Below are 71,689 nucleotides of genomic sequence, written 5' to 3'. Positions count from 1 at the left end.
TTCACGATGGTCCCACTTCGCTGCTTAGCGCGAACACGCGATTTAGATGCTCCGACCTCCGAACTACGACACGTGTCCCTAAGCATACCGCGGGCCAGAAACTTGCCCGAACTTGTACCGAATGCTGACCAAATGTTGACCTGACTTTGACCTTGGTTTATTCCTTCGTCCGGACTCCGATTTGACTTCCGTTTTCTCCTACGGACTCGTCTCGACCTCTACTTTTCAACCACGCACTGACCTTGGCCAAATTTTCAGAATGCCCTTGACTCCAAATGACCAAAATACCCTTTATGCATCTTTTTCTCATTTTTAACCGTTTTCACACCTAACTCTGCAAAAGACACCTAATCAAGAAAACCAACCATTTTATTACAATAAAGACTCGAAACAGACTAACTCGGCTAATTTAAACGACTCTGATGGGACATTTTCATGACCCATCAGTGGGGGATCTCTCGGATCGAGAGATAAATAAAGCTTGTCTGGAGTATGAAAAGCATGTCATCTATAGAAGACGATGGGGGCCCTTTTATCGGCTGAGGTAGACCGACTGTGTTTGGACGATCTAGATTTGGCGGTTGTGATCCACCGTTAAGAGAAGTTTCCCACTGTCCGTGGTTAGGGTTTCCCATAAAGTTATCTCGGATTCAGGATAAATAGAAGTTCTTAAGTTCAAGGATCCTTCGTAGATATCCTGCCGAGGTGATAGATCTTCTAGGAGATGTTTCCTCCTTACTCTTGAAGCCCAAACTTGCTTAAACACTTAAGATCTGTAGCCGACTGAGATCTGTAAGGAGATTCCAAGATTGAGTTGGTAAGCTGTTGGCACGCTTCTGCCTCCCCAGTTTTAGGGTGTGAGGCATCGATCTTACTCACGCGGACCCCCCTCATTCCTTTGGAGATCCCAAAACATATCTGTTTGTGCCGAGGGTGAAACGAGGCTGATATTCTTAGTTGACCTCCCAATTAGAGGTGTAGGTAGCAGAGCGTTGGGGATTTAGCCGTTCTGTTCACCTTAAGCCGGATTGACCCGCTCGACTTTAAGTCCTTCTTGACTCTTTGACGTTAGTAAACGTCTGGACAATTTATGCATCATCATGATATCTTCATTGCATCGATGTTCCCGTATTCCGTTAGAAATTTCTTCATTGCTTGATCCCGTACTCGGTTAGAAAACTCTTCATCGCATCGTTGTTGAATTGGAGTCCGTCGTCCATAACGGGGATTCTTGGGACCTCGAACCGTGTTATGACTTTGTTCCATAACATATTTATGATATCTTTCGTTCGAGTCCTCGACAGTGCTGCCGCTTCTACCCACTTAGTAAAGTAGTCTACGATGACTAGTAACATCTTCTTTTCTGTTGTTCCCACTACAAAAAAAAAATTTAATTTTTTCTCTCCTCTCTCTCTCTAAATGCTCCGGCGAAGGGGTTTCCCTTCGTTGGACCTATATCTGTTCAACGAACAGACCTAGCTCCGGCGAAGGGAAACCCCTTCGCCGGAGCATTTAGAGAGAGAGAGAGAGGGGAGAGAAAAATTTTAATTTTTTTTAGAGAGAGGAGAGAGAAAATAAAAAGTTTTTTTTTTAATGTTTGAAGGTCGCCGATCGGAAATTAACCGGCCGACGACCTTCGCCGGTGAAGACGATGAGGTGGCGAGAATATGAGGTGGCAGAGAGAGATGATGAGATGAAGGAGAGAGAATTGATGACTGGTTAACGGTATTATAACGGTAACTCAAAAAGGGGGTCATCTGGATTTTTTTGACAAAGTAGGGGGCTAGTCAGGAATTCGGTCACAAAGTTGGGGGCTATTTGGAAAATAACCCATAATATTTTGACCTAAACCCCCATTTTCTCAAGATAGATAATTTTGCAATTAATCCGAAATTAAACCAATTCTTTTGTTAATTTTCTATCTTTGCTATGATTTGACGATTAATAACAAGATTGATGATTTTAATACCGTATCAAAAATTGCCAAGAGTTGGTAATTTCAATCTTAAATCTCATTAAAACTCTTGAAGAATTATTCCCAATGAATGCCCCATTGTGAAGTCTCACTGTTGAATCAAAAGAGGATGACTTTGTAATTACACTCTTGACATTGAAGGTGGCTTTAGAATTGATTTTTGGTTATTACCGCTCATTCAAAAATCTTATTGTATTGATCTCTCTCTCAATATTTTTTTTTGTTGAAAAGTAAATTCATATATTAAACTATAAAGTTATTACAGTACTTCTTAACCAACATAAAAGGTACATTCCTCCATAACTTAGAAGCTTTTTCCTTTCTTGCCCATTTAGCTAATTTGTCTGCACTGGAATTGCATTCTCTTCTGGTGTGATTGAAGATAACTTCTTCGAATTCGTGAATAGTATCTTGAATTTTCCTTATGTGTATCAGTGATTGCCAGTAAGTTGATTGATTCGTGTTGCGAAGGTGATTGATGATGTTGACGTTATCACATTCTACTATGATTTTCTTGAGGTTGTTCTCTTTTGCCCATTCTATACCTTGTAAGATTGCCATTGCCTCTCCTTCCTCGCTATTTCTCGCTCTGGTGGATTTTACTTTAGCTGCTATGAATTTGGATTCTGCGTTATGAGCAATAAGACTAATGCCAACATTGGATATGAGGTCAATGAAAGATGCATCAACATTAATTTTTATGAAATTTTGTGCCGGCGGCTGCCAAGTAGTGTTATGTTTGTGATGGTGTTTCTCTTGTTTTTTCGTAAGTTTCGGGTAAGTTTCTATCATTTTGATAACTGTTTTGATGTCGTTGATCTCATGTTGGAAACAGTGATCACATCTAACTTTCCATAGGATCCATAGAATGATCGCAAAATGGATTTTCTCTATAGTGTAACATGATTTTTCATTGGCTTCCCATGAGAAAATCCATTCGGCTACAGAAGAGATGTTTTCGGAGATGATATTGTAGTGAAACCAAATATTCTTGGCTAAAGCACAGTGAAGTAAAGCATGTTCAATCGATTCAGTGTTAATACAATTCGGGCAAGAGATATTATTGTCAATGTATTTCCCTATTCTTTCTCTGACTGGCAGAGCTTTAGTGCAAATTTTCCACAGGAAGAGCTTTATTCGCGGGATAGCTTGAATAGACCAGATATAGTTCCAGTTGTATTCAGAAGTGTTCATGTTCGGTTGGTTAGAGCTAAGATAATGATACATAGAATTGACTGTGAATTTACCTGATTTGGTAAGTTTCCATCTACGTTGATCTTTCCCATCGCTGTTGACTGGAATCGCGTAAATAAGATTTTGAGTATTAGTGTCAAAGTTAGCTCTGATAATATCTGTATTCCAGGTGTTATTAGTTATAAGCTGTGAAACTTTCGTGAGTTCTGATTGATTGTGGTTAGTAATGGTGCTGTTGATCCCGGGGATCCAATTATCCGTCCATATGTTGATATCATTACCTGATTTCACTTCCCATGCAGTTAAATCTTCAATGTAGTTGTAATTTTTCCTGATATTTTTCCAGATCCACGAGTGATGGGCTTTTGCAGGGTCCGGGGTACTGGAATGAGGAAAGTATTTGGCTTTAAGCAATTTCACCCACATTGCCTCCGGTTCTGTATTGATGCGCCAAGCCATCTTGGAGAGGAAAGCTGTATTGTCCAATTCCGGCATGTGAAGCCCTAGCCCTCCTTGGTTTTTAGGTTTGCAAATGTCAGACCATGCTCTGGTACAAATGCCTTTTGACTTACCCCACCAGAAGTTCCGTTGAACGGCCTTGATGCTTTTGCATATCCCTTTAGGGATGGCGAAGCACTGCATCTGGTATCGGGGTACGGCCGCCGCTATGGCCGAGATGACCACCGTACGACCAGCTTGGGATAATAAGGAATTGTTCCATTTACCTAGTTTCTCCTTGATTTGATCCAGGATATCTTTAAAGACTTTGGTTTTCTGTGCGCCAATGAAGAGTTGGGCTCCAAGATATTTTTCTGAGGTAGAGGCATACTTGACTTTGAGAGCCCTCATGATCATACGTTTGAACTTGGGGTGTGAATTCTTGGAGTAGAAAATGTTAGACTTCGCGTAATTTATCATCTGGCCAGATTGCTTGCAGAAGTCTTGGAGTATATTCTTGAGGTTATGAACGTTCTCCATCGTGTTGTTACCAAAGATAATACAGTCATCTGCAAAAAGAAGGTGCGAAATCTCAAATTCCGCGTGGTTAGTAGGAAACCCCATGAATCTGTCTTGATTATTGGTATTGGTAAGAATGCGGCTTAATCCCTCCATCGCTATCGTGAATAGGAAAGGGGACAGTGGATCGCCTTGCCTAATGCCTCTCGTAGGATGGAAAGTATTACTGGGCCGACCATTAATCAGGACTGACATCGAGGAGGTGGATATACAAGTATAAATCATTTTTATCCAGTGATCCGCGTACCCGAGTTTCCTCATTATGTCAGTCAGGAAATTCCATTCAATCCTATCGAATGCTTTAGACATGTTCAATTTTAGACCAAAGTAGCCTGTGGCGCCTTTCGTATTCTTGAAGGAATGGATAATTTGAAAAAGAACTTGTATCACTTAAATATAAAACGTGTTATAACTAATGATTAGATCAATGTGTCTACATTGAGGTCTTATAAATATAGATGAACCACTACCTAAATTTTCAACATCCACACAAAGGTATTGTTTTGAAAAATTGATTCTCATCTCTTACTATTTCTTTTTTCTGAGTTTGGTTGTGTTACAAGGAGTTAGAGATGGCCAATCTCTCCTATACCCATGCCTTTCTTTTGGTTCTTTGTCTTTTCTTTGGTAATTCATTTCTCAACCTTAAATTCAACTAGCAATGTTCTGTTTTAATTTCATCTTGATGTTCTATTATTTATTTATTATTTTCTTTTTTCCATGATGTAGTTTCGTCAACGATGACGCAACATGTACATGCCCAAAAAAGGTGCGAAGAGAACTTGGGTCCCGACTGCGATCTCTCTACCTGCAGACAACAATGTCTTGAACAAAAGAATGGGAATGGAGTCTGTCAAGAGTCAGGATCAGGATACCAATGTATTTGCTTCTACAATTGTGATTAAGGAGACTACCAGAAACTCCGTTCTAAATTTAATAAAATACTAATTAATACACATATGATGAGTAAACGATAATTTAGTACATGAAGGATTTTTTTCAATTAATTATCCTTCGTTTATGTTTTTACCGTCTATATAATAATTATATATCATATGATTTATGAATCCATAATTGCTCTTGTTATGTTTGCCCATTACATTTATCTTACTCATACAATTTCGTTGGGTTTATGAATCTATAACTATATACCCACAAAATTCAAAAACATTTCTAAAATACAATAGGGTCCAAAAGCACTCAAAGTCAACTAAGACGGACCAAAAATGTTTATCTCCTAGAAAATTTTAGCAAGCTAATAGGAATCAGTCAAAGTTAACAACACTATACAGACGCTAAAGATCTCTTCACTAGTAATCTAGACTCAAAGTGTACGTGACTTGCCACAATGAGAATCACTTCAGTTCCGAACACACAGAGCCTTGATCCCTATCTTAATACATTTCGCCTCGACTTTGGCCTCACAGACATACGCTCTAAAAGATGAATCACTCAGAAATAGTTCGCTCGTATGTGCGAGTGTGATCACTAAACTTGAACTCAACACATAAAAAGGGTGAGGACAACATTTTAGAACGAATGATCTACAAAAAGGAATATAACCACTAAATGGAATGGGGAAGCTCACTTACCCTTCTCACCCACTCTACCCTATAATAATGCTTCCTAAAGGTCAACGGATACAAGTGATGAGATGGATGGTGATGAGATTCCGAGAATGTCGACGCCTTCAATGCTAGAGAACTTCAAGCAACTTCCATACTTAGCTTTTTGCTTCGCACACTTATTTTACATAACAAACTAAAGTTCACATGAACTTTTTACACAAACTTTCTTTTTCAGAGATTTTCACTTCATTTTTTTTTTTTTTTTTTTAACTCAACTATAAACAATGAAAACAATGCAATACCAACACTAGTATTCTCAACAATCGACTTTTCTATTTTTCGCACTTTGCTTTCACATTCTTATTTCTTTACTTTTCATGCCTTCATTCTCGGGAGTCATATGATGAATGGATGGTGGAGTATCCGTCTTCCTAAAGTTGACACTATTATTGGGTTTCATGGACTACAAGAGTAAGGTTTATTCGCTATCCTGATGTCACTCCTAGTGGCTATGGAAATTGAGCACACGAGATCAAATGAGCTCTTTTTACAAATTTGCGAGGTTGAGTAGCTCTTCACTCTACTCGGAATCAGCACAGAAGAGTACGCTCAAAGGTAATAGAAAGGCTCAGAAATCTCACAAGGGTTAAGTCTCCACTAATGATTAATCTAGTTCTCTCAGAACCCTCTACCCTTCACTTCCATAATACTCACATGGCTAGCACACAAACGACCTCAAGACTCGAAATTCATGAAGAAACCTTTAACAACCGGATAGTACGATCAACTCGACTCTATAACTATTAACAAGCCAAAAACAACCATTAGACTCACATTTTCGGTCAAAATTGAAAAATTTTGAACCCTCTCGAATTTTCGAAATGAAGGACTTAGCAAAAAGTTCTTCCCTATCCCCAAACTTAAACCGAACATTGTCCCCAATGTTCTGAAGACTATGCCAAAAATAAAAAGATGAGAGGGAAGATATTACCAGACTCCACTGTCCTATATCAGAAGCATGGGTTGCCTCCCAAGAAGCGCTAAGTTTAAAGTCTTCAGCCAGACTAAGCTGAACATCGGGAATCACTTCTGATATACTGGATTTTCAATAAAAACATCCACGGTTTCGGGTGATATTTCTAAAAATGGTTTTAAACGTTGACCATTGACTTTAAAACAAACGCCATTTTTATCCTCAATATCAACCGCACCGTGAGGATACACAAATTTGACAACAAAAGGCCCCGACCATCTAGAACGAAGTTTTCCAGGAAATAAATGCAAACGAGTGTTGTATAAAAGAACTTTTTGACCTGGTGAAAATGATTTTCTGAAAATGTTTTTATCATGAAACACCTTCATTTTATGCTTATACACTCTAGAACTCTCATATGCATCATTCCTCAATTCTTCTAACTCACTAAGTTGGAGTTTTCTCTCTCTACCTGCGTTGTCAAGCGAAAAGTTCATTTGCTTGATAGCCCAATATGCTCTATGCTCTAACTCTACAGGGAGGTGGCAAGCTTTGCCATACACCAATCTATATGGAGACATTCCAATGGGAGTCTTAAACGCTGTACGATAAGCCCATAATGCATCAGTTAGTCGTAATGACCAATCTTTTCTATTTGGATTGGCTGTTTTCTCAAGAATGCGTTTAATTCCCCTATTGGAAACCTCAACTTGACCGCTTGTCTGTGGATGATACGGGGTGGACACTCGATGAGTAATACCATACTTTTTCATTAGAACCTCAAACTGCCTATTACAAAAGTGTGTTCCCCCATCACTAATAATTGCACGCGGTGTACCAAAACGAGAAAGGATGTTTTCTTTTAGAAACTTGATCACAACCTTGTGATCATTCGTTTTGCAAGCAACCGCCTCTATCCACTTAGACACATAATCGACCGCGACTAGAATATATAGATTGCCGAAGGAGTTCGGAAACGGACCCATGAAATCGATGCCCCACACATCGAAGACCTCAATAACTAGAATGGGATTTAGGGGCATCGTATTTCTACGTGAAATACTCCCCAACTTCTGACATCGCTCACAAGCTACACAATATGCATGGGTATCTTTAAATAAAGACGGCCAGTAGAAACCACATTGTAAAATTTTGGCGGCCGTCTTTTTGCTACTAAAGTGACCCCCACATGCATGGTCATGACAAAAGGAGATGACGTCGGTTTGTTCACTATCAGGGACACATATCCTAATAATCTGATCGGGACAATACTTAAACAAGTATGGATCGTCCCAGAAGAACCGCTTTACCTCGGACAAGAATTTATCACGATCTTGCTTAGTCCAATGTTTGGGCATTTGTCCCATAACAAGATAGTTCACTATGTCTGCGAACCAAGGTAATTGGGAGACTACAAGAAGTTGTTCATCAGGAAAACTCTCTCTAATAGGTAACTCATCATTTACGGACTCCACAACAAGCCTAGACAAGTGGTCTGCTACAACATTTTCGGAACCTTTCTTATCCCGTATCTCTATGTCAAACTCTTGTAGCAAAAGTATCCATCTAATCAACCTAGGTTTGGCCTCTTTTTTAGAGAGGAGGTACTTTAATGCGGCATGATCAGAAAATACTATGACCTTAGAACCTACCAGGTATGATCGAAACTTCTCTAAGGCATAAACAACAGCTAACAACTCTTTTTCAGTGGTCGAATAGTTGAGTTGTGCATCATTCAACGTCTTACTAGCATAATAGATTACGTGAAGTAATTTGTTTTCACGCTGACCTAAAACGACTCCTATTGCATAATCAGATGCATCGCACATGATCTCAAAAGGAGCTTTCCAGTTAGGCGGTTGAACAATAGGAGCAGTAGTAAGCAAAAGTTTGAGTTTATCAAAGGCCTCTAGACAAGCATTATCAAAGACAAACTTGTTCTCTTTTGCCAAAAGATTACAAAGAGGTCTTGATATCTTACTAAAGTCTTTGATAAATCGACGATAAAAGCCAGCATGCCCTAAGAAAGATCGGATGTCTTTAACTGTTTTTGGTACAGGAAGACTTTTTATCAACTCTACTTTGGCTTTATCTACTTCTATACCCTTAGCTGAAATGACATGCCCTAGGACAATTCCTGAACGAACCATGAAATGACACTTCTCCCAATTAAGCACTAAATTCTTCTCTTTACATCTAACCAACACGAGTGTGAGGTGATGTAGACATTCATCAAATGATGACTCGAAGACTGAAAAATCATCCATGAAAACTTCGAGAAACCTTTCTACCATATCAGAAAATATGCTCATCATACAACGTTGAAAAGTAGCGGGTGCATTACACAACCCAAACGGCATACGACGATAAACATAAGTTCCAAATGGGCAAGTGAAGGTTGTTTTCTCTTGATCTTCAGGAGCAATGGCAATTTGATTATACCCGGAATAGCCATCTAAGAAACAATAGTAACTATGTCCTGCCAGTCTCTCGAGCATCTGATCAATGAATGGAAGAGGAAAATGATCTTTCCTCGTGACCGTGTTCAACTTCCTGTAGTCTACACAAACACGCCACGCAGTGGTCATCCTGGTGGGTATTAACTCATTGCACTCATTCCTAACTACAGTAATGCCTGACTTCTTGGGAACAGTTTGAACAGGACTGACCCAAGTTCTATCTGAAATAGGGTAGATAATACCCGCATCTAATAATTTCAGGACTTCAGATCTCACAACTTCCTTCATATGAGGGTTAAGTCGACGTTGCATCTCTCTCGATGGTTTAGCATCTTCTTCTAAGTAAATGTGGTGCATGCAAACTAACGGACTTATACCCTTGAGGTCGGCTATAGACCAACCTAGTGCCTCTTTGTGTTCTCTTAGGACATCTAGCTAACAATCGACCCTCTTGTTCTTTCTCTAGCTCGGATGCAATAATAACAGGTAGGGTTTCTGAAGGTCCTAAAAACGAATATTTCATGTTCTCAGGTAAAGGTTTCAACTCTAAGGATGGTGGTTTCTCAATAGGCTGGGACGACTCTGAGACAGAGGGTGATTTGGACTCATCACTTGCCGATGGTTGAGTTGTCTCTAAAGTTGATGCCATACTTGGTTCAAAGATTGTGAGGGATTCAGTTTTCGCTTTCCATTTCTCAGTATCCAGTAATGGGGTGGAATCTAATAAAGCATTCACCTCATTGATACTACTTTCCTCATCAAAATCTAAACCAAAGTAGGCCAACAATGTTTCCAACGGGTCATCCGATAGAGTTGTTGGTAAAGAATCCTGAACCAACATATCTATCAAATTTAATTCGTTAAAATCATCAACATCATCGGGGTGAAGTCCAGCATGAAAGATGTTCATCTCTACAGTCATATTTCCAAAAGACAATTTCAACAGGCCGCTACGACAATAGATGATAGCATTGGATGTAGCTAAGAATGGTCGCCCTAATATGACAGGTATTTGACTTTTGGAATTATGGACTGGCTCAGTATCTAAAATGATGAAATCAAAGGAAATAAGAATTCACCAACTTTGATCAAAACATCTTCGACTATGCCACGTGGGTGCCTAACAGACCGATCCGCTAACTGAAGGACCACAGAGGTTGGTTTGATCTCTCCTAATCCCAACTGTAAGTACACAGAATAAGGAAGAAGGTTAACACTAGCACCAAGATCCAATAGAGCACGCTCTATTTTATAATCTCCTATGGTACATGGTAATGTAGGACTTCCTGGATCCTTGAACTTGTGGAATATTTTGTTGGATGATCGAACTAACATTCTGAGTAAGGAACACTTTCTTATGCACATTCATCTTACGCTTACTAGTACATAAATCCTTAAGAAACTTGGCGTAAGCTGGGATCTGTTTGATCGCATCTAAAAGTGGAATGTTGATACTAACTTGTTTGAACAACTCCATTATCTCCTGAAACTGAGATTTCTTCTTTGACTCCACCAAACGTTGAGGGTATGGAGCTCTAGGGACATAAGGCTCGGATACTAAGGGTGGACTTTCTGACTCAGGAGCCTTTTCAGGCTCATCCCTCGAGACTCTGGTTGGCAACGAAGACGGCTCGTTCTCTAACTCTTCCTCTTCAGGAGCTCTTACCTTGTTGTCCACAATTTTACCACTTCTAAGGGTTGTTATCGCATTAGCTTCATCTGGTGGTGGTCTACCCAACAGACCTTTTGGGGTTTGCTCAACCTGACTCGGAAACTTACCTTTCTCTCTTTGGCTAAAGGCTTCGTGAAGTAGACCTATTTGGGTTTCTAGCTTAGTCAAAGATTGACGGGTAGATGCCTGAAATTCCTCATGGTTCTTAGTTAACCTGTCCTGGTTCTGAGCTAGCATATGCATGGTGTCCTCTAATGATGTCTTCTTTTCAGGTGGATGTTGGACACTGGGCTGAGCATAAGGGTTGCTAGGTGCATTAAACCCATGAGGGTTCATAGACCTACCCGCATTGTCCCAAGGTAGAGGAGGTACTCTGCGAAGGCCGACCCACCTTCCTCGAACAAGGGCGCAACGAGTGTCTTAATCTGGATAGGCGATTACTCAAGATTACTTTTGGGGACTTTTACGCTAGTCTGGCGTTTGTTATAGTGAACTATTTAGCCTAACTAACATCCACGACATAAAGCGTAAATAAGTAAGTAAATGCGCGCGAGAAAGTAAATCAAGCAGACATGGATCCTAGTATGGCCCCTAACCTAGAAGATCTAATCACCCTTGGTTTTCTTCTTGTTTCGCCTTTTGGTTCGTCTTAGATCGCCATCTTTGAACCTCCATTGATTTCTCCCACTCGCCTTTGGATTTCATCCTCGAGTTTCTTCAATGGACTCATAGACCCTAAACTCTAATTACAAGACTCTAACGATTCGCAGATCGTATAAACTTGAAATTAAAATTAATTACAAAGCATGCACCCATCCGTGCTTAAAACAAGAATAAAGAAATAAATCTATGGCCATACTAGTTTCCCGCATTCACATCACATGCAATCATATAATATATCAAGGCTAAGAATTATATATGCATGATTATCTTGGGAGATACTTTTGTTGACATCACATGTCACATTGCGGACCTTAAGTCTAAATTCGAAGAATTCAACTAATGGTGCTTTCCGGTTTTATCTTTTATGATTAAAATCATCTTTTAAGAAAAACTCCGTTTTGGGCTCGAGAAAGCCCGGGTCAATTTCGGAAAAAATATTGGTTCGATTCTTAATGATTTCATAAATCAATTTAAAGAGAAATCCGTTTTGGGCTCTTGGATGGCCCGGATTGATTTTGGAATTATTTGGTTGGAATCGGAAAATAATTTTTGGCAAAAACTCCCACTCGAATGATGATCCCTTTTCGTGGTCCGAAAAGCCTCGAAAAAGCCCGGGACAAGTCCTAGACAAGTCCCGACCCAAGCCCAAAAAGGGCTCGGACAAGGTCCGGACATAGCACGGCCCATAGGGCCGGCATGTCCTGGCCGAGGCCTATCAAGGCTTGGTCTCGTCCTGGCCGGAGCCAGGACGCTAGTCCATGTACCAGACGCGTCCTAAACGTGTCTGGTACTGGACCGGACCAGCACTAGGTGTCTCGGACTAGTCCGAGACACCCAGAACCTCCCAGACGCGTCTGGTCGAGTGCTCTGGACGCGTCCTAGACGCGTCCAGGAAGCTCCTTCGCAGCTGCTGGTCGCGTCTTAGACGCGACCTGGACGCGTCTTAGACGCGACCTGGACGCGTCTTCAAGACGCGTCCTTAGTAGCTGCTGTGGACGCGTCTCAAAGACGCGTCCAGAAGCTTCTGTCGCAGCTGCTATTCGCGTCTTCAAGACGCGTCTCAGCAGCTGCTCTGGACGCGTCCAGAGGACGCATCCAGGAGCTTCTGGTCCGACCAGGAAGCTTCCTGGCCGGACACTAGGGTTTTTCAAAACCCTAGTTTCCAAAAGAAAAAAAAAATTTCTTATGCAACTCTAAGTTGCTATTTTCCAATTTTAAAACTTTTCTTAAATTTTTGAAATTCCTTTTAGAACACTTCTAAAAATTTTTAAAACTTTTAGAAACTTTTAAATTTTTCCAAATTTGTTTTGAGAGCTTCCTAAAGTCAAAACTACTCTTTTTAGAACACTTCTAAAATTCTAAAATTCCAAAATTTTGTTTTCAAAAGTTTCCAAAACTTAAAAACAACTCTTAATCAAACCAATTTTGGATCAAAATCTAGGTGTTTGAAATTTTTCAAAGAACAATTTTGAAATCAATTTTGAAAAATCTTTGAATCCAATTCAAAATTAATCAAATTTTATGTTTTAAAATCTTTTTAAACATAACTATCAATTTAATCAAGCATGGATTAGTTTGAAATTCAATCAAATTGAGACTTTTAAAACACTTTTAATCATCAACGTGATTCTCAATTTGAAAATTTATTGAATCCTATCAAATTATTAGTTAAAAATACCTTTTAAAACACCTTTTAAAATACTTTTATAAACTCAATTTTCAAACTATCAAGCATATGAATTAGTTCGATTCTTAGCAAAAACTAGTTAATATCAAGAGGCTCTGACGCCACTGTAGGGATTTATACCCTTCTACTAGTGTTTATAGCGGAAATATGACATCTAATGTCTACACTAGTATTCCCAGGATCACATGCAAAACTAGTAATTAATCTAATGGAGATAGTAGATTACCTTAATCGCTTTTCCCTCGAACTAGTTGAATTGATTGAAGAAGACCAAGAGCTTCAAGTGTAGCTCCTCTACTTGGGACACGAGCAATCAATTTGATCTCCCACCTTGTTGTATAGCTAGCACACCAATGGTGGTTGGAAAAGAAGAACACCTTCTTCTTTGACTAGATTGATAGTAATGGGAATTAGCTCACTTTCTCCTCTGTACTTGATGTGGTAGAGTAAGAAAGCTTAGAGAGAAATTCCACACCTTATTCTCTGCCCTAAGAGTGTTTATATAGAACCCTAATAAGAATCCACCTCCTTTTAGGTTTCCTAAAACACCCTTTAGAATAAGATTTAGGGAAATAGTCGAAAATAGCAACTATTGGTATTTTCTCAATTCCCTAAGGAGGAGGTGCCCAAACACCACGAAAATTGGCAGATATAATGTTTATTATATCAGCAACTAACCCTCCAAAATTCAGCCCAATCCGAGTCCTAGAAGTACCCGAACCGGTCTAGGCCCAAAAACCCTGTTTTTGGCCTTTTTGTACTATCTTTGCCTAATTCCTTTTTAGGCCTATGAGATATGTTTATGGGACACTCCCATGATTATATCTCACTCCCACTAGTCATATCCTAGATCAATTTGTCACTCTTATGTGTAACCCGTTGTAGGATCCGATCGAAGTTAGCCGCGAATTACTTCGTAATTCGACGATCGTAGTTGGTCTCTAGCTACAACTCTACGATCCCTAAATCAATCGGACTTGATGATCTTCCACATCAATTATCCTATCCGACAAATTGTTCGCATTGTCACCTTGGTCGAAGGACATCTCCTTCAACTCCTTCAATACAACCACGACTTTGCTTTATCCTTTAGAGAAAAATGGAACAACCTTAATCTAACGGCATCAATCGAGTTAGGGACACGTTCATGGTCTTGCGAACGTCCTCAAATTCCCTAACATGATAATACGCTTTCTCGTTCTCTAAACCACGAAACACCGGAAGCATATTGATGATTCCCGACTTTAACTCGAAATAAGTGTTAGTCGGGGGTAGCCTAATGCATGATGGTTGGCTAACTCTAGCCGGATGCATGTAGTTTTTGAGAGTCATAGGTTGATCCTCGACCCTAGCTTGATCAACGTGATCCTCCATAGACTCGTTTAAAGAAAGGTTTTCAAGTAAAATACTCAAATCAGACTCTTTAACAAAACGACCTCTCTTATCACGTAACCTAGGGGGCATAAACCCAAAGACAAGACAAGGGACTCTTTTTGAAATTTTTTTTTTTTTTTTTTGAAAAGAAAAGGAGTAAGGAAACTACGAAGATCCTAAGGAAAACAACAAAGCAAGCAAGCTGACTCCACCAAGCAACCTAGACACAATCTAGACGACCGGGTAGTCTTTTTCACCTAAAAATTGATCTAGACAGCTTCTACTTCTAACCAAACTTGAACTATGATTCTTATGAGGAGTTACTCCGTCACAGTACAACGATCAAGAATTGTATTCTTAGATCGTTCCCTCTTCCTGGGAAAACTCCAAATACTAATCAAGTTCGAGATTTGTCAAGAGTGTCCTATAAGCTCGTTACCCTTTGGCCAATGTCTAAATCGATTTTTAATTTTAAGTGAGGCTTGGGATCGGCGATGTTGTTACCTAGATGGGCAAGAGACCGGTGATGAAATCCGACTCCTATCTTGTAATGGGTTAATGCCCTTACTAATATGATAGTTAAACTAACGGTTCGACAATCAATTAGCAAGCAAAAAACATCACAAGTACCCACTTACAGGAGATTCGCGGGTGATCAAGAAGTTACCTCCCGTTCAAGACGGGCGACGACCTTTGTAGACGACCCGGGCCACTCTTCCCGCAAGTGTGCGAACCCGAGGCTTCTTAGTTTCGGTTACAAATTAAAAGCCCTCTAATTTAGGGTCAAAACAATAAAGGCCTTATTACAAAATAACAAAAATAAAGAAATACAAAAAAAAAGATTATAACTCTCTCTCTCACCAAAATAAAAATAAAGTAAATATAACTAAAAAGGGTCTTCTTGATGTCCTCTTCCTTGATGCTTCTTCCTCCTTTATGAATCTACAAAAAGAAAGGAAAAACAAGTGAAAGTAATCAAAATAGACAAAAATAAAAGTAAAAACCAATTCAAGATTGAAAATAAAATTAAACTTATCCCCGTCAGCGGCGCCAAAAACTTGATAGGCCCAAAAAGGGTCTATTCCCGCAAGTATACGAGGTCAAGTTATAGTATTTCTAATAAGTCAAGTTTCGTTCCAAGGGACAAGCTATTTTACCTAAATCTCAAATTAAACCCCCTTTCAAACTTTTGATTTGATTTGGAAACTACTATGAAAAAAAGAAAGCAATACTAATAGACTAATAAGAACGAAATCAAGATGAGAAGAAGAATCTAGGGTTTTCGATTTCACCACATAAATGGACTACTTAAAACATGCATTAATTAACAAATCCCTTTTCTCATGTATAACTCAAAATCTAACATAATAAACTATTTAGATTTCGGAATATATTCTTTAATAACACAATTCAAAATCAAGAATGTATGATTGACTACCATATAAAACTAATTTCCTACACTATCATTCAAGATCTAAAAGGCATATCTCATCTAATAAATCAATAAAAGCATGAAATATTTAATTATAATACATGAATGATAATAAGGTTATAGAATCAACATGAAATGACAATCAATAGGCATTGAAGCTCAAAATAAGGATTCATTGATTTATAACATATCTCAAAATAAGCCCAAATATGGGTTTCCTCTACACCCTAGATATAAAATTTAGCTACTCATGGAATCTAAAATAATATTCATTGAATTCATAAAATAAATAGAATTACAAAAGATTAATGGAAAGAAATCACCAAGAAAGTTCACAATCCATATTCCCATGTATCTCCATTTTGATGTCCCATTTAAGCTCCAAGTATCTCAAGAATATTGCTCAAAACTCCAAATAATAGCTTATTAGAAGAGAAATTTAGAAGAGAGATAGAAGAAGAAATTAGAAGGAGAAAGTAGATCTAGAGAAAAGATGAAGGTGGTAGAGAAAAGAATGGTGGCTAGGGTTTTTAGTTGAAAAGAGGTAGAGAGAAAATGAGGCTAAGAGAGGCTAAGAGGGGAAAAGAAAGTTAGGGTTTTACAACTACAAGAAGGAGGAAAGAGGGGCTAAGAAAAGAGAGGTTGGTTAGTCTTCTAAAAGTGTTTATATAGGATTAGGGTTGAGTTGGGGTTAAAATTGGTAAAAAATGGAAAGCTGAGGGTCAAAATTGGAATTCTAGGGGTTAAAAGAACAATCTGGTCGGCGGCTAGGGTTTATAATGGGTTTCGGATGCTTTGGTACTCCCGGGTGTATGATTTTAAGCTGCGGCGCGCACAGGAGCCGTCGGATTAGAAGACGCGCGGATCTGGAGTGACGGAAAGCTGCCACGCGTCCAGGTGCACTATCCTTATGGTACTTCGGTTCACACAGAATAAGCAATAAAGGGTTAAATCATCCGAAACCGTCGGATCTTGAAAACGCGGAAGCGAGAGGCTGAGATTAAAACGTGGAGACGGGCGCTACTAAGTTAAGTTGCTACGGGTGCACGGAATAAGTATAAAACACGGGATGCACAGGAACCGTCCGATCTAGGACACGCGGAAGGCTACGGTCCAGATTAAGACGTGAACAAGGGACTACCGAAGCTCGCTGAGACGCGCTACACTGGATGATTCACGATGGTCCCACTTCGCTGCTTAGCGCGAACACGCGATTTAGATGCTCCGACCTCCGAACTACGACACGTGTCCCTAAGCATACCGCGGGCCAGAAACTTGCCCGAACTTGTACTGAATGCTGACCAAATGTTGACCTGACTTTGACCTTGGTTTATTCCTTCGTCCGGACTCCGATTTGACTTCCGTTTTCTCCTACGGACTCGTCTCGACCTCTACTTTTCAACCACGCACTGACCTTGGCCAAATTTCCAGAATGCCCTTGACTCCAAATGACCAAAATACCCTTTATGCATCTTTTTCTCATTTTTAACCGTTTTTCACACCTAACTCTGCAAAAGACACCTAATCAAGAAAACCAACCATTTTATTACAATAAAGACTCGAAACAGACTAACTCGGCTAATTTAAACGACTCTGATGGGACATTTTCATGACCCATCAGTGGGGGATCTCTCGGATCGAGAGATAAATAAAGCTTGTCTGGAGTATGAAAAGCATGTCATCTATAGAAGACGATGGGGGCACTTTTATCGGCTGAGGTAGACCGACTGTGTTTGGACGATCTAGATTTGGCGGTTGTGATCCACCGTTAAGAGAAGTTTCCCACTGTCCGTGGTTAGGGTTTCCCATATAGTTATCTCGGATTCAGGATAAATAGAAGTTCTTAAGTTCAAGGATCCTTCGTAGATATCCTGCCGAGGTGATAGATCTTCTAGGAGATGTTTCCTCCTTACTCTTGAAGCCCAAACTTGCTTAAACACTTAAGATCTGTAGCCGACTGAGATCTGTAAGGAGATTCCAGGATTGAGTTGGTAAGCTGTTGGCACGCTTCTGCCTCCCCAGTTTTAGGGTGTGAGGCATCGATCTTACTCACGCGGACCCCCCTCATTCCTTTGGAGATCCCAAAACATATCTGTTTGTGCCGAGGGTGAAACGAGGCTGATATTCTTAGTTGACCTCCCAATTAGAGGTGTAGGTAGCAGAGAGTTGGGGATTTAGCCGTTCTGTTCACCTTAAGCCGGATTGACCCGCTCGACTTTAGGTCCGTCTTGACTCTTTGACGTTAGTAAACGTCTGGACAATTTATGCATCACCATGATATCTTCATTGCATCGATGTTCCCGTATTCCGTTAGAAATTTCTTCATTGCTTGATCCCGTACTCGGTTAGAAAACTCTTCATCGCATCGTTGTTGAATTGGAGTCCGTCGTCCATAACGAGGATTCTTGGGACCTCGAACCGTGTTATGACTTTGTTCCATAACATATTTATGATATCTTTCGTTCGAGTCCTCGACAGTGCTGCCGCTTCTACCCACTTAGTAAAGTAGTCTACGATGACTAGTAACATCTTCTTTTCTGTTGTTCCCACTACAAAAAAACAAAATTAATTTTTTCTCTCCTCTCTCTCTCTTTAAATGCTCCGGCGAAGGGGTTTCCCTTCGTTGGACCTAGATCTGTTCGCCGGTGAAAATAAAAAGAGAGGAGAGAGAAAATAAAAATTTAAATTTTTTTTTAATGTTTGAAGGTCGCCGATCGGAAATTAACCGACCGACGACCTTCGCCGGTGAAGACGATGAGGTGGCGAGAATATGAGGTGGCAGAGAAAGATGATGAGATGAAGGAGAGAGAATTGATGACTGGTTAACGGTATTATAACGGTAACGCAAAAAGGGGGTCATCTGGATTTTTTTGACAAAGTAGGGGGCTAGGCAGGAATTCGGTCACAAAGTTGGGGGCTATTTGGAAAATAACCCATAATATTTTGACCTAAACCCCCATTTTCTCAAGATAGATAATTTTGCAATTAATCTGAAATTAAACCAATTCTTTTGTTAATTTTCTATCTTTGCTATGATTTGACGATTAATAACAAGATTGATGATTTTAATACCGTATCAAAAATTGCCAAGAGTTGGTAATTTCAATCTTAAAACTCTTGAAGAATTATTCCCAATGAATGCCCCATTGTGAAGTCTCACTGTTGAATTAAAAGAGGATGACTTTGTAATTACACTCTTGACATTGAAGGTGGCTTTAGATTTGATTTTGGTTATTACCGCTCATTCAAAAATCTTATTGTATTGATCTCTCTCTCAATATATATATATATATATATATATATATATATATATATATACACGTATCCCAATAGATTCTGAAAAATTAATTTTGAACCAAAAATAATTTGAAAAAGATCTTGTATCACTTCAATATAAAACGTGTTATAACTAATGATTAGATCAATGTGTCTACATTGAGGTCTTATAAATATAGATGAACCACTACCTAAATTTTCAACATCCACACAAAGGTATTGTTTTGAAAAATTGATTCTCATCTCTTACTATTTCTTTTTTCTGAGTTTTGTTGTGTTACAAGGAGTTAGAGATGGCCAAGCTCTCCTATACCCATGCCTTTCTTTTGGTTCTTTGTCTTTTCTTTGGTAATTCATTTCTCAACCTTAAATTCAACTAGCAATGTTCTGTTTTAATTTCATCTTGATGTTCTATTATTTATTTATTATTTTCTTTTTTTTTTTTTTTGTTAAAGAATTATTATTTTCTTTTTTCCATGATGTAGTTTCGTCAACGATGACGCAACATGTACATGCCCAAAAAAGGTGCGAAGAGAACTTGGGTTCCGACTGCGATCTCTCTACCTGCAGACAACAATGTCTTGAACAAAAGAATGGGAATGGAGTATGTCAAGAGTCAGGATCAGGATACCAATGTATTTGCTTCTACAATTGTGATTAAGGAGACTACCAGAAACTCCGTTCTAAATTTAATAAAATACTAATTAATACACATATGATGAGTAAACGATAATTTAGTACATCAAGGATTTTTTTTCAATTAATTATCCTCCGTTTATGTTTTTACCGTCTATATAATAAATATATCTCATATGATTTATGAATCCATAATTGCTCTTGTTATGTTTGCCCATTACATTTATCTTACTCATACAATTTCGTTGGGTTTATGAATCTATAACTATTACCGCTTGAAAAATCCAAACACTCGGTGACGTGCTCCTATCATATGATTTATGAATCCATAATTGATCTTGTTCTGTTTGCCCATTACATTTATCTTACTCGTACAATTTCGCTGGGTTTATGAATCTATAACTATAACCGCTTGCAAAATCCAAACACTCGGGTGACGTGCTCCTATCATCAGTGTTGGGATTTTGGACTAGTTTACAAATTAATGTGCAAAGTTTATCATGTCCTTTGCTTGCCGTGGAGACATGAGTGCCACTGGTTTTTTTTTTTTTGTTGAACAAATGCCACTAGTTCTTGGAGGAAAAAATGAGGTGGTTCCTCTAATACCCCTTTTATTGTTCATTTTTCCCGCTTTATATACGAATGGTGCCTCATAGATCTAGACTTCAAGGACCCGACCTTCACATGGACCAGCAATAAGCTCCGAGCCATCTTACTCGTGCACAGTTGGACAGGGCTTGGTAGATTCCGCTTGGATAGAGCACTATCATAATGTCGGGGTTTTCCATTTACCTCAGTATAATAGCAATCACTGTCTAATTTTACTCAAAACTAAAGTTCATAGAACTACTACCCCTCGGGTTCCACGTTTTAAATCCCACTGGTTTGATAGCCAATATGCAGAAAATTTAGATGCAGGATGGAATCGTAAAATTACTGATTTGTTTATTCAAATTACAACATGTAAAGAATGATCGACCTATGGGGCAAACATACTTTTGGAAAAATTGACAGGAAACTGAAGGGTCATTATTCTCATCTAAAAAGTATACAAGGCTTACCACCTAATGCAGAAAATCTAATCGAGAATCTCAACTTCAAGAGGAACTGCTATAAAATGAAGAAAACAGTTCGAACTAAATTAAAACAAAGAACAAGACAAAACTGGGCACTAAATGCGGATCGAAATACAAAGACATTCTACATGGCAGTATAAGAAGGAAAAACCATATACAGTCATTAGCAACACATGAGGGGATTGTTTTGAAATCAGAACATTAGATAGCATCGTATTTGGTAGACCACTTTCAAACTTTTATCCAGGAGAACCGATATCCCCTACTGCCACTGAGATATTACAACATTATGAGCCACTCATGGAGGATGATCTGCACTTCATATCCAGGTTACCAATAGAGGAGGAAATTAAAACTTTTGTGTTTGGAATGGGTCCGATTGAAAGTCGGGGTCCAAACGGAATCCCTTGTATCTTTTTCCAAAACGGGTGGGACATAGTCAAATCTGATCTTATGAGGTTTATTCTGGACTTGTTGGGGCTTATTTGAACCATCTCTGAACCAAACAAACTTAGTCCTAATTCGCAAATCTGAACACCCAAGATGGCTACTGATTATCGGCCAATAAATTTATGTAATATCACTTAAAACTTTATGATAACTTTCAATCTTAAATCTCAATAAAAATCTTGAAGAATTATTCCCAATAAATGTCGGATTGTGAAGTCTCACCGGAGAATCAAAAGAGGATGAATTTGTAATTACACTCTTGACATCGAAGGCGGATTAAGAATTTATTTTTGGTGATTACCACTAATTCAAAAATCTTAATGTATTAATTTCTCTCTATAAAATAAATATATACATCCCAATAGATTCTGAGAAATTAATTTTGAACCAAAAAAAATTTGAAGAAGATTTTGTATCATTTAAACATAAAACGTGTTCTAACTGATGATTAGATCAATGCCCCTATATTCAGACCCTATAAATATATATGAGCCACTACCTAAATTTTCAACATTCACACAAAGGTTTTGTTTTGAAAAATTGATTTTCTTCTCTTAATATTTTTTTTCTTGAGGCTTGTTCGGTTCCAAGGAGTTAGAGATGGCTAAGTTCTCCTGCACCCATGCCTTTCTTTTGGTTCTCTTTCTTTTCTTTGGTAATTCATTGCTCAACCTTAACTTCATTGGCAATATTTTTTTTATTTTCATCTTGATGTTCAATTATTTATTTATTATTTCTTTTGACACCGTGTAGTTTCTTCAATGGTGACACAACATGCACATGCCCAAAAAAGATGCGAAGAGAACTTGGGTCCCGACTGCGATCTCCCTACCTGTAGACAACAATGTCTTGAACAAAAGAATGGGAACGGAGTGTGTCAAGAGTCAGGGTCAGGATACCAATGTATTTGCTTCTACAATTGTGATTAAGGAGACTACCAGAAACTCCGTTCTAAATTTAATAAAATACTAATTAATACACATATGATGAGTAGACGATAATTTAGTACATCAAGGATTTTTTTCAATTAATTATCCTTCGTTTATGTTTTTACCGTCTATATAATAAATATATCTCATATGATTTATGAATCCATAATTGCTCTTGTTTTGTTTGCCCATTACATTTATCTTTTTTTTTGTTAAAGTAACAAAACAACACTATAGAAAGGTAGTAGAACGAAGATCTTGCATCAAGTGCCACGTTCGTCGACGACGGTTTTCCCTTCCCCATTTTGCCAATTCGTCTGCCTCCTTGTTGACTAGTCTTGGAGCATAGGAGAAGATGAGGCCCTCGAACTCGTTTCTGAGCCTAGAGATGTTGATTACGTGTTTTCCTAATTGCCATTGAATCGCCGAGGAGTTCTTGTTAAGGTGCATGATTAGGTTCCGATTGTCACTTTCTATTTGAATATACCGCAACTTGAGATCTGCAGTCCATTGGAGAGTATGGGGAATCACCTGGCATTCACATTTTTCTGCGTTCTGGCCTCGAATATTGTCTGCTAGAGCTGCTATGAAGATTGTCTGATCATCGTACATAATACAACCAATACCTGCGGGTTCGTTCAAAGCTATGAAAGAGGCATCCACATTGATTTTGATGTAAGGGCTGGTTGGAGGTGTCCATTTACATGTTCTATTGCTCTCTTTGTCGTTGTTATGGTCAGTGATGCTTGTCATAATATTGTTGATACTGTTAAGCACCTGCAAAGGAGATTGGACTCTCGAGATTTTTTTTTATCACATCTAGCTTTCCATATAGACCATAAAATTTTCGCAAACAGAGTTACCTTGTCCTCCTCCATGTCTTTCCATTGAATAATCCATTCACTGAGGTTGTTGATATTATCAGTCATCACATTAAAATGAAACCAAATAGGTCGGGCATAGTCGCAGTGCATAAGAACATGTACAATCGTTTCAACATTATCGCAGTAGGTACAGTTGAAGTTATTCCCAATATATTTGCCTATTTTGTTTCGCACCGGTAGACAATTCATACAACATTTCCATATAAATAATTTAATTCTAGGAGTGGTGTTAATATTCCAAATAAATTTCCATCCAATCGTTTCATAATCGTAATTATTGGTTCGAAGATAATGGTACATTGATCGTATAGTAAAGTTACCTGACTTGGTTAGATCCCATTTCATCGAGTCCTCCTGAAGTGCCTGCAAATTGATATCGAGTATAGCATTACATATATCAGGGTTAAAAGTGTGAGATAACATAGTAATATTCCAGGTGTTATCTATGATAAGTTGAGATACCGTAGTAAGATTACTATTATTCTCGTTAATGATCGGCGGAGGATGATCTGGAGTCCAATAGTCATGCCAAATGTTGATGTTAGTACCTTTATTAACGTCCCAGGAGATGAGACTAGAGATCTGATCGAAATGCATAACAAGAGATTTCCACAACCAAGAATGATTAGATTTGGCCTTATTGGGTTTGGGATCCTTGGGATAATATTTGACTTTGAGAATTTGAGCCCAAGGAGTGTCAGGGTTCTTGAGAGATCTCCACACCAGTTTACTCAAAAGGCTTGATTATCAAGAGAGGGGAGTTTGAAGCCGAGACCTCCAAGATTACGAGGAAGGCAGATTTTGGACCAGTTGATAGTGTGAATGGATTTGGATTTTCCCCACCAAAAAGACCATTGCAGGGTCTCAATGCGATTGCTTATGCCTTTGGGGATGACAAAACATTGCATTTGGTATCGGGAAACGACCGATGTAATAGTTAAGATCACTACTGAGCGGTCTGCTTGGGAAAGAAGGTTGGTTTGCCACTTGGACAACTTGTTTTGAATTTGAGTAAGCAGTGAAGAGAAAGCCTGCTTTTTGTTAGCTCCAATGAACAATGAGTACCGAGGTATTTGTCAAGAGAGGAAGACTGGTGAGCTTTAATATTGCAAATGATCATTCTTTTGAACTTCGGGTGGGTATTCTTAGAGAAGAAAATAGTAGATTTGTTATAGTTAATCATCTGACCCGAGGCGTTGCTGAAGGTATTAAGAATGTTCTTCAAGTTAGAGATGTTTTCCAGAGAGTTCTGACAAAAAATAATACAATCATCTGGGAAGAGCAGATGCTTGATGGTAAGATTAGACTTGGGGATCGGAAAGCCAATGAAGTGATTGGGGTGGTCATTGTTTTCCAGGAGTCTGCTAAGGCCTTCCATGGCCAAGGTGAAAAGGTATGGAGAGAGCGGGTCACCTTGGCGGATGCCTCTAGTAACATTAAAAGTCGGGCCATGCCTGCCATTGATGAGGACCGCCATTGAAGACGTGACCAGACAAGAGTGGATAAGTCGGGTCCAGCTACTGTTGAATCCGAAATGGGTCATAATCGTCTCCAGGAAAGACCATTCGATGCGGTCGAAAGCATTGGACATGTCCAGTTTAAGGCCAAAATAACTTTTAGAACCTCGGATCGATTTGAAGTGGTGAGTGAGTTCCTGGCTTATAATGATATTATCCGTGATGTGTCTACCAGGAACATAAGCAGCTTGAAAAGGAGAGATGAGATCGGGGAGAATTTTTTTAAGCCTATTGGCCAGAATCTTAGTGATGATTTTATAAGTGGTATTGAGCAGACTGATGGGTCTGAAGTCTGAGGGGGATTTGGGGGTTTTGTTTTTGAGAATAAGGCAAATGTGGGTGTGGTTAGGCATAGGTGGGAGGTGAGAGGTATGGAAGAAGTCCAGGATTAAAGTCGTCACGTTAGGCTTCACAGTGGTCTAGTTGGATTGATAGAAGAAAGGAGGATAACCATCAAGACCAGGAGCAGCCTCAGCTTTGAGATAGAAAACCCCGTTCCTAATCTCATCAGCATCAGGAGCCATAGTCAGCCTGGTATTTTGAGAGTCGGTAATCTGGGGTGGGAAGAGGTTAAGAATCTCATCAGCAATCTGAGTTCCCTTGGAGGTGGAAATATCAAGAAGAGTGGTGGAGAATATGTTGGCAATCTCATTGTGATCATTGTTCCAAGTGTTGTCTTCTTTCTTAATAGACATGATCTGGTTCTTTCTGTTCCCGTGAATAGCTTTGGAGTGGAAGTATTTGGTATTACGATCGCCTAACTGAATGTTCGCAATCCGCGATCTTTCCCTCCATAAACTTTCCTGTTGGTTGTAAACTTCTTCCAGTTGCTTGGTTAAATTCTGAAAGGCCTCCTGGTTGTACACATTCTGAAGAGTGGCAGTAAGATTTTTTATTTTGGTTTCAAGATCACTGAAGAATGTCTTGTTCCATTTGGAGAGTTTCACGGCAAGGGAGTTAAGTTTGTGTTGTATGTGGGTGGTAGATGATATCCAGTTGGAGTTAATGAAATTGATGCACTCTGGATGTGACATCCACGTGCAAATGAATTTGAATGGTTTGGGTCCAAGATTCAGTCTAGTATAAGTGGTGAGAATGATCGGGTTATGGTAAGAGCCTATATCGGGCAGATGGTTGAGGGAGGAATTAGGGAAGTCCATGAGCCATTGATGATTAGTTAAGGCCCTATATATCTAATCTCTCTTGTATGAGTTTACCAGTAAATTGCCTATTCGACCAGGTAAAAGGGGGCTCACAGTACCTAATATCGTACAAGCCCAAATGGTTTATAAAGGTTTTGATTTGCTTAGCATGGCCGGGAGAGTTTCTTTTCCTCCTAATTTGTCATCAGGGTGGAGGATGGTGTTGAGATCACCAATCAACATCCAAGGTAAGTTGTCATTGGGGGCCAAATTCTGAATTTGGTTCCAGGGTCTCATGCGGTTGTGGTTATAGGGGCACCCGTAAAAGCAGGATATAATGAAGTTAATATTGTTGGTTAGGTTAGTGCCATCAACATGAATAACATTATTATCCGCACGAATAATGTCGACCGTCAAGGTCTGGGTCCAAAATATGGCAATCCCCCCAGCTTTATCAGTGGGCTCAACCATGAAATGATTATAGTCCGATTGTAGATTCAGTAGTTTACTAATATTAGTGTTCATGCATTTGATTTCAGAAAGGAAGATGATGTCAGGTTTGTGTTATCTAATGAGGGTCCAAAGGTGTTTTCTATTAAGAAAATTACCGCACCCTCTAACGTTCCAAGCTAGGACAGAAAGGTCGGTGGTAGTAGTGTCCATAGACAGAAGGGGGTGACAGACGCCCAACCAGATAGAGAAGCTCTTTATGGGCGCCCCCACTCCAGGAAGGAAAAAGAATGAAGGTGACTAGCTCCCACACCAGAACTCTAAAGGCTACCCTCATGGTCGAACATTCTAAGAACACCTGAAAGACAATGAAGGGTGAAAGAGAACCCCCCCCCCCCCCAAAACACCCAATGGCCAGACTAGGGTCACAAGGTCAAAAGCAAAAACCACACTAAACAGAATAATCATAACACAGTAATAAGAAAGCTGAAAACAAACTAAGTCGAATAACCCAAAAGAAGCTCCGTAAAACAGTATGAAATAACGTCCAACCAACAAAACGAGCTCCAAATTGGTACATCTTGCAAAAAGAAACAAAACGACGTTCCTGTCTCAATGTCTTATACCATTGAGCAAGGCAGGAACACCTATCAACCCCTAATCTCAAATGTACCAGGAGGAAAGATCCTCTTGCACTTCTACCAATTCACAGACAAACACAGAAAACAACTAACAACATTAAAGACTAAATCCTTCAACAAAAGATAAAAGACAAAATACTAACACACTAAAGCACAAAAACCAGAAGAGAAACTACAAGCAGACTACTGCGGTGGTGTTGTGCCCCCTTTCTTCTCCCTATTGGACAAGATGGCAAGACTCTTAGGTAGTAGTAAGGACTCGTCTAGAAGTCTGCGAGCTTCCTGGTTGTCAAGCAACATAGAATGAGATTGCACAGAGTCTTCTGATGGTTATGAAGAACTTACGGAATGATGGCTAGGACTGGTTCTAGTTCTCTTACCCATAGCAGTAAATTGGAAGTGAGGAGGAGTAGGTTGATGAACAGGAGATGGTGGGGGTGCCACAAGGACAGGTGCATCTGGTTCACGATCAGGAGAGATGATGATGGTGGTGTCCATAGAATCCTGGTTTGAATCTACCTCATCACTAGAGGAGGTGTTGGGGTTTCCCGAGGGGCATCTAGTGAGAGGATGCTCGACAATACGACATTGTTGACAAATTGCACCAGGAAAGTTCTGGTGGCTCAGCTTAATTTCCATCGCTTTATCAAAAAAGATAGGATTGATAACAACAAGTAAAGGGGATCTAACGTCGTAGAGAAAATGGACTCGAATGATCTGGTTATTAACAAAACCGAGATTCCTGGGCCTGATTTGAATAATCTAACCCATTCTCTCAAAGATGATGTCCAAGTCTTCTTTATTTTGAATAACAAGTGGAAGTTTGTACATGGTACACCACATAGGTTCAAAAAATAGATCATCCACCGCTTCTGATAACGGGAAATCAACCGGTTTCAGAACAAGCATCATGCCCCTCATGATACATGGCCGACCAAAGTTAAGGACATTAAGTATGAAAAGGCTTTTTAGTTTGATCAGAAACGTGTTGATCGACCCTTCCATCGAAAAGTAGTCACAATCTCTGAAGAAACGAGACTGTGGGAATAAGAGACGCTTAAGTTGAGCCAGAGAAGCCTCATAGGGACAACACCAACGTGCCACGAATGCCTGGTTAATAGTCTGAAGATCTTGGTTGATCGAAAGTTTAGAGTATTTAAGAGATAACCTACCACGCGGAGAGAGAGCAAAATGGGTGGCCATGGAGAGGATAGAAGTAGAAGAAAGTAGAGGAAGGATGAATGAGAAGCTTAGAAGAGAAGGGTATATATAGATCAGAAGGGGGAAGGGGATAAGCAGAGGGAAGAAGAAACGCCAAAAAGCCATGATGGCCTTGCATGTAAGGGTATTGGTCGGGGACTCCACTAGAGTTGTCTACTCGCTCACGCCGGAGAAGACGATTGACATTCTAGAAAGGGAAAAACCAAAAAAACCACAAACGACTACTAAAGAATGACAATTGATTAACAGAGAGAAAAGAAGAGGGAAGGGAGAGTGAGAGAGTGAAACCTAGAGAAACAAACCAACAACACACAAAAAACAAAGTACTACTTATCTGAGAGGAGTGAATGAGGGTCGGATGGTGGCGTGTGCGCAGGCTTTGACGTCGGTAGCTGTGCGGGTTCAGTTGGACTGGTAGTCAGCTGATTTCTACCAAATCCTTGTTGTTCTTCTTCTCGGGAAGACGCACCATGCATGCATGAGGAGTAGCGCGGTTGATGTTGATCTTTAATTACCTAAAAGACCAGATTACAAGGTGACTCAATGAATGACTTAATATGTTGTCTGGGATAAAAACTAAGAGTTTGAATAGGGACGACGACTGATTCTTGGATGGGTTTGTGTTGGATTCGAGGTTATTGAATGTCGGTTAGGGTTTCCTTGTTGAGTTTAGGGAAAAAGGAGAAGGAAGAGGAAAAACGTCAGTGACGTCACGCGGACTCTCTCTCTCTCTCTCTCCTCAAAAACCTGTTGAGCCCTATCCCGTTACATTTATCTTACTCATAGAATCTCGTTGGGTTTATGAATTTATAATTATTACCGCTTGCAAAATTCATACACTCGATTGACGTGCTCCTATCGTCAGTGTTGGGATTTTGGACTAGTTTGCAAATTAATGTGCAATCATGTCCCTTACTTGCCTTAGAGATATGACATGAATGCCACTAGTTCTCAATGGGAAAAATGAGGTCGTCTTTTTATAACCCTTTTACTGCTCCATTTTCCTCCTTTACGGACGAATCATGCCTCGTAGATCTAGGCTTTAACGACCCGACCTTTACATGGACCAACAATAGGGCTCTGAGCCATCTTACTCGTGAACTGTTGGACAAGGCCTTGGCGGATTCCTCTTAGCTAAAGAACTATCATAATGTCGGAATTTTCCATTTACTCTGGTATAATAGTGATCACTGTCTAATTCTACTCAAAACTAAAGTTCAAAGGACTACTACCCCTTGAGTTCCACGTTTTGAATCCTACTGGCTTAAACATAGCCAATGTGGAGAAAATTTAGATGCAGGATATAAACACATAATTACTCATTATTTTTATTCAGATTATAACATGTAAAGAATGATCTCAACCTATGGGGCAAACAAACTTTTGGAAAAATTGACAGGAGACTGATGGGCCTTCTTTCTCATCTAAAAAGTATACAAGGCTTATCACCTAATGTAGAATGTCTAAGTCGAGAATCTCAACTTCAAGAGGAATTACTATATAATGAAGAAAGTAATTGAACTAAATAGGATAAAGAACAAGACAAAACTGGGCACTATATGGGGATCCAAATACAAAGGCATTCCACATTGCAGTATCAATGCGAAGAAAGAAAAACCATATACCGTCATTAGGAACACATGAGGGGATTGTTTTGAAATCAGAACAACAAATAGCATTGCATTTGGTAGACCACTTTCAATTTTTTTCCAGGAGAACCAGTTTCCTCTACTGTCCGCCGAGGTATTACAACATTATGAGCCACTGATGGGGGATGATCTGCACTCCATATCCAAGATACTATTAAAGGAGGAAATTAAAATTGTTGTGTTTGGGATGGATCCAATTAAAAGCACAGGTCCAGACAAATTCCCGTGTCTTTTTTTTTTAAAACAGGTGGGACATAGTCAAATCTGATCTTATCAGGTTTATTCTGGACTCATTCTCTCCGGGCTTATTTGAACTATCTCTCGACCAAACAAACTTAGTCCTAATCCCCAAATCTGAGCACCCTAAGTTGGCTGCAGATTATCGACCAACAACTCTATGTTATACCACTTATAAATTTATGGATTTTTGAGCCAACAGTCCAAATAATAGGGGGAAAATGAGAACTTGGACCATTTTTGCCAAAAAATGAGTTTCCAGTCCAAATGTCAAGACAACTCATTGTTTCATGGTTTTTATTTTTTTATTCCTTTTTTGCCCCTGCACGGTAATGTCCTTTAATTCCCAGCCACATTTTGAATTTTCCCGAGAAACTTTCTCTTCTCCATCTCTTTTGCTCTCTAAAACCTTCACAAAACAACTTCTTTCTCTCTATATCTTTTAAAGTTTGAAAATTTGTTGAAATTTTGGCCAAAAATTCTTGCATCCCGCCCAGTTTTTTGAATTTTTGGCCGAAATTTTTGCATCCCGCCCAGATTATTAAAATATTGGCTGAAATTCTTGCATCCTTCTTTCTTCTTTCTCTCTAAAACATCAAAGTTTTATGTTCTTTCTCTCTCTAAAAGTTTTTTGTTCTTATTTATTCTTCCTCTCTTTTTACAAATCTTCTAAATTTGATTATATTATTGTCCTATCTATACAAATATTCTGGAGGGAAAATATGGAAAGAGAATAAAACAGGAAATATAGAGAGAGAGAGGGAAAATATGAAAAAGAAATAAAATTTAGAGAGAGCGAAAATAGGAAAAATCTAGAGATAAATTCGTAAAGTGTCTATTACATAACGAAATGTCTAGTACATAACCCAGTTGGTAGTACACAAAACAATTCCCGGTACATAATTTAATTCCTAGTTCAAAAAGTGTCTAGTACACTATACAATTCCCAGTAAATAAAAAAATTCTCGGTAAACAAGAACATTTCCAGTACAAAAGTGTCTAGTACACAAGAAAATTCCTAGTAAATAAAAAAAAGTCGGTAAACAAGAACATTTCCAGTACAAAAGTGTCTAGTACAAGAAAATTCGAAATTTGAACCAATCTGAAAAAATTCAAAATTTAAGATAAGAAACAAATCTGAAAAAGAAAGAATTTTGAACAAATCTGGAAATATTTGTTGAGATTGAAGAGAAAATTTTAAAAAAAGAGGAATTTGTTGAGATTGGAGAGAGAAAAACTCTAAATTAGTTAGAAATTGGTTAAATTAGGAGAGAAATTAGGAATTGATTGGTTAAATCTCTAAATAAATCTAGAAAGAGAATTAGATAGAGAAAGTAAAAGAGTAGAGAGAAAAAGCAAAATACGACTGGTAATTCCCATGATTTTCAAAGTGGCAATTCCGTAATTTTTCTAATGGCAACTTCCGTAAATTTGATAAAAAGTGAAGGACGTTTCGGTAATTTCAAATGGAGGCCTGACATTTTGGACCTGGTTTACATTTTTGGGTGAGTTTGGACTGGGCTCCTATTTTGGGCCCAGTTTTGGGTCTTTCGTCCAATCCCCCTAAATTTATCACCAAGCTGGTCGCGAATAGGTAATGACCTTTCTTAAATGATCGGATCGATTGGAATCAGAGTACCTTAGTTTCTGAATAACATATCCTGAATAATATGACCATAGTCCAAGAATGCTTACAATCTATGCATGTATATAAATCTTAGCAGGGGGTCTTTGGGTAAAAAATGAACATGACAAAGGCTTACGACAGGGTCAGATGGTCTTTCTTTCCGCAAGCAAATGCTACATGCATTTGGAATTACATGAACAATTCAATCTTTAATTATGTGTTGTGTATCGACTTCAACATTCAGTATCATCATACTTGACAAACAATATGGTAATTTTTATGTTTTTCGTAGTCTACCACTAGGGTGCCTCTTATCCCCTTACTTATTTATCTTGGTATCACAATCTCTTTCTATACTTATTGACAAAGATGTTAGGGAATTCCTATTCTTCGCATGTTCTAGGACAAGGGTGTCCCTTATCCCCTTACTTATTTATCTTGGTATCACAATCTCTTTCTATACTTATTAATGAATACATGGTGAACAAATATGCACCCCAAATTTCGCATGTTCTATTTGTGGATGACCTACAAATTATAGGGAAGCCACAGAGGAAAATTTACTTGCGGGGAAGGATATTTTGCATATTTATACCTATTTTTCAGGCCCCACAGTGAGTTTCCATAAGCCATCGATTTACTTTAGTGTTAGGGTCAATACTTTTCAGATGAACTTATTTCTAATGCAGTTGCAAACACCTCTAGTGACAGATGCCGAGAAATATTTGGGGATTCTCATACTTAACCCGAGCATCAAAATGCAAACCCATGAGTTTCCCATCAAAAAATTGAAAGCCAAGTTATCAGTGTGGAAGAAGAAATTAACATCACAAGTACGAAAAACAACTCAAATAAAATCAACACTAAGTCCCACTGGGACGTCCTAAGTCTCTTCTTGTTCCCATAGGGCTATCAATCAATTGAAAAGACTTGAGCGAAGCTTTTGGTCGAATCATGAGGAAGACAAATGCACTTATTGTATTGGGAGCTTATTAAAAAATCTAAGGAACTAGTAGGTATGGGTGTTAGAGATGTGGCCATCATTAATGGCTAAACTAGTCTAGAGATTCCTCAACAATCCTCAATCAGATCGGGTGTAGATAATAAAAGAAAAATATTACATCATTGGGGATTTCTAGACTGAAACTAAAAAACAAAATGTTTCACCAATCTGAGCTTCAATTCTTCGAGTTTGAGAGGTTTTAATGCGACAGTTAGGTTTGACAAGTGGGTAATGGTGCATATATTCGCCTTATGACAGATCCTTCGGTACCTACATTACCCGACTTCAGGCCTCAAATTAATGTAGTAAGAAACCAACATCACTGGCATGTAAAAGATTTGACGAGAAATTATCAGTGGAATGAACCTCTAATTTGTGAGCTCTTAGAAGAAGATTCAACTAAAGAAAAATTAAAAATCCCCCTCTCCAGCTACCGAATGTACAAATCTTATACGAAAACTAATTAACACGGGTTTACCTGGGTTAGAGAGTATTCACAAAGGAAATATTTCTGTAGATTTGACATTTCGATTGCGCATTTAAGATCTAGAATCTTTTAGTCATTTGTTTGGGTCGTGGTGCAAGCTCCAGGATATTTGTGTCATTGCGTCTCAATTGGAGCCTGGAGGAGTTCACCATACATGTAGATCTGGTCAGAGATCTAATCAACAACAAGAAAGAGGAAAAAGTGTTGTTTTTTCGACTTACTGCTCTGTTGGTAGTGTAAAAGTAGGAAATTTTTCATTTTAGACAAGAACATGTCTGTTTTTCTTCCATAAATCATCAAGTCCAAGGCAAATCAAAGGGATTGGAGAACAGATCTATGTTATGCGAACTGCACCAGAATGTTCGGTGTTGGACTCCCCACCTGAAGGCATGTTAGATATCAATTTTGATGGGCTCTTACCCCAAGGGGTTTTACCATTATAATGGTGGTAAGAAGTTACTGAGAGGACGTGAACATGTGAGACAAATTGAAGCAATCTCGAGTATTGAGTGTGAAGCTAAAGTATGCCTCTTGGTGATAAAAATGACCTAGGATCTAGGGTATAGTTAACGCCTCTCATATATGAAGGAGGCTATCAGATGTTAATAAAGGTGATTGATTATCAACGGCCAATATAAAATGCCTTGGAGAATCCGGCCGTTTATCCTTTAAGCTAGGGTTAAATTATCTAATTCTCGTTGAAGGGCACTCTAGTATTGCCTGCGAGAGTCCAACACTGAAGCCCATTTGTTGGCTCATTCAGTATTGGGACCATTATGTTTCAATCTAGTCCTTGTAAAGGTCTTAGTTGTTTGATTAGTACACTTAATTTGTAAATTTGAGGTGTAGTCTGTTATGGCTTTGCCTATTAAATGAATTTACGACTTTCCAAAAAAAAAAAAATTAATATTGAGATTTAAAATAGGTGTTTATCATTATTGGTTTTTAAGTCGTATTACAATTGACAATTGGAAAGGGGATCACACAATCTACATTAACTGTCTCCACTACCGGACATTAGTCTAAATTTTCATATACAATTGAAGTATGATAGAGTTAAAGGTGAGATGCTGGTGGTGGAGATATGACTGTGGCAGTAGTGGTGATTGTGGTGGTCAAAAGTGGAGTAACCGATTGACTAACCAATTGTGCAGCCTAAATCTTTTTACATATTTCTTTCAATTAAAATGATGTTTCTTGTCTTTGGTGAAGTTTGTGACTTGGTTTTACTGAATCAATTAGAGTCTTTAATTGTATTAGAAACATAATAGCCCTTCTCAGTCTTGTGAGAGAGATAGACGGAAAATGTTCCTTCAGATATAACTAAGTTGGACAAATAAGACACTCCAACGTTCAAGTCCGACAAGAGTTGCAAGTTTTAATGAAGTAGTACAACGAGTGTGTGAGAGTACATTTAGGGCAAACCTGATATGCTCAAATGGGTTTGGCAAGTGCTAGCAAGACATGACTAAGATGATGCAGCGTGAGGGTACAAACTTGATATAAAAGCCATGTTACAAGATAATATCTGATCGACTGTGTATCTTCTGACACTGACATATCCTCTAACTTAACGGTTCATGGATTAAAAACAGACCTTTGTCTGGCCTTCCACGCGTTTACCCTTCTCATCGAGCAATGGAGAGCTCGAGATGCCGAGTTGACTTCTGTAAACCCCCTACTTAGGCTCTCGAGTTAGCGCGAGGCTCAGGTGCATAGCTGACTCGGATCCACCCCTTCAGTCACCTCGAGGCAGAGCAGAGCTCAAGGTTCCAAGATGACTTCCTCAGACCTCCCGACACTGCTTCGAAACACAAGTAGTGCTCAAGGTGGCAAGATGACTTTGAGTTGTTATGATCAAGCTTCCTTATCTGCTCGTCATGGTTCTCGCCGACCATCTCATTCTTGAAGTCAACCCTAGTATCTTTGTCTGAGATCTGGGAGCTATCAATGGAGATATATACCACATCTCTGCAATCCCAACTGTGATGGTCCCAAACGCTCTCGCCTTAGTGTTCTCAAACTAACACCGTCGACCTAGCCACATTTTGCACCCTTCTTTCTTCATCATCTTCATCAAAGGAATTTCCTCCAACTGAATATTCATCTTGAAACGAATCTTTGTCAAAGCTTTTTCGTAGCCCTCCACGCCCCATCTTTGATTTCATGGATTCCATTGCTTTAGCTGAGTGTCACCTGGATCACCCTGGAACTTTTATCAATGAGGATATAACAACTCTCTCTGTCTCTCCTAAGTTTCAAAGAAGAAATATAGAGAGGCTTCTAAGATGATATAGTTTCAAAAGAATAAACACAGATAGGCTTCTGAGATGATAGAACATAGTAGTTCATGATTTTTGTAGTCGGCATGGCTGGAAGAATAATGAGAGACTCTGATTTGAAATCCTAGATGAGTTTTATTGTCGAAAAAGCTTGTGGTTAAGGATCATCTTCTCTTAATTGCCAAAGTAAGAACTTCACTAAAGATTTTTTGACAGGTGGAGAAACCCTAGATGAATTTAGAAGTGTAACCATTGTTTTCGATAAGCAAATTTTCTCTTAATAGCCAAAACCACAACTTCACTAATGATTTTTTCCAACATATGGAGAAAGGCTATAACTTCTACTGATTAAGGTGATCTTTTAGATTTGCAGAAATCCTAAAATCAAACATACAAATTTATTTTGGATCTGATCTTATGAAAAAAGAAGTTGGTATTTAGGTTCTATTAGGTTATGACCATGGTATTTTGGATATGGTCTCTCCTTATCTTTTTGGTGATTGAAATTTCTTGGGTTTCCGACTTTGATTCTTATTTGCAGCAAAAACTCTAATTCTTATCTTGAATCTTGTTTTACTTTAACCCAATGTCTTTCATCCAACTTAATAATGACCAATATAATTCTGAGTTAAAACTAAAACCTTAATAAAATCAGTGACTCCTCCCCTTAATCTAAATTCTTCATCTCTTTCCTCCTTCACTAATCATAAATCTCTCAAACTCTATGGTGCAACTTGGTCTCTTTCTCCTTCATAAATCTTACATTTTTTCACAATGTATATTTGGAGATAAAATATTCATAAATTCTAATTCCTCTTGACAGTGATAATAATCCTAAGGGCTAAGAAATTAGTACGAAATGTTATGTAAAGGAAACATCATACACTTAAAGTGATGAAACACAAACATCACCGCATTTGCAAGTGATAATCGCTGACTAAATCGTAGCACTTACAAACATCAGCGCATCTTTTGCACAAACTAAACCTTTCAATGTTTATATTAAAAAAAATATAATTTCTGTTGTTTAAATTTTTTATTAACATCTAGTAAAATGTATTGGTATCCGGCGGAGATAAAGAAACAAGAAGGTTGACATCATATGGACAAACAACAACCTTATATGGACAAAAAATTATAAGGGGCATAAATATACTACATTTCGACTGATATCCTTAAACGATATAATTTTGAACACAGGTCCATCTCCGTGCCATAAATCCTATAATCGTTCTTCTTCTTTTTAAGGGACTAAATTTCTAGAGAGATAAATTGAGAGAAGAGCATCCTTTAAGATGACAAGATCAAACAAATCAATAGCACCCATGATGAAGAACATTCAAAAAAAGAAATAAAAATAATTTTTTATTTAAACTCAAAACTTTAATATGATATGTTTTTTCTTCATTACAATACCTAAGTTATCTAAAAATCTTGGGTTTTGAGGAAATATTTGAGTTTAGTTTCTATAGTTTTGGAATTTTAGAAATCAAACAATTTGTTTCTCTCCTCGTGTTTCGTGGGGATTCCACGAAAATTTGGCCAATTACATTAGACTTTTCCACGAAATCAAAGATTAGAAAGCAAAGTTTCCAAGAAATTGGGGGTTGATCTCCATCCACAAAGATTTTTTGCACCATCAAGGGCTTCCAAAATAAAATTGTGGGTCAATTGAAGAGATCATATTTTAGATCATCATCGCTTATATTTTCGAGAATATTGCGGCTTTTAGTTAAGTTGTAGTAATAATGAAAGAAGAAGAAGATCAACTTTTTTATGTTTAAGGGTGATAGAGGAAGATGAAGAAGAAGAAGATCTTCTTCTATTTTATGTTTGAGGATGATTGAGATTGTAGTTTAGTTGTAGTTATGGCAAAGGAGGAGGAGGAAGAAGATGTCGAAGAAGAAGTGTTGGTGTTCGGGCTTATCATATATATAGTGGTGCTTCCACCTTAGCCCAGGATCTAATGCAAAAGTGGGTTTGCCCTTTATCAACGCATTTCTTTAGACAAAGACTCTGTCTTTTCCTCTTTTCGGATGGTAAGTATTTCTTAGAACATGGAATGTTCTTCCTTCATAAATAATTCTTCCAACAATTCCTAACCTAATCTTTTCACAAAAATGCGTATTTTACTTTTGTGTTTACGAGCCAAAATACTAGCACACGAAAGTTAGTGCTATTCATGTTTCTTTCGTAACCTCTAGTTTGATAAGGGAAACCTCAAAAAATTAATCTGCTAATAAAGGTTATAGATTCGGCTAAGAGGAAGAAACTTATAATATCGTAGTCGCTCATGGTAATTTTGGTCAATTGATCTTCCAATGCTAGTTTCTGCAATTCTCGTATACATTTCTTCCTAGTCACTTGGCCTGTAGTAGGTATCCGGTTTACTTCTTCAGCCAACTTCATTATTTTAACTAGCTGAGAAAGAATTTGCAGATTAATAAAATCCGACTGACGATTTTTCCATCTCCAGGGAAAAACACTTATGCAATGGATTTATTGTAAAAAGATGGTATTTCTACATGCAAACCGGAACAAGATCTCAAATTAGCCTCAAATGCAAGAGAGCAATGAATCGTTTTCAGCAATTCATGGAATATTAGAATCGAAAAAAACATATGACTGTACCAGCTACAAGAAAAGTAAAAAAGTGAAGTTTGACTGTGTCATGAAAATGCTCTTAAAAACGTAACTTGAATAAAAGCACTAAGGTGGGGGGCATGAAAAAAGGCTTCAATGGTACGATCCCTCCGTCACCCCTTCCATTATGGGTGATATCGAAGTTTTTTGTCTAAGAAGATGCGTTGTGAGGTGCTCTATTTTCCCATTTACGCCGAACCTAAACTTTTTCTCGTTTTCGATTTGTCTTACGAAAAATGAAATTGTTTCTGCATTTTTTGTTTTGCTTTTGACAAAAATATTTAGACTGATGCAGCTTTTTATTTGTCTTTTGCAAAAATTAAAATGTTATACATATTATCCTTTGTATTTGACAAACCCATTAACGAACAAATAATATTTTGACTGCATTGTATATGTTGTCAACAACATGATTATATATGTCGTCAAACAGTTTACAACAAGTTAAGGTATTATTGTATATGTTGTCAACAGTTTACAAGTCATACATTATAGAAGGAAGGAAACTGGATTACGAATAAATAGGATTGTCTCGAGATGGGAATAACAACACCGATATTCGTATTTGACATTGATCAGAGGTAATTTTAAAAAAGTGGGTTTTAAAATTGTTTTTATCTCAAGGTGGACTTAATTTTCTATTTGGGTCGGTTTTTTTTGGACTTCTCATTAAAGAAATCCTTTTATTTGGACTCTATATTGTATGAGTTAATTCCTATATGGCCCCTACTTTGTGACCAACTTCTTTTATGGCCCTCTTTTTTTCGTAAATTCAAATATGGCCCCCTATTTTCAAGTAAATGTCATTACTACCCTTCTTAATTCTAAATTTAAAACATTTAAAAAAAGTTATTTCCACCTCACCCCTCTCTCTCTATCTCTCTCTCTCCACCTCATCTCTCTCTACAACTCACCCCTCTCTCTCTCCAATTCACCTCTCTCTCTTTCCAACTCACCTCTCTCTCTCTCCAACTCAGTCCTCTCTCTCTCTCCAACTCACCTTCATCTTCTCCGATTAAAGTTTCCGGCCGGCGACCTCCAAAAAAAAAAAATTTCCTCTCATCTCTCTCTAAAAACTCCGGCGAAGGGGGTTTCCCATCGCCGGAGCCGTGAACAGACCTTGAAAGGTCTGTTTGTGAACAGACCGATTCTGTTCACGAACTGTTCACGGCTCCGGCAAAGGGAAACCCCCTTTCGCTGGAGTTTTTAGAGAGAGAGAGATGAGAGGAAATATATATATTTTTTTTGGAGGTCGCCGACCGGAAAATTTTCCGGCCGGCAACTTTAATCGGAGAAGATGAAGGTGAGTTGGAGAGAGAGAGAGAGGACTGAGTTGGAGAGAGAGAGAGAGGACTGAGTTGGAGAGAGAGAGAGGTGAGTTGGAAAGAGAGAGGAGTGAGTTGGAAAGAGAGAGAGGGGTGAGGTGGAAATAACTTTTTTTAAATGTTTTAAATTTAGAATTAAGAAGGGTAGTAATGACATTTACTTGAAAATAGAGGGCCATATTTGAATTTACGAAAAAAATGGGGCCATAAAGGAAGCTGGTCACAAAGTAGGGGGCCATATAGGAATTAACTCATATTGTATTGGTTAGGGGTGGGATTTTTTCCCATAAGCCCGAACCCGCCCACGGGCACCCGAGCCCAACGAGGACCATGGACGCCCGCGCCCGTCTCGGGAATAACCCGCCCAGCCCGCCAAATTTTGGTGGGCGGGCATGGGTTAAAACCTCTACCCGCGCACCCGCCCATGCCCGCACCCACTTAAGCCCACCCAATGATAACCAACCAAATTACATCAACTTTATGGGTTGATGAAGCCCAACCGTTCATGTTGCTAGGCTTAGTTGAGATGGTAGACAATATGTTTAAGGGCAATCACACAAACCCAATGCATTTCCAGTGGCCCAAGAGAATTCCTAGTTGAATACTGAACTAGTCATTGGCTTTGAGGGAACAAAGAGTGGGATAATTTTATTATATCTCATGAGAATTCTTCATTAGTTTTCAATGTGAGATTAAATTCCTAAAAGGAACAATACAAATAATGTCTAGTTTTAATCTCACATTGTCTCTTTAGAATCAGGAAGTGTTTGGAGATTTTATAAAAGGAGAGCAAAAAGTGATTTTTTTCAAGTCATGAGATTACCCGCTACCCGCCCGCCCATACTCGAATTACCCGAGCTTCTTAATGGGCTTGGACGGGTAATGGACAAGGCAAATTTCAAAATTGCCCGTCCGATTAACCCGCTTACCCTAATAGCAATTGAAGTTTTGTGCCCGACCCGCCCAACCCGATGCTTCAAGTGCCCATGGGCGCCCATACCCGCCCAATTCCCACCCCTAGTATTGGTGACAGGGTTAACCAAAGATTGACCTAACTCCTAACCATGACAAAGTCGGTTTATGTATAACCGACGCTGTCCCTTGGTTTCCCCAACTTCTATATAAATACCCAACCCAGAGCCCTAGAGTTTTCGATCTTGAGCCCCTTACCACAAATTTTCTAGTTCAAGAGTAATTTCCATTCCTCCATTAATGGCGACTATCAGTCTAAGAAAGGGAAACACTCGTCTTCCTCCAGAAGTGAACAGAGTTCTCTACGTTCGAAATCTCCCTTTCAACATCTCTAGCGAAGAAATGTATGATATCTTCGGCAAATACGGCGCGATACGTCAAATACGTATCGGTACAAGCAAGGAAACAAGGGGTACGGCTTTCGTTGTCTATGAAGATATCTATGATGCTAAAACTGCTGTTGATCATCTATCAGGGTTTAATGTTGCGAATCGATACTTAATAGTTTTGTATTATCAGCAAGCAAAGATGAGTAAGAAAGTAGATATGAAGAAAAAAGAAGATGAGATTGCTAAGATGCAGGAGAAATATGGAGTTTCTACTAAAGATAAGTGATATGTTTCTTTTCACAAGTAACTTTCTTTCATGTATGAGAAACTTAGGGCTTAATCAAGAATCTAGGGTTTTCAAATCCCCTTTTAAAATTTGATAAAAAGTTAGGGTTTCAATGAACTGATGTACTTTGTGTTTTGATTGAACGAGTTTATATGACATGGATTATGTGTAAAATCATGGTGTCTTGGTTACATTGTTTATAGTAATTGGTTTTACTTCTAGTGGCAGGATTTGTTGTTTGGGTGAATGATTTCTCTTCTTGATTTCAAGTAATCTAGTAATGCTGGTTGTTCAATTTTATAAGATTTTATGATTTATTTTCCCAACTTCTTAATGCTTTTGGAGGATGGCCGAACGCTCCCTAGCTCGATTTTGTTGTGATAAAAAAGGATCCATAAAGTTTTTTTAGGTTTCATCTAATTGGTTAAGGTTTGCACAAGTTTGCACATAGTTTGTATGAAGGGATTTGCACGTAGTTGTTATGAGGGGATTTGCACAAGCTTGCGCATATTGTCAAGGTTTCCGCATATTTTCACACAATGTTTTTCTCGGATTTGCATGGTTTCCACAAGTTGGCATAGTATTTTAGGTCCACGCATAGTTTGAATTAGTTTTCACGGGTTGCTTCGTTTGCGCGAGTTTGCCTATGGAGTTCACGCTTAAGAAAATATTGGCACGTCATTTTAATCAAGACCAATAGACAATTTGGATATTCGGGCGATTTCTTGTTAGCTTTCTCTTAACAACATCAGAGAAACATGATCCAATATCATCTGGAATGGAGTTTGCTCCAGTATAGGTTATGTGTACTTTTATGTGATATACTATCGTATCGTGTAGGTATGTATTATGCAAAGGCCATATCTCTTCGGTACGCTGTTTTAGGTCTGTTGGGTTTTGAACTATTCTTACTTGAAAATTTAAAATCTCAATAGTTTAAGAAGAAAAAACTTTATGTTGACAATTTATGTAGAATCTGCCAACGAATTGGGCTATTGCAGGCCAGAGATTACGCTCTTCCAACGAATTCGGAGTCTTGCATCCTGAACCCACCCTAAAAGGTAAGGAGAATCTTCTAAGCCCTAGTCAAGGGATAGAGTATGTGGTTTCTCTGCCTTGTACACTACTCCTAGTGCTATAAAGTGAAACTGAAGTGGTGGAGTTCTAGGTGACACTTCGAAGTTGATACTAACCTAACTGGGTTTCAACTCGTTAGTCGTTAAAAATATGTTTCTGTAGTGTATGATGATAGATTTGTGTATGAAGATGGAAAATAGGGAGCATTAGCTGGGTTGTGTTATATAATTCAACATTAACCTTAGTCTAGGAATAAGTACTAGATCAAAGATGGAAACGAGGGCTTCTTATTTTTCTTGTTTTCTTATTTTCAGCTACTTTATGTTTATAAAGCTACTTCCAAATCGTGTCTTAGGTGGTGTTTGTTTTTTCTATTTTTCAGATCTGAAATCTGAATTAGGTTTTAATTCAGATTTCAGACGTTTGTTTTTTTATTGAAGAAAATCTGAAATCTTAACTGAATTTGTTTAACATCTGAATGGGCTGAAAAGAGATTCACTCATTTCAGACTTTAAAACAAGTCTGAAATTAGAAGCCAACATCTGAAATAGTGCAAATGACAAATATGGCCCTGTAAAAATTGGAAACACAATATGTTCTTTTGCACCACCGACTACAACAACCACCACCACCTGCGAGAACAACCACCACCACCGGCGAGAACAACCACCACCACCGGCGAGAACAACCACCACCACCACCGGCGAGAACAACCACCACCACCAACCAGAACCACCACCACTTTATCCTTCCTCCACTCTCTGTAGGTCTCTCACTTTTAAGATAGATTTCACCACACAACTTAAAGCTGATTCGATATTCTTTGATAATCTGATTATCAATGCCATTGTCATCCTCATGCTTGTGGGTTTTTCCTTCAAAGTTGGGTTCTTGAGGCTTCCATCTCTCTCTCTACTCACTTACCTTCTCCACAGTTCGAACACATATAGATCTCTACTTTCTCTCTCTAGAGAAGTACTATCGTTTATCCAAAACCGAGTTGAGAAGACTATTCAGATTCCAGTAGAACGAGAGAGAGAGAGAGAAAGTGAGTGATGAGTTACCACTTACCAGGAAGCCATAGTTGGGGAGAGAGAGAGCGGGAAATAGAAGGAGGCAGAGAAGTTATTAGGGTTTTTTCTTTTAACCATTGAGAAAGAAAGTTTATGACTTTAGGGTTTCTTTTGGTAAAATAAACAATAAGGGTATAAATGTCAATTTCTTAATTCAGACTAAAGAATTCAGATTACAAAAACAAACGTCTAATTTTTAAAATTATTCATCAAATTCAGATTCGGCCATTTCAGTTCAGCCAATTCAGATTCAACCATTTCAGATTCAGACACCATATAAAAAACAAACACAACCTTATTCAGACATATATAAATTCATATTGAATGTTAGACAAAATATGGATTATAGTTCCAAATCTTTTTTTATTCTGTTGTTGTGTGAATGGCCTAGAAAAAGAATTGGCGCCCTTTACAGGATGGTGCTGTAATTGAATTTTTCTAGGATGCCTACATAGGTTGGTACGAGTAGGGGTGGGAATTGGTCCGGACGGACGGGAAACGGACAGTAACTCAACCGGTTCGGGCGGAACGGACACGAGTCCTAAGTGTGCACTCGGACATCCGGACAAAAACGGGCGGACATTTCGGATTTTTCTCCGACAAAGTGCCCGTCCGTGACCGTTTTGATAGTCGGGCAAACCGGGTACCGGTCGGGCGGACACCGGTCACTAATGAACAAATAAAGAAACTTTTATTCAAAATTAAAAATGTTTAGTCGCAAAATACAACTTTCTAAAACTCCCACTTTACAATTCTAAAAAGTAAATGAATTCAAAATCGCAAGATAAGCATTGAGATTTCTCATGGATTATGATTGGTTTCTATGCTTCTTCTCATGGATTACGATCGGTTTATTGTGGATTCTCGGGTTATTGATGAGATACTGAGATTTTGGAGGAGATAGAGACTAGAGAAGTAGAACGACGAAGACAAGATTAAGAAAAGTGATTTCTAGGGTTATTTATTTTTACTCTTGAAATCTAATGGTTGTAGCTAACTCTACAAATCTAAAGGCTTAAAATCAATCATATAGGCGGGACGGTATAATGGGTAGGGTAAACGGACGGGTGTGGACGGGTTCGATCGGGCGGACGATAAAGCGGGCAGACTCGGTCGGACCACCGGGTAAACCTATGCCCGCGTCCGCCCGCTTAAGTTCTTTCGGTCGGGCGGGTACGGACCGATTCGGGCATCGGACGGACAGGGACCCTTCGGACTCGGACGGTCGTGGGCGGGTTCCGAGTTTCCGGGCCAAAATCCCACCCCTAGGTACGAGTGCCCTAGGCGCCTAAGTTCTGCTATGGCTTTAAACATAATGAGGTCTGCCTGAATTTTGGCAAAATAAAGGAGGTTTGCTTTCGTACCTTAATCTTGAAACATGAGGGGTATAATTGTGCCAAAAACTTTAGGGACGTAAGCCAGAATATAATCCAAAATTCGTGGTGAAAAATATATCAAGAATCTAAGTAGCTTGTAACTAAGCCTGTCAATGGATATCCGAATATTCGACATCCGGTCCGTATTCGAATTTAAAAAAATATCCAAAATTTCGGATACGGATTTGGATATTCCTTATCGGATATCTGCTTATCGTATATCGAATACAGATACACTAATATTCGATCAGATAAATATCCGTATGTAACTTTTATTAAATGTACTTTTATTAATAACACTTCACTGATTGAAACATAATAACTCCCTCACAAACACATAATCGAAATACAGAAACATAAGTAAAATAACAATAATAGTTCCGTTAGTCGTTGCGATTTTTAGTAGTCCACAAGTGATCTACAAGATCTACCCTTAATTGTGTATGAAAATCTTTGTTTTTAATTCGGCCAAGACGATCAAACATTTCTTTGACAACATTTGGCCCAACACGCACTTCTTCTGGAATACTTCCATCAAAATTATTAGTTGCATTAGGTCCTTCATTTTCGATTATCATGTTATGTAATATAATACATGTCTTCATGATATAACTTAGTTTTTCTACATCCCAAATACGTGTTGGTTCTCGGATAATAGCAAAACGAGCCTGCAATACACCAAAGGCTCGTTCAACAACTTTTCTTACCGACTCTTGACGTCTCGTAAAATATTGTTCTTGCAGACAACGGATTTTGTATGCTTTTAACAAAACAACCCCATTGTGGATATATCCCATCAGCGAGATAATAACCCATATCATGATGATTACAATTAATTTCAAAATTAACAGTTGGACCCTAGCTGTGGCAATTGCATCGAACAACGGAGAACGCTCCAACACATTGATGTCATTCAATGATCCAAGCAACCCAAAAATGCATGCCAAATCCATAGATCTGACGATGCAACAGCTTCTAGTATGATTGTTGGACTATGCCAATGGCCATTATACTGTCTGTGCCATGAGGTCGGACAATTTTTCACTCCCAATGGATACAATCTATACTCCCGAGCATTCCAGGAAATCCTTGTTTTTCACCAAGTGCTAAAAGCATACAAAATATCATATTCATTATGAGACCTTAAGTAATGAGGGCCAAACACATTGACGATCGTAAATACAAATTCTCCTAGTGAATCGATTGAAGTCGTCTTTCCAAGTCGAAGGTATTCGTCAATTGCATCTGCTGGTGTCCCATAAGCAAGCATTCTCATAGCCGCAGTTATCTTTTGATGCGGCGATAAACCCATTTTGTCGAAAACGTCTGGCGCTTGTACAAAATAGGGATTATGAGCAACCACCGTTTTGAGGATATGAAGAAATAAATCACGATGCATGCGATATCGCTTTCGAAATGTAACAGCATCATAAAGTGGATTCTCCACAAAATTGTCAAGCATCAGTCGTTCATGACCATCTCGTCTGTTACGATCTATCGTTAGACGACCCGGAACAGAACCAACATAACGGGTACGTGGTCGTTGTTCCCTATCCTGTAACTCCGCTAGATACATTTGATATAAAATTTCATCATCTTTCATTTGTAACTCTTGTTGAATGACCATATGTGCTAACTCATAAGTAAGATCCGTTGAAGGGAGAGAGAAGATGTAAAGAATGTAGAAAGAATATGCAGAGAATGTAGAAAGAAGATGAAGAAAACTTAATGGATGAGTGATTGTATTTATAGATAACCAAAAAGTTTTAAAAACAAATTGAATTTCAAACTGCCCCAAAATTTTAAAATTTGAAATTTAAACTCCCCCAAAATTTTGAAATTCAAAATTTTAATTTTTAAAGCCCATAATTTCATGGTTGAAAATTTAAAAACAAATCCACGCACGTACACCACACATACATATATTTTGAATTTGGGAGTCCGACGTTGGAATAAAGAAAAGATCCGGGGCTCCAAAATTCAAGGGCTCTCAAAATTGGAGCCCGAGCCCCACACTGGTTTTGCTCTAAGGCACATATTATACTTAGTTTACAAATACCCCAAAAAAATGTTAAGTACAAATACTGCTAGGGGTAAGTTCAAAAAATTCACCGCTTTGGGAAACAATAAAAAATCTCGGAGTACAAACTTTTGAGTGAAATTGTTTTGGCTTTTCTTTCCCAAAGTCCCACCACCGTTCTTTCTACACACTTGAAAAGGTCGCCGACGGACAACCATTTCCGGGACCTTTAAGTATTTTTTTTTCAAAAATTCTTTCTTTTCCTCCTCCAACCACCACCACCACCTCCCACTGTCATTTTTTCTCTCTCTCCCCCCTCTCCTCTCTTTCTCTTTCTTTCCCCTCTCCTTTCTCTCTCTATATCTATTTCGGCGAAAGAGAATGCTAGTTTGGGACCCCCAACCAACAAACTGTTTAGGGGAATCCGTCAAACCAGTCGAACTGGTTCGGGGAATTCTCCCAAACCAGTAGCAGGTCTGGTTGCGAGATGTCCCCCAGTTTTTCGACAGTGAGGATCCTCCCATTTGCCAAAACAGACAGAAAGGGAGATGAGGAGAGAGGAAAACTAAATGGTGGTGGTGGTGGTGGTGGTGGTGATGGTGAAAGGAGAGGAGGAAGAAGAAAAGGAGATAATAACGATGGTTGGAGATTGGGGCCAAAGAGGTTACTAGGGTTGTGGTCAGAAATGAGAAGGAAGAATAAATTTTGTTACCCCGAAAACCTACAATTTTCGTCTAAAACTTCGAACCAAGAACATTTGACATACTCCACGATTTTCTTTTAAATTTTGTACGGCAGAAAAAAAATTTGTTCCCCGAAGAACCGGCCGACATATTTTGTTTTTGGTGCACCAACTCATAGGAAATCTTTAATAATACAACAATACAATTCAAATTCCACCACCCTTTGGTGCAGCGGTTGAACGCCCTACCCATCCTCTTAAGCCCATGAGGTTGTGGGATCGAGTATTAGTGGAGAAGCCCATGAGGTTGTGGGATCGAGTATTGGTGGAAGCAGTTCGCCATTAAGATTTATCCAAAGTAATTCAGGCAATATATAAAGTAAATAATATAATAAATTTGTCGAGCTTTAAGCATCTTTCATGTTGTCGGACTTTAGGCCTCTTTCATGTTGCCGGACTTTAGGCCTCTTTCTAGTTTATATTAGGCAGTTATCGTGCTCATCACATCTTCATGATGTATCAATGCCTTGTAACGACTTCAATGCCTTGTAACGACTAACATAGAACGTAGTCGATTTCTCAAAAAAAATATGGAAATTCTTAAAAATAAATTTTCAACCAATAGAAATCATCAAATCTATGTTGTTTGATATCAATCAGAACTAACAAGAAACCCTAATCCAAATGGTGGTTCTCCAGATCTTCAAATTCATCTTCAAGTTCTTCAACAATTTCAAGGATTGTCGGAACCCTGTCTGTAAGTTGTTCATTATGAAGCTCAACATCTTTTATGATCTCACACAACTGTAATTTATAAGCTGCACAACGCTCTTCGTATGCAGAACACCGTCGCTGAAATCGTTGTCTCTCGTTAGAGAGTTTGAGGGTTAACTCCCGAATTCTTTTATCCTTGTCATCCTACAAAATATGTACAGCAAAACATGAGTCTTCGACAAACTGATCAAAGGATATACGACTTCTTCATAGATGATGGAAGGATTAAGGTAACGTCTGTTAATTAGATCATTTGAAATCGGATATCTTTCATGTTTATGTGTATTTTATCAATTTTACATGAGTTGGTGCATATTTTTTATTTCTTAAATAAAATAAAATCTTAAAACAAGCTCTCTTTTCAAATTCAGACATGCTTTATACCTGAAAACTTGCGCATTTGAGATGGAGACTAGTTTTAAGATTTAACTCAATTAGACAAATAAAAGAATGCAAAAGCTACTGCTACAATATTAATTCGGGTTTCAGAATTTGGAAACTGTTCTGCAATCTTACCTCAGCAAATGCCTTATCTGCTGATCTTCTTCGGTCTAGAAGTTCAGAGAAGCCCAGAAGGTCGTGATTATGCTCTTTAGAAAAGTTGGTGACGACCCATTTTTCTATTTCCCTCCTATAAGCAATCACTAATATAGCCTTGCATCCAACTCTCGACTGCTTCGATAACAAAATCGTTTTATCTTCTCCTAAGCATCTCTTTGGACGATAACCTTCTTTTGAACATACGTAGTCAAATCCAATAACAGTATGGTCTACACGGGATCTCCTCTTACGATTAATCCGCACCGTGAAACCATTATGTCTGGCATATCCACAATAATACTCCTTACCATGGTCTGCTGATTTGAATTCCATGCCTATGAATGGCTCTGAAGGCCCCAATCCAGTTGATTCTGCAATATTGTCATTTCCACTCGGATCTTCACCCTCTTCCATTTCAAGATCATGTGACATGTCGCCCTGTAACATCATATTGTTGTCAGTCAAGTGAACTCCTTCACCAGACATGTTTTCCATCTTTTCCTACAAAAGTTTCTTCACCGCTCCCTTCATTAAAATATGTCTTAACTGATTTATCAAACAGATAACTGGATAGCCATATCATCTGCCTTATTTGCCAAAAGATATAGAAGATACTCCAGATTTAAAAGAAAGCTTAATTCAGCTCCAGATATAACAAAGAAGACAGCAAGTAGAAATCAAAGACAATGGACAGCAAATGGCTAATACCAAATCCTTTTTCATTTTTTTTTTGGGGTTAAGGTTTATGTTTAAGACTTGGTTAACCAGAGTCCTAAAATGAAAGATATGGGAACCATTAGATGACTAAAACCAAATGAGACAAATTTTGTTCAAACCTAGTGCTGCCATGGACAACTTTTCCATAGCGGGGCTAGACAAGTATAACTTAGTGGCGTGGGATAGGACACACACATTATATAGATTTATGTGGTTATATTCCATCTCCCATATATATAAGGTCGCTATTTAACATGTGCATAATGAATTAGTTGTTTTCATTCAACATATAAATTATTAGCCTAATTTCCTTTACAACAAATAGTTTGCTACTTTGCTACAATAATGACAAATACGAAGTAGGAATAAGTAACAGACAAAGAATCAATTTATTGAAGTTTCCCCTCCGAGATTTTTAAAGAAAGGTAACTTATAAAGTTATAATTACGCAGCCAATGAACACAATAGGATAAGTTCGCCTCAGTAAAAGAGATCAAGTTCCGTCTAAAGGCCGGAGGCCCCTAAAGTCATATACCTCGACCTTTTTAAGAACCTTGGGTAAGCCTAAAAATGGAGTATCCATGTTCCATAGGTATAGAAGCACTATTATACCTCCTAGAATCCATTAACACTACAAGATATAGAACTTACATGTTTTGATGCATCCACAAACCACGGTGGCACAAAAAGCTGCTGGGAATATGACCTGACATGAGGGATCTCCATGCCTTACATTTATAAGGACAGATAACTGGGACATAATATGCATTTTTCAAGAAGCTATGACACTATTGTGAGCTTCTTCCTCATAAACCGATGGTAAAGCTCATCTACCTGAGGAGACAATTATAGTTGTTAGTTCTAATGTTTATATAAATCTCTCTTTCTATAACTTCCACAACAAATGCAACACAGATAATTGAACATCCAACGATAAACTACTTCAACATTTATTCATAGTTCATAATTTCCTCAAGAGTTGAGAAGAACACATTTCATAGATCCATATTTCCCTTTTTGGGATACGTTTCAACTAAGTAAGGAAATAGTGGTTGAGTTTCCAAAAGCCCTCAAAACTTAAGCTTCTAAATATCTATAAATCAAAACCCATTAATCAAATTTATAAGAAAGAAACATCAAAGAACTTGTTCTCTTCATGGAGAAGATTAAGATAAGAAAAACACACATACCACACAGAGATCACAGTATTCATTACGTCCATTGAATCTAACCCCACCTCAATTCTTTTACCATCAAAATGTATCGAATTTTTTTTTGTAAAAGCTCATAGATGACTAATAAGATTATCATGAGCTAAAATATCACTTTAGACAGAAGAATTAGATCAAACACAATTAAGATTGACATTAAAATTACACCCAAAATGTTCTTCACTATAAAGTATAAACCTTTTTCTTTATCAACAAAAACACCAACTTTTAATTCACTTTTCAACAAAACCCTTTCAAATTCCCAACTATTCCTACCCAATTTCTGATTTTGTGTTCTAATGTTGACGAAATGACCCTCATAAGAATTGCTGAACAATATGAAGATTTGAATCATAATAATATCACCAATCTCAGAATTTGAATAAAAAATGTTGATCAAATAATATAAACCAAATTGGCAAACATAATTTTCTATTGAAAAACAACTGAAAAGAAAAAGATCAAAACTAACAAATTTTCTTGTGATTCATCATTGCCTCCTCAAAAACTTTCTACGTACCGGGACACACTTACTTTCTCGGAGATCAATTGAATATCATAATTACAGTTGGTAGCTCGATCATGTTCAGGCTTAAGAGAGAAAATGAGATGGGTCGTGAGAGAGAGAGAGGGAGGGAGACGCTAGGGTTTATGGTTTCTTTCTTTGAAAGCAATCACGCAAAATATGACGTAGGATTCAACTCCCTATTGTCTGTTTGGAAATGTATTAGGCAATGTCTAATTTTTTTTTTTTTTTTTTTTTTCTTTTTAGTAAAACCATCATTTCATTCAAAAGTGATAAACATCACAAAGTTACATGGTAAATAATTGTTATTTCTCTCTTTAACTTCATGAGAGTTACATAAGTAAAGTTTATAAAACTTTCGAATGTAAAGTATCTCATAAAGGAACAGAAATTGACTCGATACTGACTCAAAGAAAAGACCCTAAATGCCGACAAAAGTCATAAAGATCGAGAATGAAAAGGCCCTAAAGGTCGACAAAATCATTACAGTTAATACTAATAAAAAAACGAATCAAGATGTTTCAAACCCCATTCTTTGCACGAATTCGTCTTCTAAACCTGTCTCCTTTTGTTGAAGAAAGATCTTTTACGTCTCACCATCGCCACCACAAACCGATACATACCGCCACTTCACCACAAAATCACCACCACAAACCACCACCACCATTACCACAAAATCACCCCCACAAATCCCACCACCATTACCACAAACCCCGCTACTATAACCACAAACCCTGCTACCATAACCACCATTACCAAATGGTCTCGCTGGAAACCTTTGCCGGGTCTGGCGTAATATTGACCGTGAACTTTAGAGAGAGAGACAAATGGAAATGAAACCCTAAATTGAAGGCTCCTTTTCTGTCTCCGATGTTCAGATCGATAAGAATTTTCGAATCTACTTGCTTTGTTGATTCAAAACAACAAAACAAACCGATCTTATGGATCTTCACATGTGAAAAACCTTAAAACTTAGGAAAACAAACCCTAAGTCGATAATTTGCACAACAATGTAATGAGATTCCATAAGAAAACCTAAAAAAAAAAATTGATGTAAAACTTCTCTTACAGTGTGATAAGGAAGATAGATTCTGGCGATGAATCCTAACAAGCGACCGGTAAAGTATTCCGAGCGACGTAGTACCCATCTTAATAACCTAGACTAGAGAGAGGGAGAATAGGAGATGTTGTGAGAGAAAGAGGTTGGATTAATTTCTTGACCCTAGAAACTATTTATGGAGGGAAAACTAACAACAAACGAAAGTAAAACGGCGAAGGGATGATCCTTCGCCGGAGGAACAAAACGCAGAGCTGATTTGTTGAGAGAGACGGTTATGGAGAGAGAATACTGTTATGGTGACCCGGCAATGTCTAAAGTTAAAGTTGAGGCAATGTGTTTTTCATGCAATTTGGTCAAATAAAAGGTGGCCAATATATGGACAACCAATTTTCTTATATGGACAATTAAAAAAGACAAAAATTTTATATGGACAACAATTTTAAGAGGACATCGAGATTTTATTTTAAGTCCTTTCTCTTTTCTTCCATAAACTCTAGACTTTATCTACTTCTTCATCACCCACAGATTTTGAGAGACAATGTGTTTCTAGATCAAATTCAACTTATCTTTTCTTCCAAATTTGTTTTTCTTAGTGAATCCTAATACTTTTTGAAATAAAAAAAAAAATAACATACAAAATTGTATTTTGGATCAAACAACAAGCAAATTTGCCCGTATTTCATGGAAACCCCCATGAAAGACGGACGGAAACTGCTTGTGTTCGTGTTGCATTCACCCACGAACAATAGCAATCAATGCCACTGTTCGTGTATTTCCCCCGAAACGGATATGTTACTGTTTGAGGGGATTTCCTTCGTCTTGACTCTTCCAATGTCTAGGGTGTATTATAGTTGTAAACCTTTCTCATTGATTAATGGAATGAAGATTACACAGTTATATAGGGAGAAAGAAAACAGAAAAATAACAACTAACCATTTCCTAACTAACTTATAACCGAAACTAACAACTAACCACTTCCTAACAACCATCGTGGGTTATATTCCCCTGCTTCTCTTTTTGATCCAGTACAACTCACACACCTCATTTACAATATTATCTATTACCCCCCTTCAAATTGATAGTTGGTGAAGCACAAACTTTCAATTTGGACTTGAGAGAATGAAATCGAGGACCAGGTAGTGACTTAGTAAGTGTATCAGCAGGTTGATCAATGGTGGATATGTATTGAAGACCAAGGAGCCGAGACGTAACCAATTCTCTTATAAAGTGAAAATCCAAAGCTAAGTGTTTGATTTTAGAGTGAAACACTGGATTAGAGGCTAGAGCAAGAGCAGAAATGTTGTCACAATACAAAGTAGGTTGAGCTGAGAGAGAACAATGAAGTTCTTTTAAGAGGGAGCATACCCGCACAACTTCTGCAGCTGAATGTGCTAGAGCACGATACTCAGCCTCTGTGGAAGACCTCGACACTGTGGGCTGCTTCTTAGCAGACCAGCTGATGGGATTTCCAGCAAGAAAAATGATGAAACCACCCATTGATCGACTGTCAGATGGACTTCCTTCCCAATCAGCATCAGCAAAGGCCTTGAGATCAAAAGAGGGTGACTTAGAAATTCGAATACCATGATCAATGGTTCCTTTAAGATATCTTAAAATTCTCTTAGCTGCATTAAGATGAACTTCGGTGGGTTTGTGCATAAATTGGCACACTTGGCTCACAGCAAAATTAATATCAGGTCTGGTCCAAGTTAGGTATTGAAGAGCACCTACAATGCTCCTATAAATTGTTGGATCAGAGAAAGGTGCACCTTCTTCTGGAAGAAGTTTGACCTTAGCAGCAAGAGGAGTAGAGCAAGGTTTGGCCCCTGACATGTTGGTTTTGTCTAAGAGATCTAATATGTATTTAGACTGTGAGAGATATAAACCATGAGAGTCTCTAATAGCTTCAAGACCCAAGAAGTAATGTAAAGGACCAAGATCTTTCATGGAGAACTTACTGCTTAGAGCAGAGATGAGTTGGTGACATAAGGTGGAGGAAGTACCAGTGACCAAAATATCATCAACATAGACAAGCATATAAGCCAATTGGGGACCATTTTGATAGATGAAAAGAGAAGAATCAGCAGCAGATTTTTGAAAACCAAGACTAAGTAAGGAGTCCACCAATTCCTCATACCAAGCTCTTGGAGCTTGTTTCAACCCATAGAGGGATTTGTGAAGTTTACACACAAAGTCTGGTCGAGATGGATCTTGAAAACCAGTAGGTTGGGTCATATAGACTGTTTCTTTCAAATTTCCATGAAGAAAGGCATTACTTACATCTAATTACCTCATATCCCAGTTATTTTGGACAACTAATGTCAATAGAACTCTAATTGTTGTTGGTTTTTCCACTGGACTGAATGTGTCTTGAAAATCAATACCTTCCTGTTGGTGAAACCCCTTAGCAACCAATTTGGCCTTATACCTTTCAATCGAACCATCTGAATTTTGTTTAATCTTGTAGACCCATTTACATCCTACCACATTATGATTGGGTTGAGGAGGTACTAAAAACCAAGTACCAGCTCTTTGAAGAGTTGAGAATTCCTCACTCATTGCCAACCTCCATTTAGGGTCTTTATTAGCCTGAGAGAAACAAGTTGAAGTGGAAGGGAGAGCTTGTGCAAGAAGTAAAGGAGAAATGGGATGTCTAGTTGTAAGAAGCATGGATTTCGGTTTAGAAATCCCAGATTTTGATCTAGTTTGCATAGGATGTTGATTAAGGGTTGGAGCAGGCTCAGTTGATAGTGGAACAGGTGCAGGAGATGAGGTAGGTGGTGCTGATAATGGAGAGATAGGTGCAGGAGATGGACTAAGAGTCTCAATTGTGGGAGATATTGGGTCATGAATTGGGGAAGTGGGTTCAGGTACTTGTGGGTGTATAGATGTTGGTGTTGGTTTTTGTGAAAGAGGAATGGGAGAAGGTACAAGAGATGGGTATAGAGAAGAATGAGAAGGTAATGGTTTAGGAGGAGAAATAGATGAGCAGGGAAAGTATTGTTCATTGAAAACAACATGTCTTAAAACATACACTCGACCAGTTGAGATGTCAAGACATTTGTAGCCTTTGTGATCCTGAGTATACCCTATAAACACACATTCTTTGCTTCTAGGAGAGAGCTTATTACTGGAGTATGGTTTAAGCCAGGGAAAGCATGAACAACCAAACACTTTGAGAAACTTATAATCAGGAGAAAGACGAAATAACCTTTGAAAAGGTGTATCAAAATTCAAAGATCGAGTTGGAAGTCTGTTGATTAGGTAATTAGCTGTAAAAAGAGATTCTAACCAGTAGTTATGAGGAAGATGAGATTGAATGAGCAGGGTTCGAGCTACATCAAGTAGATGCTTATGCTTTGATTCAGCAATTCCATTTTGCTCAGGTGTATGTGGGCATGACATATGGTGTATAATCCCAGAGGAATGAAGTAATTCCTTGAAAGAAGAATGTAAAAACTCTCCACCTCCATCAGATCTAAGAGTTTTGATGGAGCAAGATAATTGATTTTCTATAATTAATTTGAACTTGGCAAATGCATTTCTAAAATCAGACTTATATTGTAAAGGTAAACCAACAATACTTTGTGTAATCATCTATGATATTAGCATAGTATCTATAACCACTAACAGATGGTACAGGTGCTGGACCCCAAAGGTCAACATGAAGTAATTCAAGTGGTTTAGAGGAACTAGAGACAGAAATAGTAAAGAAAATCTTTTTGCTTCGACCTGTCTAACAATCATTACAAAGATAGGCTTCATAGAAGCATTATTTGGGAGGATTAAGGGGTTGAGTCTTTGAAGAGATTGGAAAGATGGATGTCCAAGTCTCTTGTGCCACAGATGATCATGTGAGCACTGAGTTGAAAAGGCTTGAGCTGAGCTTGAGTTGTTTGGAGAAAGTGAAATTGGATAGAGACCATTCTCAGTTGGCCCTTGGAAAAGAGTCCTGGTCGAGTTGAGGTCCTTCACATAATACCCAAATGGATCAAATGTTAATGAGCAATTATTATCAGTGGTAAACTTATGAACTGATAAGAGATTGTGAGAAGCTTCTGGTACTCTAAGTACATTGAGAAGATTAAACTTTCTATTATGCTTAATGAATGAAGTATTTCTTGTGTGAGTAATATCCATACCTTGGCCATTAGCAGTGGTGATTCTCTCTCTCTACCATTAAAATCAGAAGAAGAAGTTAATTGAGATAGGTCAGGAGCTATATGATTAGTTGCTCCTGAGTCAGCAAACCATGGATTATGACCAAATACATTAGCTGAGGCAAGCATAGCACCAATGTTGGATGGTGGACTTCTTCCTTGATAAGAAAAATTGATTCTATGATAACACTCCAAAGCTGTGTGTCCAACTTTGTGACAGATTTGGCACACAGATCGGCCATTGTTGTAAGAATTAGAAAATTGATGATTAACTCGATTGAAATTGCCTCTTTGACTTGAGTTGCCTCCTCTTCCTCTAAAGGAGTTGTAACCTCTTCCTGAACTTTGATTATACACTTGATTTCGATTAGAGAAATTCTGATTTGTAGAGTTTCCTTGGTAAGAATTAACAGACTTGTTCTTGATTTGAGAATTAGATGCCATTAGAACACTATGATCTGAAGACACAGTCATCTTCTTCATCTTATCACTTAGGGTGATTTCCTCACTTAACAGTAGATTGTGTAACTCATTAATTGTAACAGGAGGATGTCTAATTCGTATATAAGTAGAAAAGGCATCAAATTCAGAAGGTAATCCACTTAAAATACTCACAATGACTTCCTTAGAAGAAGCAGGACTAGCAGCAGCAGCAAGACTATCACAGATTTGTTTGATCTTTGCAAGGAATTCTGGAATGGTATCATTATCTTTCTTGCAATCTCTTAGTTGTCTTTCAAGTTGAAGAATATGAGTTGTTGAAGATGCAGCAAATGATTCTTCAAGACTATGCCAAAGTTCAGCAGATGTAGTTGTACCAACTACATAAGGAACCACTGATTCTGAGAGAGTCGAATTGATCCAGATCAGAAGAGTTTGATCCTCATCGATCCAGTCAATATACTCTTGATTGATGATATCTTTATCTGCATCAAGAAATTTGTCAGGACAAGGTCTGGTTCCATCGATTAAGCCTAGCACCTTGTATTTCTTTAAAATTGGGAGAAACATAGACTTCCAGGCTAGATAATTATCTGGTTGGAGTTTGATTGGGATCGCATTTCCCATGGAGTTGATAGAGAGAAAAGTTATTTTACTTGATTCCATTGAATTTCAGAAGAGAAAGAAGAGAAAGAAAGTTGCAGATTTGAAGAAGATGAAGATGAAGAAATTCTAGTGAGAGAAAGCTTTGATTAGAATATGATGATTCGCAAAAACTTGAGGATCAGGCTCTGATACCATAGTTGTAAACCTTTCTCATTGATTAATGGAATGAAGATTACACAGTTAGAGCATCTCCAATGGGACACTCAATCTCTAACACTTAGAGTGCCACATAGACTTTTTGGAGTTTTTGTTAAAAAATCATCTCCAATGGAACACTTTATTAGACACTCTAATATGAGGTGGACACATTTATTATAGAGTGTCTAGAGAGAGAAACTCTAAAATGAGAGTGTCTACTTGAGACACTCTAAGTGTTACTTTTAAATTTCAACCAATAAAAAATCTTGCTTTTCAACTACTTTTTATCTATTGAACTGAAGAAGGACATGTGTATTAAGTATAGACACTTTAGATATCTCCATTGGAGACCAACAAAAATTAGAGTGTCTCTATATTGACATTTTGGAAAGAGAATCTCTATTGGCCCTTGACAACTAGGACTTTTAGAGTGTTTGTTAGAGTGTCCCATTGGAGATGCTCTTATACAGGGAGAAAGAAAACAGAAAAATAACAACTAACCATTTCCTAACTAACTTATAACCGAAACTAACAACTAACCACTTCCCCTGCTTCTCTTTTTGATCTAGTACAACTCACACACCTCATTTACAATATTATCTATTATATTAGATTCAAATCAAGCAATCATTCTAGTATCCTTTACTACCATTGGTTAAATTAGTTTTTTGGCACAATCATTCCCAATGCACCTTTTTACCAATACCCAAATTCTTCAACTGAGAGTTGTAGCAAATCCCAAACAATGAGTGATTTAAATAATTAGCTTCCACTTCAAATTTACAGGGAACTTCTTTACCAACATAAACTTTCACATGAACTTCTAGTAGACTCTCCTCTTCATTCCACTAGTCATATTGTTTTAGAATTGATGGTGGTTTAGATAGAGAGACAGTTGGGTAATGGTTGTTTATGGATTATTAAACAAGTCATATTGTTTTAGAATTGATGGTAGTTTAGAGAGAGAGAGAGAGAGAGAGAAAGACGGGTACTGGTTGTTTATGGAAGAACAAGAAACTAAGCTAGGGTTTATATAATAAAATGAACTGAATATAACCTAGGTAAAAGAAATTAGGTTTTTTATTTGTAATTATTGTTTATTGTTAATGGTCCACAAACTAATAACTACTAATATTTAAAGACTTATGGAGTTGTCCCCTTATTAAATCAAAGTCAACTAAGTCAAACATAATTGACTCGTATAAGTAGTTGTCCGTGTAAGAAAATCGGTTGTCCACGTATTGGTCACAAAAAAATTGATCAGGTATGATTAGAGGCAGTGCCTGTTTTACTCCTTCTCATGTGCAAAAGTCGTTGGCATTGAAATATAAATCTAAGGCTTGATTTTGTTTCATGTGATGTTTGATTAATCGATTCGTTATTATAGGTTAATTTCTTAAAACTAAATTTATGTTCATTAAGGTTTAGCTTCTTTATTATGTTTGATAAGAGAATACTGAAATAGAAATCTAGGGTTTGATAAAAGAAAATTGTGGGTTGAAGGTCGTCAGCCGAACTTTTTTTTTTTTTTGTTAAGGACGTCAGCCAGAAATTGCGTGTCAACGACTTTTTTCGGATAAGATGAAAGATGGCCATTGCCTCAATAAACCACATTGTCTTTAACCATTTGTGAGATTGTCTTTCGCGAAGATTACCTCTAATAACTTTGGACATTGCTTATAAAACCACCCTTTGTCTGGTTTGAGAGAAAGCAGGGTCGGTCTTGACCCAAAACGAACAAAGCGTCGCTTTGGGCCACAAGATTTAGGGGACACATTTAAGAAAATTTTTATTTAAGGTGCCTTTACAAATTTATACCAGACTCACAACTTTTTGAAGTAAGGGGCCACAATTAATTAGTTTCTAATTTGTTTGGATCCAAAATAACGAGGTGTGAACTATTTCATCTGGAATATTCAAACCATTCCTCGGATAAAACTATTCCTTTGGAAATGCTGGACCAACAGTCTCCCGGTTCGGGAAAAAATCGGTAAATACATCGGTAATAACTATATGTGCTCCTTCTGCACGGAAACAGAAACTAGTTCACATATTCTGCTGCACTGTCACTATGCGCGAGCCATTTGGCACTACTTTAATATCAGAACGAGTAATTTTCCTACAGTGATAGATTGGATTGTGTTTTGGCAAACGATGGATGAAGAAGGTATGGCGAGGATGGCAAAGATAATGTGGTTTATATGGAAAGCGCGATGTGAGAAAAGCTTCGGCAAGATAGATGGTACACCTTTACAAACCATTCACAGAATTCAATGCTTCAATACAACCTTGCGGGTGCCCAAACCTCAGAAAAAGAAAGCTGATACACCAAGGTGGCAACCTCCGGAACCTCCGTTCCTCAAGATTAATGTGGACGCTTCATTCACCCATTTTACAGAACCGGCGGGTATAGGGGGTATCATTCATGATGACTGTGGAGATTTCATAATAGCTAGAGCGCGGGCCCCATCAGAGGCCAAACAGCAGAGGAGTGTGAAAGTATAGCGTTACTGGAGGCAATCAAATGGGCGTCTGAACTCAACATTACCCATCTTCAAATAGAGAGCGACAACTGCAACCTCATCAATCATCTTAATAATCAGCAAGACAACATAAATTGGCAATCGAAGAACTACTTAGATCAAATCAAATCCTTCCATGGGAACTTTGTGCAACTCCAGTTTCACTACGGCCCGAGAACGATCAATACACAAGCAGATCACTTGGCCAAATGGGGACGGAAGGCTATTGAAAGGCGAACTTGGAATTCCGTAGGGGCGATGATGACGGACCTGAGTTTGTGATTAGTTTGAGTTTTGGTTTTTTTGTTTTTTCGTGTTCTGTCAGCAAAAAAAAAAAAAAAAAAAACTATATATAGGCCCGCAATAAAGTTCTTTACTACCCTTGTCAATCTCTCCTTCTCTCTGTCTCATACTATGTCGGGGCACCATGAATTTTTGTCTCCCACTGTTCTCTGTTCTAGGGATACCTACTCTCGAACCCAAGACATATTGGGAGCACTGTGAAGCATCTCAACCAACTGGGCTACAAGACATATTAATTTTTGTCTCCCACTGTTCTCAGTTACTCCCTCTCAGTAGGTGATATATTGTGTTATTCTTTCAATTCACATCTCTCCATTTCTTTTACGTTGAAATATTATACACAACACTTCATTACCACGACACTTCTACCATCACCCCCACCGCCAAGATTACTAACCTCCACTAGCACTAACACTATACCTCCACTACTACGACTACCACCATCTTTACTACACCTCCAGGACCAAAACCATCACCACCACTACCACAACAATTTCAGACGCAGACCACAACCAACTCTATCACGTTCACACCACCAAAAAGAAAGAAGAATTTTGAAGTGTTTGTTTCCTACTTTTTCTTTTGAAAAGTCAATTCAGAGGAGAGAAAAATTAGCATCACGTGACTTGATTTTGAAAGAAAGTTCTTTCCTTTTCAATTTTTTTTTTTTTATGTTTGCCTATTTAAAATAAAAAAGAAACGGACTAAGATATTGACACACGAATTTCACCGAGTATCTCATTGAACTACTGTAGCGAAAGTTCGACTAAAGACTGACTAGGACCCTCTTTGAACCCGAACCGATTTTTATGTAACTCAATTAGATCTTTCGAGTCATACTGCCAATTGATTAGCATAAGTTTCATGTTTAAATCCGACATTAAGTGTAAGGAAAACGTAAAAGTTTCAATATACGATTGTTTTTTATTATGAAAATGTGGAGCCACATTTTTTAAACTCGCTTCGGGCCTCCAAAATCTCAGGGCCGGCCCTGAGAGCAGGTCCAACCATGAATAGGTTTAGGCCTGAAAGTATACGATTTTGTATTATAATTATATGAAAGGGTTTTACCAAAAAAATCAACTCCAACTGTAAGATAGTTAGGCCTAAAATATTTGTGTATGTGCAAGACACATGTGTTATATTTTATGTTCAAGAAACGGTAGTTATTAATTGCTATTTTCTTAAAGTTAACAGAAACGTCCAATTTTGAAAGCAAACCAAATAGCAATTAATAACTAACGTTTCTTGGTTTGGGAAGGTTGAATTCCAGCTTCTTGAAAACTGAAATATTGTCCAAAAACTATAGATCCAAGTATCTCTAATAAGAATATTTTTGGCAACAATATATACGTATATACACGACTAAGAACAAATTTATGTTTTTACTATTAAGACCTGTTTCTTAAACAGAAAGAGATCTAGATTTAGATAATTTAAGATACAGGAAGTTTCTCTTATTCACTGTTTGTGTCTTGAAAGCTGTATAAATAGCCATAGAATTCTTTCACTTTCCTCGGGGTTTAAACCACATTGGTTAATTTTGTTTGTATCGAAAGAGTTCGAGATGGCCAAGTTTTCTTACACTAAGTTGTTGCTTCTTGTTTTTCTCCTTTTCTCAGGTTCGACTATTGTTCTCTTCTATTTCTTTCGTTTTGTCTCAATATGCTAATATGAAAACAGCATCCGGACTTAAATTTATTCCAACCTAATTTAAAAAAAATGATAGAAGAGCTACAAAATTAGACTGCCGCATAAAAAAAATCAATTGTTCATTGAGAATGAAAAAAGTTCAAGAGATAGAAAGTTAAACAGTTGATTTCGTGTATGATTAGTGTAAACTTTGATTTGTAACCTCTTCTAACATTACTCATATTTTAAGGTGTTCATATTTTTTTGGGTCAATTATCGATCTGGTACGATGTTTAGTCTGAGTTAAAAAGTTATTACATGAAATCAATTAAAGTAACTTTCCCCCTAACTCTTGAGACAAGTCAAATTATTATTTATAGTTTTTCATTTTCCGAACTTATTTTTTGTAGTTTCATCAATGGCAATCGGACAAGGTGTAGCTCAAAAGAGGTGCCAAAAAGTATTAAGCCCAACAACCTGCGGTCTCTACAAGTGCAAGAAACATTGTTACTTACAATACAACGGAAATGGATTATGCCTAGAATTATCTCCAAACTCGGGAAAATATTATTGTTCTTGTTTCTACAATTGTTAGGTTTTAATACTCAATTTTTTATTTTCCTCTCCATTCTCTATCATATCGAAGAATTTAATTGTGTTTGATAAAAGATAAATTATTACATTTTCTTCTAAAAGTTATCCTTTTTCCCCTGATATAAGTTCCTTCACACAATCTTCAAAATAACATTTGAATGATAATCTATATGCAATAAAGAAGAACGGCCCTAATATTACAAATTTATACAACTACAGCCACATTAGGACAAAATAATTTGTTTCTTTTATCGAACGGTAAGAATCGAAACATTATCTTAGGTCTTGCCAACCAACCAAAGTGGATACTCCAATATATATATATATATATATATATATATATATATATATATATATATATATATATATAGGGTGCTTCTAAAGGCACCGGACCAAAAGACTGTTAGCATCCATCTCTATTAGCACAAGGCCCAACTGTTCCTTTCTCTGTTAGCACCAGACAACTATGTAGGCACCGATCTAAATGAGTTGACCCTAAAACCTCCATCCGTTTATCACAAAAATCGAAATCTATCGGACGGACTAGACCAGTCCGGGACCTAAGAGTACTATACGGATCAGTTGATCCGGGACCTGACGGGACCAAATTTAACCTTCCCTTCTCTCTTTCTCTCTCTCTAGCCGGTAACTCTCTCTCTCTAAAATCAATTTGATCGATGGGCTGATCAGTAGCAAGCCAGCCAAAGCTTAGAATGATTAACACAACTCTGTAAAGCATTTTATGAGATAAACCAGAATGAACTGGTCTTGGAATTAAAAGACTACCCAACATTGAAATCATATCTAAATCTCTTTCTCCAAGAATATCAGTAGCATCATCAGTAACATAATCATAAGTTAAACAACAACCTCTCTCATGAGTTTTAGTAAGCATCATTAAAGTAAAATCACTTTGAGGCTTAACATCAAACAAACTACCAAAGTAAATCAGATTAAGAAGATCTTCAACAACAAAATCACCCCCATTTCTCAAATCATCATCTTCAATTTTGGCAGAGTCATCATTTTTCATCGTTTCTTCTTCTTCCTTGCTACTGATTTGAGTAACAGTAGTTTGAAGTTGTTGATGAGCGAGGTTGAGTTCTTCTTGAACAGCAACGGAGAGAAGTTTCAAATTTACTCCACTTGTAATTTTTCTCCCTTGTTTTAAATTGTACTTGTATGATGAGCTCCATCAACAAGTGAGGTTTTGTTTGTAATTTTTGATGTAATGGGAGGAATTTGTTGAAAGAAATCAACCGTTAAACATAATTTCAGTGGAAACTTATCAAGCCTTACTAATCATGTCGATCATGAATCTTATGGGTTAATTTGGTCGATGGTTTTAGAGAGAGAAAAACAAGAGAATGGTTTGAGAGAGAGAAATGACAAAGGTGAACATCACCCACATTAAAATCGGTGCTTATAGAGAATCCGGGTCAATGACCATTGACCAGAATCAATAAATTTTCTGGATGCTAACAGCCTTTTGGCCCGTGCCTTTAGAAGCACCCATATATATATAGAGAGAGGGAGGGAGAGAGAGAGAGCATTACCATTTTCTCCAATGACAAAAATATTGCAATAAACTAAGCCTTTACTTTTTAAATACAAAATAATTTTGGATTGTAGTTAAAAATAATTCTCAGTAAATACTAAAACTACGCTCTCTAAATAACCAGCTCTGTAAATAGCTCTTAAGTGCTCTGTAAATACCAGTGACCAAAAATTGCACTAAATTAAAAAAAGAAATAAAAGAAGCATCAGAAAATCCATATGAAAGGGTAGTTGTTTCAAATATGAGAAGCAAATTAAACATAGCAGATAGATAGACAGACAAATAGACAGAAAACCCAAGTTTTTAAGAGACTATAAAATATTGTTGGTCTTTTTAAGCAGCATACCCCCTAATGAAGCAGCAGAATTACCAAGTAAGCTCATTTGCTTTTTTGGGAACATACTTTTTTTTTTCTTTTTCTGTTATTTTTATTTTTCTACAGATGTGATAAATCCAACATAAGTTCAGGAAAGGAGGATGTCAAGTAGAAGAAGCCCATTCGAAGAAGGGACACATGGCACCTCTAGTAGCCGTCCAATTTCCGCACCCAAAGAAGTAGCTTCCTTGTCTCGGCCCTGGCTTACTAATCATTCTCTTGATGGTTTTCGCACCACAGTAACAGTAAGCGCGCCAGTCTGTACCAACATTGTTGAAATAAGGAGGAAAATGGTGGTGGAACTGGACAGGAAGCACAGGTGACGCCGACAACTGTCTCATGGGCTTCTGAGAGTAATAGGTCGGGCCCAATGGACGACCCAATGATTGCTCCATTGCCATCGGACCGTCTGAAGGACGCCACGGTAATGAGCTGGTAATGGAGAACCTAAACCCCATGTGCATAATGTGAGTAAGAAGCCGAGCAGTGTTCCGGGCATCATCCAGGCCACAGTGAGCTCGACCTTCCCAGACTAAGCCAGCCAACTGAACTGCTTCTCTTAGGTTGCACCTTGCCCCACCGTAAACCTCAGAAAATGGAACTTTTAGGTCGATCCACCTGAGCAAATAGGACAAAATAAAGATATAAGTACTTCAGGATTTGAATAGCAACTATTCTCATAGATTAGCTTAAAAAACTTGGAGAAAATATCACACCATATACCATTTTGAAAGTTTCAATTCTAGTACCATGTCTGATAATATGTACTTTTTCAGAATTTTCGGCCAGATTATCGATATTTTTCAAATTATGGATGGATATTACACTATTTTTTACTTACAAAACTCAAGATATCCTTACACCTACCCGTAGGCCAACATGGAGATTATCTCAAGTTAAATTTTTGCCAAGTATGATTGTCAGACTTTCTAGATTACCTCGCCAAAAAATCACAAAATTCTAAATCTTATTAGCACAAATATTATTTCCAGTACGATGAAATTAATCAAATGACAATCAGCCGTACGGTCTCTTTGTGAACCCATTAGCAAAAGAATTAATCGTGTCAAGTGTATATATGACCCCTTCAAAACATAAATATTCAATGGAAATGAACCTACCCCTTCGTTAAAAAGCTAAGAGAGGAAGTACGTACAAACTTTTACCTGTTGAAGTAAGGAGGTTTGCAAATGTTCTTCAAGTTGCATTCAGATTCTAGCATGACCCTGCAATCCCAGTTAGACCATGTCACAACAGCAAAGTTTGTATGCTTAATCCCCTTATCCTCTAGCCACTTATCATGCATGAGTAGAGCTTCACTAAGAGGTACACCTCTATCAACCTGAAAAAACACCCGTGCAACATTTAATGCTGACTCATGGGAAATGGTTGAATTAAAAAAAAAATCTAATACGAATGATGCGTGTGTGTGTGTGTGAGTGTGAGTGTGTGTGTGTGTATGTGTGTTTATGTTGTGAGATTTAGATTTAGATAATTGATCATAACTGAGTATCCTTCTCGAGAGTTACTAGCATAAGTTATCCTTTGGAAGTAATTGGAACTTGTAACTTTTTTCTGTAGAGTAAACTAATAAACATTCCAATACTTACACGAATCATCATTAACATCACAAGTAATTATTTTCCTGCTCTCCAAATACTTTTCTGGTAATAAATTCATTCCACACTAAAACCAGACTTCTTTACATCTCTGAACGCCAAAAGATTTTTAAATTCAGTCCTCCACTAACTATAGAAACTCGGAAGTCCAAGCTTCTACCGGGGCTTACTTCAATTAATAAGAAGATACATTCAGACAGGTTTCTATCTAAAACAAATAAGCTTCTTTCAGAGAAACTAACGTTCAAATTTGAAGAGTGAAATCAGATTAGGAGCTCCTTACGCTGATAACTCCTTGTAGAAGCATCTAAATCCTACTAAACTCCGACACTAACTATGCAAGGTGCCTAAGAAGAACTCCTTTCAGATATCAGCATCTAAAGAACAATAACAATGAAGGAACCCAAAGATACAAAATAAGACATAAATGGACGAATTATATGAAGTCCTACTCGATTAGGACTTGTGAGGTTCCAACATTTACATCCTATGCATCACTTTACCTTCTTTATAAAAATGAAACTCTTCCTATATGCAGCTACGACATGGATTCCTATAATATCTAGCTGTGTTGGTCCTGTTGTACCCACTACTACGACGAATATTACGCTGATGGACTCAACATGGCAGGGGGAAACGGCTCTTCTAGCTTAACCGTTCTATTGACCAACCTTTATTACCGCAATCGGTACAGGGTCTAACTCTTTGGGCACAAGCTTCTACAGATGATTACTTCAACTGATCCTACGATGATCCAAGAAGAATTCTCCCTAAAACACACACAAGCTTCCTTCAAATATAATGTTGAAATCTAAAGAGCAGATTTCTATTAAGAGCTTGTATAGGAAAATCCATTAAAAGGACAATATGCTAGAAACACAAAAGCAATCGCCTACTCGTAAACCATGAATATTGCACTCAATGGCTCATTGCTTCCGGACCTCCCACTATATACTTTTTGTTCGACAAAGCACTAATGCAGGAACATCCTCTGGCAGCCAAATGGACTGCTTCCAGAGATACAGAGTGGTCTACTAGGGCATATATTCCGTAGAGTTTTAGGATAGGTCCTTGGGAGATCAGGAAATATCTTAAAGTTATCTTGTTATTTACCTATTCAGGTTGATCGATAACCAAGTTTAGGATAAATTATGATGTTTTTATATGGAGTTGGATGAATTAGCGTGTCCTTAATGAGAATTTCTAGTTCTTACGTGAGCTAACCAATTATATAAAGGCCTATATAGGCCTACTCTTAGTTTCAAAAATATACGCTTACTTTTAATTTTAAAAAATAAGCGTAATCTCAGTAACTTCATTTAACTTTCGATCAATCAAAAGTTTAAAACCTAAAATGTTGATATCTTTTTCTCTTTATCTTTATCTATGCTTTTCTTGTTTTTCTTGTTGTGTTTTATACCACTCAAAAGTTTAAAACCTAGTACAGTTTTAGTACAATCTTAGTCTACCGCAAGTGCCACATTAACTAGAAATTAGGTCCTCCAGGATATTTAGCGACCCTTGTACTCCTAGTTAGTCCATATAAAAAAAAACATATACAGAAATGATCATACTACTTTGGTAATTCTTAAGTTAATCTGTGATGTAAACACATAGATGGAAGCTTCAAAGGAGGTTTACACTTCTGAGTAAATACGTTAATTCTAACTAGAATCTATGTTGTGAAAACTCAAAAGCACATTTAGGCATCACCCAAGGCAACCCAGGCGCAAAGTTTGGTGAAGACTCTACTCGCTGTGATGCGAGTTCCCCTTGTTTGCCCAGATTGCGCGTCAACGCGCTTTAGCGATCTCCGCATCTCTCCCCGCAGAGATGTGAGCCAATTTGAAGTGTTTTTACCCTAACTCAAGGAAGAAGATAACATCTTTATCAGGGATGACGTGGCCCATTCTAAGCCATATTTTTGGAGAAAAGGTAAATCGGCTCTAAAAAGGAGAATGGCCACTTCTGACCAAATTTAAAATCAGAATTTAGGATAAGACCTTTTAAGTGGGAGGATGATACACCCTTTTAAGTCATTAAATTTAGAGTACAGCACACCCTTTTAGAAAGAGAGGATGCATCTTATAAAAGACTGACCACAAAAGCGTTCAATACTAACCGTTCATCCAAAATCAACGGCCAGTTAAAAAAGAATTAGGGTTTCTCAGAGTTTTAAAGATAGAGTAGAACTAGAACAAGTCTTCTTTCTCTCTTTTTTTTCGTTTAAAAACAACCATACTTGGTGTTTCCCTTTTTCTCTTCTTCTATCTTTCACCTTCAGCAACCCTACTTCTCTTCTTCACTCTACCTTCAGCAACTATGAAGATATCAGAAGCGCTCGTCAAAATGGTTATAGGCTAGGTAAGCGTGGTGAGAGCGTCATGGTCTCACCCCGCCCGACTCTTCGAACATAGCTTAGAACTTAAGAAAATACCTAAATAAAACAGAATTTACCTTGAAATAACTTGCACAGATCTAAAAGAGACTTCAATCTTCAACTAGTACTCTTGAATAAACATAAAAGAACTTGAATTAACCCCTAGTATATTTGTAACATTGCTGAAAACTAATGAAGAACCATGAATAAACTTAAACTTCAATCATCTTGCCTTTTCTCTTCCAATCACCCCATCCTATGTATTTATAAGAGAGGACATTGTTTTTTCTTAATCAGTTTTTAAAACCTGACACTTGCAGAATAAGAAAACTAAATATAAAAGGAAGTGTATTTACTTGTAAGAAAAGAAAACTAAATAAAAATGGAAACTTATTTAAGAAATCACTAAATAAAAGGTAAGAAACCTAATCCTAAAATAGGAAATAAATTATAGCCACTCCCAAATAATATCTCAATGGAATAAATAATAAAATAAAAACTCTTTGGTCTCTCAGCCCTCGAGGTAGTGCCCTAGGCCATGTTTGGCGCGCGGGAGTGGAATGTGATTCCCAGGAATCACATTGCCATAACATGATTCCTGGACTCCGATTATTTTTGTTTGATGTTTGGTTTAACCAGGAATAGAAATTCAATTCCTGAAAAATTCCGAACTTGGAGTTTGGTTCGTCGGGAAGAGGAATGTAAATTTTTGTAAAAGTTTCGTTATATCCTTACTTAAACTACACAAATTACACATGAATTTTAGTCGGTATTATCCATTCAAATTTGTACATGTGAAATAGTAAAGTGATACACCAATTTAAGTAGTATCTAAAGATTTATTTATAATAAACAAAGGTCTCAATAAAAAAATTATCTAAAATAAAATTCTAACTTGAATCTAAAAAATACTTATTAGTAGCAAATCCCTTATAATTGTAAGACTAAATAACTATTTATATTTGTGACTTATTTTTTGAGAAGTAGCCTAAGTGCTTAACAACCCAATATAGACGACATTCTGGTGGCAGGTGAAGCAAAAAGATGTTCTTGAAGAGCCACTATCGAGGATATCAGCTACTTCTAGCATTTGTTTGTAATCCATTGAGGTAGTAGAGGGAAAAAAAAAATATTAGTCATTTTGATATTATATTTAGGACAATATTAAAACAAAAAATTCCAGGGGAATGGGTATCACATACCCAACCCCCTCCCTGGGTTTCCCTTTAGGGGGCTCATTCCCAGTGAAATAGGATTCCCCCTGCATTCCTACGAGCCAACAATAATTTAGATTGCGATTCCCGTTAATCACATCCCATTCCCGCGCACCAAACATGACCTAAGGGTTTCTCGGTTAATAACTGATAACTCCAATTTCAAGATTATGTTGATATAACATCCAGAGTCACCAAATCCCCGTGTTAGAAGCTAGAGAAATATAAAAAAAAAAGTTCAATTGTATTGTCTCGAGCACATACTGTTCTTAGTATAAGAGCTAAGTGTGCAGATGTGAGTGGATGAGAGAGAGAAAGGAACCAACTTTTCATGTCTCATTTGCAAGCATAGGGTGCTTTGTTTAAGAATATCTAAGGGATTGAAGTGAAGATGAATGCAAGGCTATTCAGTTCACTTGCAGCATTAAGAGAAAACAAAGATATCAGGATTTATCATTGCATTTGAAGCATTGACGGAAACAGGGATAATAAGATCAGTATTAGACAAACCTGAAATTGCTGTATGCCAGTTAGCTCCTTGCAGAAATCAGTTAGAGATGGATGAGCTACAGGTCGGACATAAGTTTGGAATGAAGCTTCTAATTGTCCAGTGACACTGTTCACTAGAACAGATGGAAACTCGATGATCTCTTGTGGATGGGGACGCTTGTCCTTGTCACATGTAGCCTCAAAGTCTATAACCACAAAATATTGAAATTCTTGGAACGGGAACTCGTGTAGATAACCTTGAGACAACACCGTAAAGGGCAGGTGCTGAACTCTGTTATCCACAGGAACATGACGGTTGTTGTAGCTAAAGTTTTCAAAGGCATTCCACTGACTCTGCTGTGCCTTCTGGTAGTCATGATTGAAGGTCGACCACATGCAGAACTCTTGTGACTTCAGCTGGTTCATTGCTCTATGATAAGCTTCACCTGGAGGAACAAAAGCTTCACTGCTTGACCCACCTTTTGGTTCGTGAATGACACCTCCTGGATGGGCAGCATTTTTGTTATTGCACGAGGGGACCCCTTCCTTGGATCTTCCATCATTTTGTAAATGGTGAGGGTATGCCTCGGGCTGCAAGCATCTAATGGATGCCTCCTTGCTCTTTTGCATTTTCTGTAGTAAAAGAAAAAGAGATCTAAGTAAGATAGAGACCTTGTAAAAGAGAGCTTTGTATTTCATTTCCAGTGGGATTGACACTCAGATCATGTCAAGTAGCCTAGACAGACTTTAAGAACAAATAAGAGGCGCCCCCAAAAGAACATGCAAATAAGATAATGCCGAGGAAAAAAGAGTTCAGATATGAAGGGTCTGGTTTATGTTGCACAGTTATATTCACAGAACTGAATGATCACACTAATCATAAGGTAAACATGGAAAAACCATTGAAGACCAATTTTATATACATTGTCGATAGCACAATGCACTTTTTCATCGCCTATTCTGTATTCAAACACACTTTGTCTTGCAAGTTGCAAATCAATATTGCAGAGATATTGATATTGTGAGACGCGCTATAAAGATCAAAATAATGAAAAAATCAAGTCATGTCAATTCAAATGAAAGTCTCACACAATCAACTCAATGATCTCAGTCAATACCATGCCGAAGTAAGAATAGGTAGCCCTTTCAACACAAAAGTAAGAATATGTAGCACAAAGGAAATATCTTGAGCAAATAAGATTCTGGGGCAAAAGATTGTAAATGCAAATTGTAACCTCTCGTCATCTCGTGAAGTCCTAGACTCTCAACTTTCAAACAACAAGAACAGCATTGTAATAGAGGTTAGCGGCGGAACGCAGCTGCAGCCTCAACTGACGGGGATTATTTCACACCCCAAAGTCCCCTAAAACAGCAACTTATCCACTCTAATCCTCGCCAAGAGCAACTTACTCAACAGAGCAATGGAGGCATCAAGAAGGACATTGGGCACGGATGCTACACATGC

At 37.9% G+C, this 71,689-nt stretch overlaps 6 protein-coding genes, 1 long non-coding RNA gene and 1 pseudogene across 24 annotated transcripts in view; 2 read left to right on the top strand and 6 right to left on the bottom strand.

The window, feature by feature from the left end:
• The first annotated feature begins 1,980 nt into the window (after positions 1-1,980).
• LOC147566890 (uncharacterized) lies at positions 1,981-5,160 on the top strand. The gene is made up of 3 exons (XR_015237505.1): positions 1,981-2,116; positions 4,750-4,813; positions 4,916-5,160. It is a non-coding gene; the product is annotated as an uncharacterized LOC147566890 (long non-coding RNA).
• Positions 5,161-6,837: 1,677 nt separating this feature from the next.
• LOC147566889 (uncharacterized) lies at positions 6,838-11,194 on the bottom strand (annotated as a pseudogene).
• An 11,418-nt stretch (positions 11,195-22,612) lies between these two features.
• Positions 22,613-23,862, bottom strand: LOC147566888 (uncharacterized). The gene is made up of 3 exons (XM_086655997.1): positions 23,586-23,862; positions 23,245-23,423; positions 22,613-23,158 (listed from the first exon to the last, which is right to left on the bottom strand). The coding sequence occupies exons 1-3, from the start codon at positions 23,860-23,862 to the stop codon at positions 22,613-22,615; spliced, it is 1,002 nt and encodes a 333-aa protein (XP_086512123.1).
• A 1,339-nt stretch (positions 23,863-25,201) lies between these two features.
• LOC147566887 (uncharacterized) lies at positions 25,202-25,816 on the bottom strand. Its single transcript, XM_086655986.1, has one exon. The coding sequence runs from the start codon at positions 25,814-25,816 to the stop codon at positions 25,202-25,204; it is 615 nt and encodes a 204-aa protein (XP_086512112.1).
• A 14,779-nt stretch (positions 25,817-40,595) lies between these two features.
• LOC147566886 (splicing factor 3B subunit 6-like protein) lies at positions 40,596-41,297 on the top strand. Its single transcript, XM_086653458.1, has one exon. It carries the CDS (start codon positions 40,702-40,704, stop codon positions 41,074-41,076), a length of 375 nt encoding a protein of 124 aa, XP_086509584.1. The 5' UTR covers positions 40,596-40,701; the 3' UTR covers positions 41,077-41,297.
• Positions 41,298-45,698: 4,401 nt separating this feature from the next.
• LOC147566885 (uncharacterized) lies at positions 45,699-46,229 on the bottom strand. The gene has a single exon (XM_086655977.1). The coding sequence runs from the start codon at positions 46,227-46,229 to the stop codon at positions 45,699-45,701; it is 531 nt and encodes a 176-aa protein (XP_086512103.1).
• A 1,650-nt stretch (positions 46,230-47,879) lies between these two features.
• LOC147566884 (protein FAR1-RELATED SEQUENCE 3-like) lies at positions 47,880-52,264 on the bottom strand. 17 transcript variants are annotated; one of them, XM_086653445.1, is made up of 4 exons: positions 52,142-52,264; positions 49,987-50,169; positions 48,595-49,119; positions 47,880-48,222 (listed from the first exon to the last, which is right to left on the bottom strand). In XM_086653445.1, exons 2-4 carry the CDS (start codon positions 50,059-50,061, stop codon positions 47,980-47,982), a joined length of 843 nt encoding a protein of 280 aa, XP_086509571.1. In that variant the 5' UTR covers positions 50,062-50,169; positions 52,142-52,264; the 3' UTR covers positions 47,880-47,979. The 17 variants fall into 17 exon arrangements, with proteins under 17 accessions (XP_086509571.1, XP_086509570.1, XP_086509574.1 ...); XM_086653444.1 differs by lacking the exon at positions 52,142-52,264 and adding an exon at positions 51,600-51,624; XM_086653448.1 differs by lacking the exon at positions 52,142-52,264 and adding an exon at positions 51,600-51,624 and having other exon boundaries at positions 48,595-49,056.
• A 12,167-nt stretch (positions 52,265-64,431) lies between these two features.
• Positions 64,432-71,689, bottom strand: part of LOC147566883 (uncharacterized) — a 13,689-nt gene continuing 6,431 nt past the window's right edge. For both annotated transcript variants that reach the window (XM_086653437.1, XM_086653438.1), the window contains 3 exons: positions 70,246-70,857; positions 65,689-65,864; positions 64,432-65,140 (listed from right to left, as the gene is read on the bottom strand). In XM_086653437.1, the coding sequence (XP_086509563.1) occupies positions 64,627-65,140; positions 65,689-65,864; positions 70,246-70,854 (1,299 nt within the window). In that variant the 5' untranslated portion in view covers positions 70,855-70,857 and the 3' untranslated portion in view covers positions 64,432-64,626. The remainder of the gene's footprint in view (positions 65,141-65,688; positions 65,865-70,245; positions 70,858-71,689) is intronic.

This window comes from Eschscholzia californica, unplaced genomic scaffold, assembly GCF_041429995.1.
Source record: "Eschscholzia californica isolate CP2 unplaced genomic scaffold, dmEscCali1.0.p SCAF_1, whole genome shotgun sequence".
NCBI classification, from domain to species: domain Eukaryota; kingdom Viridiplantae; phylum Streptophyta; class Magnoliopsida; order Ranunculales; family Papaveraceae; genus Eschscholzia; species Eschscholzia californica.
Note: the sequence above shows the minus strand (reverse complement) of the source record. Positions and strands in the feature narration are given on the sequence as shown.

What these genes read in the sequence shown, in the direction of transcription:
- LOC147566888 (XM_086655997.1), bottom strand. Translation starts at nt 23,862, where the DNA reads ATGCATTTCGATCAGATCTCTAGTCTCATCTCCTGGGACGTTAATAAA. An exon ending in ATGGGATCTAACCAAGTCAG is followed by an intron (nt 23,424 to 23,585) that starts GTAACTTTACTA and finishes GAAACAAAATAG; the next exon opens with GCAAATATATTGGGAATAAC. An exon ending in AAGACATGGAGGAGGACAAG is followed by an intron (nt 23,159 to 23,244) that starts GTAACTCTGTTT and finishes TCTCCTTTGCAG; the next exon opens with GTGCTTAACAGTATCAACAA.
- LOC147566887 (XM_086655986.1), bottom strand. Translation starts at nt 25,816, where the DNA reads ATGTCACATCCAGAGTGCATCAATTTCATTAACTCCAACTGGATATCA.
- LOC147566886 (XM_086653458.1), top strand. Translation starts at nt 40,702, where the DNA reads ATGGCGACTATCAGTCTAAGAAAGGGAAACACTCGTCTTCCTCCAGAA.
- LOC147566885 (XM_086655977.1), bottom strand. Translation starts at nt 46,229, where the DNA reads ATGGTCATTCAACAAGAGTTACAAATGAAAGATGATGAAATTTTATAT.
- LOC147566884 (XM_086653445.1), bottom strand. Translation starts at nt 50,061, where the DNA reads ATGGAGATCCCTCATGTCAGGTCATATTCCCAGCAGCTTTTTGTGCCA. An exon ending in TTGTGGATGCATCAAAACAT is followed by an intron (nt 49,120 to 49,986) that starts GTAAGTTCTATA and finishes AAACTTTTGTAG; the next exon opens with GAAAAGATGGAAAACATGTC. An exon ending in CAGATAAGGCATTTGCTGAG is followed by an intron (nt 48,223 to 48,594) that starts GTAAGATTGCAG and finishes CATATTTTGTAG; the next exon opens with GATGACAAGGATAAAAGAAT.